We start from the raw sequence: 72089 nt of genomic DNA, 5'->3' as shown, positions 1-72089 counted from the left end.
AGGAGATGTAGTAACTATGTATTCATGCGATGTTACTCTAATCCTAACTGGACATGTATTAGGGGAGTAATCCCCGAATCAGTATTTTCTATGCGATGTAGGTGATGATCCTTAGGAACAAACATATAAGGAAATGTGATGTAAGGCGATGAGAGGTAAAGACGATGTAGGAGATGACCCTTAGGATAAATCTTTAGGAAAAAATAAATAAAGAAAATGAGGATGGGTAATCGGGTTAATTGTTTGACATGAAATATGTGAAGAAACAAACTAACTATATTATTGTGGGTTGAAAACCCTATGTACTGACCAGGTTTCCCAACCCCCCAACCCGACCCACTCAGATTATTGTATCACAGGTGGCTATATGAAAGATACATTCTACTGAGAGATTCAAGGAGTAATAGGGCACTAGTTTAATTATAGTAAGGCTTGTAATATTTCGTTATGCTTATGTTTTTGTATTTGACAATGACATCCCAATGTTTTAATATAAATAAAATACATTTATTCAGAAATGCTTTGATAATATATTCATCATGTTTTCTGGGAACAGATTCCGCAATACTATTTTTAAAAAAACGATACTCTGATTTTTAAATAAGCATAACAAATTGGCCTTTTTTGGCTGTGAAAATGGGGATGTCACAGTATTTGACTCAGAATTCTTCCCAAGGCTCCAAGTCACCAAGCTACCACACACTAAGTGCATCAATACACACACACACACACACACATATATATATATATATATATATATATATATTCTCCAAAGAGCCACATCTAACTCCTAGGTACTCATTTTAGGTTCTCCTCAACCACCTTCTCGCGCCGCTAGAAGTCTCCACTAATCTCACTAATTGCTATACTAGTCATACATAACCCATGATCCAATAGACGGTTAAATAAATTATCCCCCCCCCAACTCCACAACCAAACAAGGAACAAGAAATATGGATAAACCAGGAATTCTAGGGCTATAAATCCTAATTATGTACAACTATATAGCATGCATATAGAAATTAACAATATTAATTTCGACTCCTACCAAAGCATCACAAGAATTCCCTAGGCTACAAGGCATCACAAAATCAGGAAACTTTATCATGTAATTCCTGAAGGGATCCTCAACCTATCAACTAACATGCGTCTCTAACAGATCAAATAACAACTCAAATACAACACATAAGACAAGTATGTATATTTTGGGAAATCACTTTTCTCGAGCTCCGACTGACTATACCCATCACATATTCTCCTTACTTCTTTAAGAATCAATCTTTTTTCAAAAAGGGTTATGAAAACTCTCAGATCCTTAGTTTTAGTCTGAAATTACACGAGTGTTCGTCCAAATCCCTCAAATAAAGGTTTTGATACCAACTTGTAATGTCCTATTTTCACAACCAAAAATTTCATTTTTAAATTAGGTAAAAACATTGTTTCCATTAAACAAACTCAAGAAAACCGTAAGTATCAAAATACACTCATCCCAAAAATCAGAGTATCATAAACATGCAGAATCACAAAAGCCGCCACTAAGTATGTACAGTCAAACCTTCGCCTTTCCATGATCATCTGAAGTACCCAAAACACATTTAAATCCCCAATTGTATGCACGAAGCTTAGCGAGTTCCCTAAAATATCACATACATCACAACATAATAAACGACTACGGTTTATCAGCAACCCTGAACTATTAGCAGTCCTGAGGATAATCAACAGTCTTATAGGCTCAAATCAGCCCTATGGGTTATCAGCAACCCTACGGACAATCAACAGTCCTGGAGTTATCACCAACTCAATAATACACATAACAAAAATCAGCAAATAAGACTCAACTAGTCTAGCATGAAACCTACTATGACATAGGTAATACAGTAAGAAGACTTACCTCACAAATAGAAGCCTAATTCAACAGCTCTCCGACAATGACGACTGGTACTAATAATCACCTAATCATCAATATAGAAGTACCCTCTCAGTCTACACCCTAAAACCCTCATGTTGACCAAAAGTCAACTTGGTCAAAGTCAACCCCAACTGACCTCCACGTCATGGCCACCCTTAGGCCACGTTATGGAAGCTACTAGACAAAACAGTTGTGGTGACACCAACCACCATCTTGTGGCAAGCAGATTGCCACGTTGCGGAAACTGGTCTCCGACAACTTCATGGATTAAGCTCTTATCCCTTAACCCCACGAGCTAAGTCATTAAGGCCCCCTTTCTAACCACCACCATGGTTCAGAAGTCAAATAAGGCACATAAAGGTTCTACAGTTCACTGAAACTCCAAGAACAAGAAGATATGTACCAAAAAGCTCATTAAATGAAGTAGAACTATATTTAGAGATCTAATGATCAATGTGAAGACTTTATACCTCCAAAAGACCAGAAATGTGATAAAGATGCAAGATCTAAGCTGGAACCAAGAACATAAGCACCAAAAAGGACTCCTTCTTCCATCAATCTTCACAAAAGTGGCATTACTCACTCAAAACACACATATGAAGGCAAGGGTTTTGGATGGGTTATGATCTTAGAGGGCGGAGGCTGCCAAATGAGGAAGCCCTAGGAGTTTGCGCCCTTAATTAGGGTACAAACCTTAGAGATCTAGAGTTTTTCACCAAAATAGCTACCACGTTGTGGTGCTTCACAACTCTGTGTTCTTAGTTGGAAGATGCCACGTCGTGGGGCTTCAACCACCACCCAAAAACCCTCACAATTATATTTAATAAATTAAACTTGGAAAAAGCATTACCTAGAAAAACAATGTTAGAACTACTAGGTGTCCTGTCATACCTATGTACTTAATGAGCCCAACATTAAACTTCCCAGAGTCTTCTCCTAGGATCCACTTTATCCATGTTCTCGTACGCTGAGAAGTCTTTACTATCATTGATAATCTTATCGTGTATGCAAGTCATACGTAATCCATGATTCCTTAGATAGTCGAATAATGATTCTAATTTAAGCCCACAACCAAACAGGGAGCAAAAACTAAGGCTAAATGAAGCATTCTATAACTATAGAATCCTAGTTATGTACAACTCTAAAGCATACACTTAAAAACTATATAACTTTAGCACATGTTTCAAGTAACACATAACATGCAATTCGTAAGGCAATAAAGCATCCTAGATATCAGACAAATCTATCATGCAATTTGTGAAAGATCCTTAGCCTACATACCAGTATGCATTTATAAAAATTCACATATTAAAAAATATAGGAAGTATGGATATATTGGGAATCACTTTCCTTTTGAGCCATGGATGATTGTATGCATTTCATCTTTCCTCGATATATAAAATCTTCTTTCAAAAGGTTTGTAAAAGAAATTGTCACATCTTTAGTTTGAGTTTGGAATCACACAAGTGTTCATCGAAATCCCTCAAACTAAGGCTCTGATACCAGTTAGTAATGTCCTGATTTTCTACCTAAAGTTTTCATTTTTAAACATAATGGAACAACTCAAAAACCATTCTTCATTAAAAGATCATAGTCGCACATTCATTTACAATATCATGAAAGCATAATAAAGAGTTTAGTGGAAGTCTTAAAACATTATCAAATATATGTAAAATTTTCGATGAACTAAATAAATCAACTTTTTAAAATTGTGTTTATTTTTTTTAATTCAGAAAAAAAATCAATTATATTTCAAAAATAATAGTTAACAAAGGATTTTTTTTTTCAAAAAATGTATAGAGATAGGTCCTAAAGACTCATTGCTTTGGGTCAGAGCACATACATTGACAAAGTCCTGAAACACTTTTCAACAGATAACTCAAAATGAGGAAGTGTACTAATACTGTCTGGCACCATTATTTCTAAGGCTGACATCCCTAGCACTGAAGATGAGATCAAAAGAATGAGTCGCATACCGTATGTATTAGCAGTATGTTTAATTATGTATGGTATGACATGTACAAGGCCGGATGTAGCTTATGATATTAATCTAACTAGTTGGTATCAAGCTAATCCTGGTGAAAAACATTGAATGGCTGTTAAGAACATACTTAAGTACTTAAGAAGCACTAAAGATATGTTTCTATTTTATGGAGGAGTTGAAGAATAGCTTATTGTAAGATGTTGCACCAATGCTAGTTTCAACACTGATCGCGATAACTGACGATCATAATCGGGATACATGTTCACACTTAATGGAGGATCCATTTCCCAAAAAAGTTCAAAGCAAGAAGTGGTCGCACTTTCTACAACAAAATCAGAGCATATAGCTGCATGTGAGGTAGCTCAAGAAGTTGATTAGATGAAGAAATTCATCGGTGATCTGGATGTTGTTCCATGCATAAAAAATGCCATTAAAATGCTTTGTGACAACACCAGTGTTGTCGTTATCGCAAGAGATCCGATGGTTACCAACAAGACTAGACACATTCAACAGAAATTCAATTTCATTCATCAAGAATTGGAATAGGGAATCCATTGAAAAGGTTCGTACATATGATAATCTGGAAGATCCATTGTGACAACCCGATATTTCAACTCTATGTAATGACCTAAAAGTCAAGTATTGTAACCACTTTTGTGATAATGAAATTAGCTTCGAAAATAAAATATCCAAAAAGTTTCTATTTAATTACCTACTATGTTTGATGTCATTAAACCATGATCGTACGTAAAAAGAACGCCCGAATCCGACTTCGTATATTGAAGTTATGATTTTTGCAAGTTCGGCTTAGCGACAGACAGCTAAAAACTCGAATCGGAGATCGAGCGACTTTTGATCGGAATGACCTAAATGAGAATCGAAGGTCTCGACAATGGTATTTCAGCGGTAAAAAGTCTGGCTAAAACAAACGTCAGATAAAGAAGTTATGAATTTCTAACGAAATTTTCTTAAACGCGTCATTTTAAAAATAAATAATAAAAATAATTTCAAAATTTGCCGACGGAATCTAAACGAAAGTTGTAGAGCATAGTCTCACCTACGTGTGGATATAAAGAACATCGAAAATGGAGTTCGTATGAAGAAGATATGAATTTTAGAAGTATATTAAATAAATAAAATATAAATTTTATTATTTAACCTTGGTATTATCCGAAGGCGAGTCATCAGATAGGGTCGAGTTACGCCCAGCGTACTCAAGGCCTAGGCCTCGGATCGTCCACGTCTCGCCCTATGCGAAGCTACACCTGTCCCATCCGAACTCCGAGGCAGTCGAGGATCCGGTCATGCGTGACGCACGCGTACTCCCAGCGTACCGAGGCGGTTCCCACCACCTATAAAAGGGATGCGAGGGTTCCGAAGAAAAGGGTCATTCTCTCTCATTTCTCTTGCGTTGTTGCCTCGTTTTCCGTGCCCGTGCTAACCCGAAGCCCTGGTCACTTTGCTCAAGTCCCGAAGGTCGTTTGTACTCCCGAGATTCCCGAGAATCCCGAGAAAATCCGTTTTCCCGAGAAGAAATTCTGCCCGGTTTTCATCTCGCCTTTCTTCGATCTTTCAAGTGAGTTCATACCCCTTAATTAGCCTTTTAAAATATTCTATAAATGCTTTTATATGCTTTCAAGGGGGGGGGGGGGGGATACAAGTAAAACACCCGATTATTATCGTGTGTTATATAAAGATTTAGTATACACTTTTATTCATCAGAATCATATGTGATTTATAAACTTTATAGGGAACTTTCGTATGTTAAATATATCACGATAACATTACTAACTTTTACATACAAGAACAAACGAGCATTTTAACACGTAAATCTGTTTTTATACTAAGTTTTGTGAGACATTAACTTCACGTACGTTCGAGTACACATTTCAAGTCCTGTATTATATACCAGAATCCCTTAGAGGGGGAGCATGGTTTTTGTGTATAGATCTATACGGGCTTGACAACCCGCGCCCTGACTGTTAGCTACAGTCCACCATTTGGGGTGACAAACGTCAGAATATTCCAACGCCTGAAGAACGTTGTGTATAGGCAATCCGAGTCAATAGCATGGTTATAAAACTCACATGGGGTATTAAAAATACATTGATTTACGAGGTTTTTCAAACATATTGGATATTTTATACGTACATACATTTTCTAGAAACAAACATTAGTCTTGATAGAAGGCTACATTTATACTAGTAGAAAATATGAGATTTTCTAGGAACAAACAAACAAAAACAAAACATTTCATTTCATACAAACATTGTCATTTAATACTTATGAAACTCACCAGCTTAAATGCTGATCTACTCTTTCAAAACTACTTGTATGTCCCAGGGATTCAGTAATTACAGGTATCAAACAGCTTTTGAAGAAGGGACGTTGCGTCGTCAGTTTAACTTCATATTTTGGCATCATATTGTAATTGGTTTTGAACATGTACTTTTTAAACAATGTAAACTTTCAATTATATATATGATGGCTGTATTGCTTTCTTTACTATGTATTCATTTGTTATGCTACCACATGAAGTCATCCGCCCCCGAACGTTTCCGCCGTTCTGGTTTGGGGGTGTGACATCCATTCACAATGGCTCTTTATCAAAACAAGTTTGAGAGTCATGCAAAAGGAATTGGTCTTTGATTATCTAGTGGTTGGATTTAAATATGTACTTTACTAATATCTGGATATTTAGAACTATGTAGCAATGATATGTAATCTCCTTTGATATATGAGATATCTCTTTTGTGTTAAATATTATTGTGTTCTATGTTAGCATGTTATTTAATCCTTGAATACTGTAATTATTCAAAATTGTCCATAGTCAGTCACTGTTATGGGAGAAACTATGAATTAAGACTAATATGAATCAGCTTGGTTGATTTCAAGTGGTGAAATAGCAAAGTGTTGCATCCAAATTCATATGTACTTACTGGAGAACAACTATTGGATATGACTCACGTCAAGTGTCACTTCATGGATCGTTATCATAAGTGAATCTTGAACACATGTAAATATCTTTATGTCTCTCGACTTGAGATGCATATTGGAGAACTCGAGTATGGAGATTGTTATACTTTCACATGGTTAAAAGCTATTCATAACTGTTCAGTCATAAACACTTTTATTGGGTATAGCATGAGCTATATGAGAGTGTGTTTGAGAGTTAGACATCTAAGTGTTTTACTTAAAGTTGGATTTCAAATGAGAATCATCAAGTTCTTTGTCTCGTATCCAACATGATGTCTGTAACAAAGAGATATTGATATAGTTACCTTATGCTTCAGTTGCAGCTTGTGAGCTCCTGGAAATGGATGTTGATTGATGGCACACCTTCGTGTGTTCTTAGGGGCAATAGCCTGTTGCTAGACGTCAACTACTGTTTATGTCAGTCTTTAATGAATCTTGTGCAAGAGGGAGATTGTTGGATCTATATGCCCAAGAATAATTATTGAGTGATATTGTTAATGAAATTTGATCCTACTGGGTCACACCTTAATCAAGTTGGTACTTATTGAATATTTATTATGTAATTTATTATTAATAAATAAATTCAACTCTTATATTTAATTAGAGAATAATAATTATTTTATGAAAATGATAATAAAAGAAACAAGAAATTAGTCATTATATGATATGATATCATATAATAAGTGACGTACAAAGTTTTGGACACTTTGGTTAACCATGATTAAATCAATGACTTGCTCTACCATGGTTAAAAAGGTTGGAAGACAATTTTTATCTTATCCTCTCTCCATGGCCGAAATGGCTTGGGCATGGGAGATTACGTGTGTATCTTCCCCATGTTTTGTCTCCTTTACCTTTATGTTTTATAATACTTTAGAGTATTTTAATGATTTGACCTTACCTTGCATGGAAGTATATAAGGGTGCCTTATGCATGAGAAATGAGCTAGTTGTTTTAAGTCTTTTACTCTCTAATACACACCAAAAAGTCGTAGCTTTTTCTAGTCTTCTCCTCTCTTCTTTTGAGGTTAAAGTGTGAAGATTAGGTGCTTGCTTTGTATCTTCCTTTAGTGCTTAATTGCTTAAGCACTTAAGTCTTAAAGGACAAAGTAATACAAGAAGAAAACTAGCATTTTGGGTATCTTATCTTATTGGTGGATTACTTGTAGAGAAGATCAAGCTTCTTGTTCTTACCATCTACTTCAACACCCCAAATCCAAGAGGATTCAAAGACTTCAAATGTTGTCATTCTACAACACCATATGGTTTTTTTAATATCATTCTAACATCTTTAAAAAAGATTCTTGATAGTTTGGTTTTGTTATATATTTGAAATTTATTAGAAAATTTTTAAAGCTTCTGTTGTCGTTTTTTGTGAAACACTCTCTATTTTATTTATCAAAACATGTCATATATGACGTTCTAGTTCCTTAATGTGTGTCACTCAATTGTAGGATGAAAAATGAAAAATAATTACACCCAATAAAATTGTTGCAAATATTATTACATTGTCTTATCTACTTACCTCAATATGTACGAAAATCACAAACTCACTTGGCTTTATATTTGTCAAAATCCTCTCCTAATAAACAAAACCATAATATCCACATGTCCTTATTCTACCATTTCATATTGCCACATGGCACACTTTTAAATAACTCTTTTATTTCTTAAAAAATAAATCATAAATCCACAATTATATCAAAAAATACATTTAATTCTTTTAATTAGGTCCACTTTCTTTGGAAACAATACCAACAGCCGTTTATTTTTTTAAATACACATCTTATCCTTTTTTAGATTCCTTTAATTCCTTTATTTCAAAATCATAAATCAAAAATTATTAATAGTAACCCCGAAATTTTATCAAAAATACTCGAATTAATTCCACTTTTTTTTGTAACAATAGAAAATGCCGTTCAATTTTTGAAATACAACTCATATCTTATTTTGAATTTTGAAATTGATAAAATAATAACCTTTTAAATCTTTTAGGATTTCAATTAATACCAAAATACAAATTCTATTTTATTTTAAATTTTGAAATTGATAAAATATTTGGAATTAATTTCATTTACTGTCGACAATCCGATTCTTTTTTTTACGGTTATTGATTTTTTTGTCCATACAAAATATTTAATCATATCAACCGTGGTTTCCACGGGTTTTAACTTAGTAAAACTATTTAAATGCAACTCGGAAAATTATATAGAAAATGACATGAAAAAGACAAGAAAAAAGCTTAAACTTGAAGTCAAGAAAGGAGTTTCCCGAAGATGTGTCACTCCAAATTACTTTATTTAAGGATTTCATTTTACTTTTATTTCTTCCGTTGTAGTTAAGAAAATATTAATAAATTTAATTTTATATTGAGAAATATTGGTGTTGTTTTTTTGTTTTATTATTTTTTGTTATATAATCTTTTCGAAATTGGGACTTTACGATTGTAAATTTATATCTTTGTTCGATTTAGTCACCATTAGTCCATTACTTCCAATCATAATCCATTAAAAGGGGGAATATGATATTATTATGACCACTAAAGATTATAACAAGGAATTTTGGAAATATATTTGATCTTCAATTAGGTATATGTTAAATCCATTTGTGATTATGGAATAAGAGACTTTCCGTCTTTTACAAACTATGTTACTTAGCCTAGTAAAATACTATTTCTCTTTTTTGATTGGACATTTAAAAGTATATTCTTCGAACTTTATTTGACACTTGTACGTTGATATAGGATTTTTTGGACAAAACTAGTTGTTAGCAGATAACGGGTAGCGGAAAGCTGATAGTTGGTAGTGAATAGTTGTTACCTGGTAACGTTTTGTTAAAAGCCACATCAGATAGCTTTTAGATTTAACGTTTTGTTTCAACTAAACTCTAAAATCTTGTAGTGCAAAACTAGGCTTTTTGTTCAAAACGAAACGTTTTGTCAAACACTTAAAGCAAGAAGCTTCCAAACGTTTTGTATCAAACACGTCCATAACCACACTAATACAAACTAATATAGTAAAAATGAAGATACAATTACCAATTTAGCTGTTAGTGATTTATTTAAAAAAAAATTATATAAATCGTCATTGTGGTTTTTTGGATTTATATTTTTGGTTTTTAATTTTTTTTCATTTCAAAAAGTTGTGTGGTTGCTCCTTGATCCATATGAAATAACTTCTATACCCTTATTATATATATATATATATATATATATATATATATATATATATATATATATATATATATATAAATTTTTAATAAAATAATACTATTTCCGTCCCAAATTGATAGTCTACTTTTGACTTTTGAAATCTTTTTTCTTCAACATTGACCTTAAATATTTTTGTGTTTGATAGATAATACTTGATGCTAAATATATGAATGAATTGTATTTTAAATGTTTTTTCATTGTTATAAGTTTTATCAAGTAATATACAACACAAATAAAAATATTTAAGGTCAAAATTGAAGAAAAAAAAATTCAAAAGTCAAAAGTTGACTATCAATTTATTTTATTAAATTAGAATTTATATTAATCTTTTTATATTTTTATTAAATTAGAAATGTTTAATCTTACCCACAACACCACCACCACCACCGTTACTACTACCATATCCACACTACTTGAGAAATCACTAAAGAAATACATATTAAGGTTCCGTTTGATAGTTTATGTCTGGAAAAGTGTTGTTTGGTAAGTGTTGTCTTGGAAAGTTTTCTGACTGGAAAAAAAAACTATGTTGTTTGATTGTATATCAGATTGATTGTGCTGAATGATGAAAAATAACCCGGTTTATGTCCGATAATGGTGGGATGGATGCGATTTTTTAAAATAAATTAGGATGGTGGTGGTGTTGTCCAAAAAAAAAAGAATTAATCCAATAAAAATGAATTTAAAATTTTAATTAAAATAAATAATAATACAATAAAATAATATTTATTAGTATATAAATATTATATATTATAAATAATATTTATGAATATATAATAATTTAATAAAAAGAATTAATCCATAAAAAGGAAATTAAAAAAATTATTTAAAAGAAATTAATAATCAAATAAAATAATATTTATTAATACATAAATGTTTTTTATTAAAATAATATTTATTAATAAAAAAATAATACATTAAAAAAGTAATAATTCAATAAAAAATAAATTTAAAAAAAGTAATAATCCAAGAAAAAAAGAAAAAAATGGGCGGGGTTTGGGCCATAATTGTCTTTCTAGCCCATTCAGCCAGAAATATATGATTTTGGAGTTTTCTGGGAAAGACATATCTTACCGGGAAAGACCTCTTTTTGTGCAAATCAAACAGTCTTTTCGGTCCATTCAGCCAGAAAGATCTGTTTGGACCTGAAAAGATGCGTATTAAACGAGACCTAAATTTATAACTCCAAACCATTTCTATAAATTTTTGCATAAAATATGTGGTTTAAATTTGCAACGAATATAAAGACTCCAAAACAATTTAAAAAATTACCTACTTCAGTAACATAATTGAAACCATACTAATAAGGATAAGCTGCACAAAAGTAATTATAGTTTTTATAAAAATTTGAATTTGATACTGTGTGATTTTTTGTTTTAATTTAGTCATTAAGTTCTATAAGTTTTTGCAATGTTGACCGGTTCACCGGTCAACTTGTTAACGTGGCATGGTGATGTGTCAATCTTTAGTGATGTGACATGATATTATTTGGTTATGTGGTATTAAGTTTACATGCTGACAAGTCAAATTTAAAAAAATGGCACAAAAGACACAAACTTTTCATTTTTTCTTAATTTTGAAACTAATATTTTATTTCATTTTTTTTCAATTTTGACACTCTATTTTTTTATTCCAAATAAAATACCATTTTCTTCAGTTTCGTTCAGTGTTCTATTTTTCATTTGAAACCGTGTATATATATATATATATATATATATATATATATATATATATATATATATATATATATATATATATATATATATTGACATTTGAAATCATATAAATATATTGTTTTTCAGTTGAAAATCAGTTTTGCAGATTTGGCAGAGACTGCAAACCACTCAGTATGGGTGTCAAAAAAACCCGAACTCGATTAACCCGACCCGACCCGAACCCGAATAAGGTAATTAGGGTCGGGTTTAATAGGGTCAGAACTCTTAATCGGGTTATTCGGGTTCACCCGACTAACCCGGATTATTATTAGGGTCGGGTTTAGGGTTGATTTTTTCAAAGCAATTCGGGTTTCGGGTCAACCCGAATAACCCGATTAAGAATTTATTACCAAAACTTTTTTTTATTGCGTTGAATGACATGAATTCAAGATGTCATGAGATTTTAAAAGTAATACATATTTATTATTTAAACAAACCAGGTAGTAAAATTACTATGTATAGAGATGTATAAAATGACATAACTTTCCTCTCTTCTTAATGCAGTACGATTGTGTTGTAACAGTTTTACGAATTTTATTAACTGTTTACGTTACTAATATGGTAAAAGAAACTCCAAAAATTCATATCGTATACCAACTTTACATTTTAAGTTCCTATACATGTGAATTATGTATTAAAATGGCCCAACATAAATTCATCTTACATTTCAACCTCAACCCGATTAACCCGACCCTACTAACCCGAAACCCGGTTAACCCGAACCCGACTAACCCGTACCTTATTAGGGTCGGGTTTCGGGTGAATATTTTTTCTAGAAAAAACCCGACTAACCCGACCCGTATAACCCGAAACCCGATCGGGTTAACCCGATTAACAGCCCTACCACTCAGAGTCGACAGAAGAGCTATGCCGACCAGCGTCGATCCAAGTTGGAGTTTTAGGTCGGTGATATGGTATTACTGAAGGTCTCACCTTGGAAAGGTGTGATACGCTTCAGGAAGAGGGGGAAGTTAGGTCCCCAGTATATTAGGCCTTTTTGGGTGGTTGCGAGGGTTGGCAAGGTTGCTTAAAGGTTGGATCTACCTAAGGAGCTCAACCAGATTCACAACACTTTCCATCTTTCGTAACTACAAAAGTGCATATTGGATGAGGATGCAATGGTTTCCTTAGACGATATTTTGGTTGATGATCGTTTGAACTATGTGGAGAGACCAGTGGCTATTTTGGAAAGAAAGATGAAGGGCTTGCACAACAAGTAAATACCTTTGGTAAAGGTGCAGTGGCAGCATCGGATGGGATCCGAGTGGACCTAGGAGCCGGAGGCTGAGATGCAGGAGCATTATCCTGAATTGTGACGTCCCGATGTTAAAGTACTTCAAATTTCAAACCTTTAACTTTATCATATTGTGCTTTGGTCCCTAAGTCCAAGAAATGTGCATTGGAGCCCTAGTGGAATTTTTGTAATTTCGGCAGGGAGGAGTATGCCATGCGTACTAGTATGTACGCTGGGCGTACATCTATGTACGCGAGGGCGTACTTGCTAAATGGGGAAACTCTAATTTCTAGGGTTTGCCTGGTATTTAAGCATCCTTATGACCTCATTTTCCTTCACCTTGACAACCTCCACCCTTTCTTTCGTGATCATAACCCAAGAACCACCTTGTGAAGCCATTTCAAGCATTAAAGTATGTGTTTGTGTGCTTAGAAGAAGAAGGAAGGAACCAAGCTCATCTTGGAAGGAAAAAGCATCTTGGGTCTGGAAGTTTTGCACCTTTCTCCATCATTTCAAGGCATAAAGTTCATACCTTGATGGCTAGTTTTCTAGATCTTGTTTATGGGTGTTTTTGTGTCTCCTTTTGGTCCCAAAAGTCTCATCTTGAGCATAGCATATTCTGGATGTTTTGAGTTGTCCTTTTAGACCCTAGGTGGTCCTTAGCCATAAAAATGAAGTCCTATTTGTTAGAATTGCTCCATGCATCTTGTAGAAGGTCTTAATGGATTAAGACCTTGTGTTAAGCTCTTATTAGGCATGTAAAGTCATAAAGTTGGAAACTTTATGACTCTAGAGTGTGTTTTGGTCATGGATCTGAAGTTGGGACGTAAGAGCTTAAGCCATTCAACTCTTAATGAGGTTTTGGAGTTTGCGAGGGTACGCCCCGCGTACTCGATGTCAACCACCCCAATGGTGGTCAACTGCGAGGGTTGGAGTACACCCAGTGTACCTCTAGAGTACGCCCTGAGTACTCGCACTGGGTCAGCTCGGTTGGGTTGGCTTGGTAGGGTTGACTCAGCTGGGTTGACTCAGTTGACTTAGTGGGTTTCACCAATTGACTTTGACCAAGTTTGATCTTAAGGGTATTTTGGGTATTTTGAAAATTCTAATTGGTTTGGTCATTTAGGTGGAATAGAAGGTAGTTGAAGCTGAGATTCGAAGTCAGGACCTTATCAGCCTCCGTTTAGTTTGCGAGGTGAGTTTTCCTCACTGTACTTACGGGTCGAAGGCACAAAGGCCAGCCCATTGGTTTGATAACCTGATATCTATTGATATGTTGAGTATGGAATATATATATATATATATATATATATATATATATATATATATATATATATATGCATGCTAGTTTTGATATGCTAATCGGGTAGATCGGTAGGACTTCATGTGATATTGTCTGTATGATTATCTGTATTTGTTATATGTCGACATATTGTGTGGGTTGGGTTGAGGTTGTACTGCTCCGTGCGATAGCCAACAAACCATGGAGCAATTCAGATATGAGTTGAGGGTCGGGTAGGGCATGCCAGACTCGTACTTAGGGCTTGGTAGTATTCAGTCTAAGGACTGATCTGGTCGGGGAGCAAGCCACACATAAGCTGTGGTCCTCAAGGGCAAGCCAGACTTATGTTGTGGGTTCAGGAGTAATCAAGTCTATTAGTTGTGGACCCATTGCATGCTGTTATTATATATGTGTTATTTGGTTATGTGTTGGTACTTTGGGGGAACTGACCAAGCTTTGGGCTTACAGTTTTGGATTATGTTTCAGGTACTTCAGACTAGGGGTGAGCAAAAACTGCACTGCAACTAAAATTAACCGCAAAAACCACAACCGATAAAACGCAACCGCAATAAAAACCAATGGTGATGTTTTCTATTTTTCGAAACCCACAAATTTGCGGTGCAGTGCAGTTATTAGTTTTCAAAAACCGCACTGCATATATTATATACAATTTATTTTATTAATTATTAATATATTAAATATTAAAAATAAGATAAATTTCATGGATGAAAGATGGATAAAATACTAGAAGACAAAAGTGTTGCTCTTTGTTATGTTTAATTTTGAAAAATTGTGAAATTAGACAATTTAAAGATATTTATTGTTAATTACTATTGATTTGACGTTTTTAAGATATTAGTTGTTTGTGATTTAAGTTAATTGTCTTATATCTTATGGTTTTTTATTATTACAAGTAATATGTTTGAACTCTTAAAACCGTTTGAGCTCTAAACTATGGTTAAAACCCACACAAAATAACCGCACCAAATTCATGCGGTTAATAACCACAACACAAAAAAACAAAACAGCACCGCAAAAATAACCGCACCAAGCGGTTTTGAAAATGGATTAACCGCATTTGCGGTTAGGGGTGAGGTTTTGTCTAATAACCGCACCGCGCTCACCGCTACTTCAGACAATCGCGGGAAGCCGAAGACATGGCCGTACACATCCTTGTGTTTTGACTAATGATTTTGGAAAACTCTGATATTGAACATGTTTTGAAAACTATATAGTAAACCATTTATGATTTTAGGTTGGTTTAAAAAGTTTAAATTTTTCATGGTTTTTATGAATGTTACAAAAGGGGTGGAGAATAAGTTGAAAATCGCAAGTATTTATAGTCATAATCGGAGTGTGCGTCGTGCATTTGGTCGGTGCTCACCGTGCATATGGACGGATCGGGTCACATGACGATTCCTGAGTGGTGACCCGTGTCGTATCTCATGGCTTGTCAAATGCACGTCGTGCCTCTTATTTGTGCATGCAAAAATTCATATAGTTTTCATACAAGCTTCATTTTTTACGTTTTTTATATTCACGTGTAGCTATCGACGATATCTATAACTTTTGTTTAGACTCCGCTGACTAATTTTGAATTTATTTTTAAAGTTATATTTTTAACAGACTTAGAATGCTAAAGTTCGTTAAAAATTCATAACTCTCTTGTCCGATGTTTGTTATCGACTGTCTTTATATCGACGAACTCCTATTAATGAGATTTTTTTATTCTTGTTTATATTGTTTTCCTAACAATCGATCGATTTCCATTTCGGTTTATGTGTCATACACTGCTACGCTGCAACTTCTAAAAATCATAACTTCCTCTCACGAAGTCAGATTTGGATGTTCCTTATATGCACGCCATCGATTTTACGATCACTACGACTTTAGTTTAGATCACTTAGGCTAATAAGTAATCTATCAAAAAGTCACTTTCTACGATACGTAGAGTTGTGTTGATTTAATCACGAAATTTCGAAGAAACATTACTTCTTCATACGAAGTCAAATTTCAGTGTTTTTTATATGAACAAAATCATTGTCACATATACTACAACTTTGGTTAAGATTATTTATCCTAAATAATTTTCTATCAAAAAAATCGTTTCAATGTCTTATTATATATTAATCGCCTAGCCCAACTTCGTAGGCGTTACAAGCTTGTTTTGATTAATTATCTTTAAGAAAAAAGAGGTTTAGTTAGTTTGAATTTATCCTTAGTATAGTTATTAACCCTAAATGAATTATTAACAAAGCTAGGATTGTGATGTGTAAATGGTTAACGTAAACACACAACAAAGTTATTTAAGCAAGCAATGCAGCTTTCAAGTTTCAAACTTTTGAAACCCCTAGATCATTTTAGATTCATTGACATTCAATGAAATGTTAATCTCGATTGTGCTCATCTCAATTTAATGATGTGGATACCGCAGACCATAAAATAGAATGTGAATCAACCATAAAAAACCAAGAACTCTAATCCGACCAATATTTTTAGAAACCAACTCCACCAATCTGCTTAAAATCCATCGTCTAACACATCTTAACTTTTAAAAAAATTTGACAAACTTTTTTTTATTGAAATTTACATATATGTACATTTGAATATGCATAAAAAAAAATTAAAACTTTTAGAAACCAACTCCACCAATCTGTTCATATATACATTTTTTTTGAAGTTTTCAAATTTCAATTCTTTTAAACACTTACATTAGAGTCTCATTGTTTGGGTTGATTTTGAAATTTTTTTACATAAAATACAAAATGTACATATATGCAGATTTAGATATGAATATATGTACATAAAAAACCTCATTTTTTTAGCATATATATATAGGGCTAGGTTAAAGTGTTTTTTACATTTATTGTGTGCTACAATGCACCAATAGGAATTTAGTAAAATTATATTATTATTTAATTAAATAATGATAGATATTAAATGGTTTCCATAATTGTATGTATATTAAATGATATCCATAATTATAATTTTCTCTTTATGGAAATTAATTAAATTCGTCATTAATGTCAGCAATAACATTTTATCAGAATGAATTCGTATCTAGGTTTTATGTCAGCAATAACATTATTTCAGGACTCACTCACTTAAAATATAATAAAGTTGTATGGAATATGAAGAATGATGGTGTATTCTAGTAGAATATACTCTCGTTCTCTTAGAATACACTCTTATTATTTTATATATGAATTCATTCTGAAAGAATATTATTATTGACATTAATGACTAATTAAATTAGTCTCCATAAAAAGGAATTATAAATATGGATATCATTTAATATACATTTAATGTTTACTCAATTCTTATTGGTGCATTCTAGCACACAATAGATGTGAGAAACATTTGAACCTACCTATATATATATATATATATATATATATATATATATATATATATATATATATATATATATATATATATTATTTGAAAACTAGTGATGATATTCGTTTTGAAACATATTGAATGAATTATGAGTTTTTGGGTTCGTGCACCTCTTTAAGTTTTTAATTGCTTAGTGTACCGTTTCCGTATGAGTAGACAAATATATATATATATATATATATATATATATATATATATATATATATATATATGTATGTATATATATATGCATTTAATTTTTTATGAGTAGACAAATAGATATGTATATTGGTTTAAATGGTCCATCGTGACTATTTTTTGCTTTTAAAGGGCTTATACTTATCATTTTATGGTTTAAAAGGTCACATTTCTAGATTTGAAGGGTGCAACCGGTCACACCCATCTGACTAGGACGTTTTCTTATTCCACCTCAATGCCAAGTAGATTAAATATGTCAGGTCATTGCCACGTGTTATGTCACTAAATGAAACTTATATCCGTTTAAACCCTCTCAACTGTCCCTTTCATTTGTTCTGCTACCATTCGCATTCGTATACTTTTTTCAAACCGTGATTGACACGAATCCGTTTCTTAAACTCTTCCTCCCTGAAATCGGCCAACATAATCAATCCTATGGCTGTCTACATGAAGATAGATCTCCATTTTGCCAGAATTTTTTCGAGGTACCCCGCTATTTGTTACTCAGATGGTGCAGAACAAAGGTTCAATGATGTCGATTTTGCTGTATTGGACAAGAACGAGTTTGTGGGGTTCATTCAAAGATTCGCTAATGAGGTAAGCATCAATGTTTACTTTTGCATGCCCGATGTTGTGTTCCTTGATGGATTGAGGTTAATAGCTACTGATATAGACTATATGGACTTCATCGAAGTAGGATATGCTTCTCTTAGTGTTATTAATGTATACATGGACCATCTTGGTGTTAATGTACATCAATGGATCCTTGAGGAGCAAGGCAAAATATGCAGTTCATTAGATGAATTGTCTGATAGAATTGAAGTTGGTGAAGAAGTTCAAGGTGGTATGGATATGGATGATGGAATTGAAATTGAGGATATGTTGGGTCATAGCTGGCAAGGTGTTACGGAGGATTTGCAAGGCACTAGGGAAGAGTTGCAAGATCGGGAAGGTGATGACATTAACATTGAAGTTGAGAATGATCAAGGTGTGTTGCAAGATCGGAGGATTTGCAAGGCACTATGTTGTTGCAAATGGTTATCAGTTATGCTACAAGAAAAATGATAGTAGGAGACTTTTAGTGAAATGTTGTTCTGGTTCTTGCAAGTTTAGATTGTGGGCATCTTGGATGAGTGAGGAAAAATATTTCCAAATTAAGAGTCTCATAAATGAGCATAATTGTGCAAGAAACTTCAAATTAGGTTCAATTGTCAACTATGCTTGGATAGGTACCCATTACACCTCCCAATTCTTATAGAAACAAAAAGTTAGTGTTAGGCTCCTTAGGGATGAGGTTAAAGAGAAATTTGGGATAGATGTAAGTATGGGACAGTGTCGAAGAGCTAAGAAGTATGCAATTGAGTTGATTGAGGGAACATTAGTTGATCACTATGCAAAGCTATGGTCATATGGTGAGGAGATAAGAAGATCAAATCCTGGATCAACAATCAAAATGGATGTCAATGCTATGCGAGATGGTAAGACTTATTTTAGCAAGTTTTACATTTGTTTTGATGCCCTAAAGCAAGGGTGGAGAGGGAGCTGCAGAAGAATTATAAATTTGGATGGGTGTTTCTTAAAGGGTTTATGTTCAGGAGAACTAATTGTTGTTGTAGGAAGGCATGCTAATAATCACATATTCCCAATTGCATGGGCAGTTGTATGTGTTGAAAACAAAGCAAATTGAAAATGGTTCTTGGAAAATCTAAAAGATGAACTTCATCTAGAGGATGGTTTTGGTATATCATTGATGTCAGATCAACACAAGGTATGTCATATACTTACAACTTTTATATATTTCACAATTAAGTTACATGATGTTTAAAATATGATTATTATTATTATGTAGGGGTTGTTAGAGGCTGTTAAGGAAGTGCTTCCTATTGCTGAACATAGGCAATGTGCAAGGCATATTGTAGCCAACTTTAGGAAAAGATTTAGTGGTGTACACTATGAGAACATGTTTTGGAAGGCAAGCAAAGCATCCAATGAGCCTTTATTCAATGCTGCCATGAAGGAGATTCAAGTACTTAATCCTGCAGCGTATGATTACCTTATGGAAACAAACCCAAAATCTTAGAGTAGAGCATTCTTTCAAGAAGGAAAGATGTGTGATATAGTGGAAAATGGATTGTCTGAGAGCTTTAACAGTGTCATCAGGGATGCAAGGAAAAAGCCAATCATCACCATGTTAGAGGAGATTAGACTATATGTTATGGAAAGGTTGTACAATTTGAAGTTGAAAGGTTGTTCATGGCTTGATTACAAACCCTGCCCATCAATAACACTCCTACTAAATAAATTGAAAAGAGCTCAAAGGTACTTTCTAGTCTTTACACTTTTAATATAATTGACATACTAACTAATAAGGTGGGTTTAATAGGTACTGGCAGGTTTTACCAAGTGGTCTTAACCAATTTGAAACTAGAAACCTTGCAGAATCATATGCTATTGACCTTGACAAGAAGACTTGTACTTGTAGAGTATGGAAACTTAATGGGTATGGTTGTGTGCACTCAGTAGCAACTATATCATATTTGAATAGAGATGTAGCCACTTATGTTGATCCAATGTTGTATACTGCCTTCTACAAGAACACTTACAAATACCAAATACATGGGATGAATGGCAGCAACATGTGGCCAGTTACTGAGTTCATACCACCCTCCTTACCAGCATTGAAAAGAAGAATGTCAGGTAGACCAAAGGTAAACAGAAGAAGAGATGCATCAGAAAAGCTTCCAAGGCACACTGTGTCTAAGTCAGGGAAAATAATCTTGTGTAGTGTGTGTAGACAATCAGGGCATAACAAGGTTACTTGTCCCAAAGTTGAAAGGCCACATGTAGAAAGGTCAAGGGTGCAAAGGAGCATGAAACTAAAGGTCAAGAAAAGGAAAACAGTTGACAAGGGTAAAGATGGTGAAGGAAGTAGTGGACCAACTAGAGGTGGTGAAGGAAGGAGTGGACCAACTACAGGTTATGAAGGAAGGAGTGGACCAAAATTGGTGGTAAAAGGAAAAAATCTGAGAGGATCATAAAAAAGATACTTGCAAAGAAGGTTAAGACCAAGGATGGGAAAGGTGAAACTAGTGCAGACCCGGTAGACCTTAATGAGTAGGTATAATTTGATGGTTTCCTATGGGTATGTTTGACAATGGTTTTATGTTGTACTTGTTTGTTTGGTTTGACATTTACTTGTTTGTGTGAAGTTAGTATGTTTACATTAACAATGGTTTGTAATATTATCATGCTTTGGTTGTTTAAGACTTTCGGATTCCTATTACTTTTCACCTAGCATGCAGTCAATTCCCATTATTTTCATGTGTTATTTGTGTGCTTAGTGGACAAAAATGTGGTCCTTGTAAGTAAGGGTATTGGCACAAGACATTATACGTAATGACATTAAGCAACCCAAGAACATTAACATTTGCTTTTATTTGACTAGATTAAGGGTAATGACACAATAACACATCAACGAACCATCACATAACTACATAGTGTTCTTAATTCACCAATCCAAGTACATAACTTATAAATGATTAAAGTACATTTGATTACAACTTATAAATGATTAAACCCAAAAAAAACATCCAACCAAAAAGTAAAAGCAGCTTCAACTTCAACACCTCTGCTTGCAGGTTTTTCTTCGACCTCAGGAGTACACTTAAAATTATGTCTTCATTGTTGCACTTTATTTCATCCACCCAAGAAATGAAACCTGATCATGGTCCCTAAAACAGAAATTAAGGTAACATTTAAAACCGATCATCAAACTAGGGTTCTAAACATATGAATACAAGTACCTGGTTTGGACATGCATAAAATGGTCTTCCAGGGTTATTGACAGTCTTCGATGTGCGAGTTATTGTTGGACTTCCACACCCACACACAATCTTCATGTGCGAATTTTTGAATCTCACTCCACAGTTCCTTTGAAAAAGAGAAAACAAATTGAAGGATCACAGTTGCTTTGAAAAAGAGAAAACAAAATGGTCTTCCAAGGTTATTTACAGCCGTTAGAAGCATCAAATGACAAAAATACCCTCACCGTGCAACGCACGTGGGGTACAACAACCCAACATATGTTATCATTCTTGTTCTTGCATGATCTTACAACCAAACTAAAAATGGTCAAATGTACTATGATACAAAATGCCTGAGAGCTACTCAAGTCCTTTTCCATTAAAAAAACTTAACATACGAACAAAATGGCTGTCATTAACACAGGTCTTTTAACATGATCGTTATATATGAAACACAAAAAAAACAAAAAAAAAACTAAGAACAGAAAATCCATAACTATCCTAGCTTCATAATGTACCCAAAGCATCTTATCCAAGCTTCATAAGGACTTTGACCCCAACCATTATCATCCCAAGCATTGCCACCATGACGCCGCCCATCACCAGAGCAATCGCTTTTAACTTCCTCTCATGATCTTCTAACTTGTGATGCAGACTGATGTGATCAACACGGCACACAATGAAATCTTTACCCACTTGATCTTTGAACGTCTGCATCTTGATCTGGTTGGCAGCAATCTTGTCTCCACAGTCGCAAAAAACTGAATGCAGGTCGCTGAGGTTAACAAACTCTCCAGAATTTATCGAGTCAGGTGAGGGAGGTGGTGGAGCCGACATTGATAGATTTTAGGGTGTTGGTCGGAATCGTGTTTGGCTTATTAGGGTAAAAAGGTATCGATTTCTGCTACCTTAAGCACCAAAGATTTGTGAAGAAGACTTTATGCCCCCACCACCGACTCTTCCTTGTCCTCTACGGGTTGTTGGATGATTGGTAGACATCATGGCTAATTAATGAGGTTAGTTGGACGCTTAGGTGGAGGATGAGTACACGAGTCCAGTTCATTGCTGAGTAAGCTGCTTAGTTGGCAAGTCAAAAAGTTCTTTTACCTTCGATTGTGGGTTAAAGTCTCATATTAACCGGTCATTTACAAGTATAAGCCATTTAAAAGCAAAAAATAGTCACGAATGACCATTTAAACCAATATACGAAAGATAGTTGGGCCAGAATGACAATAACCCTTAATTTTTTATGCGAATAAAAAGGTATATATAATGAAATCCTACATATATTGCATAAGTTGACATCATATATGGCTTGTTGGGTTTTCACTTTAGGTTAAAGAGCCGACGAGCATCACACATTTAATGTTCAAAATACATATAACATGACAACATGCCTATTTTCATCACCATCATTCACATATTTCTTGTGTGTTTGCTTTCCCTTTCATGTTCATTTCAGTAATGAACTTTTTTCACGTATAAAATAATAGCAATTTTTTATTTAATTTTATTTTATGCATTAATTTATAAGATCAATAGTTTTTTTATTATTATTTTAGATAAAGTATTACTAGAATAGTTTAAAAGAAATAGGAACAAAATGTGTCAAAAAAATGAGACTCTAATGTAAGTGTCAAAATAAAACAAGAGATTATCCCAAAAAAAAAATTAATGGATTTCTCATGTTATTATAAATAGGAACAAAGAACAAAAAAAAAAATATCTCATTCATAATTTAACTAATGAATATGTCTAACAGTCTAAGATAAAGTATCTAATTCATAATTTAACTAATGAATGGAACACAAATAAAATTCTGCAATATGCATTTTTTATCCAACAAAACTTAATGTTCTTTTGTCTTTAGTTGGTTGAGAGAAAAATAATGTTTTTTTTTATATGTAGGACTTTTCCCTATAATTACATATATATGTCTATCAGTGATTATTAAATATAGACCAATGTTTTAAAAACCGTGACCGATTCCCAGTTTAACCGGTTCGACCGCCGGGTAAACCGGTTTCTATATTTTTCATTTTTTTTTCTATATTCCTACACATACATACATATATAAATTATGAATTTGATATTTAAAAGTTCAAACATTAAATATACACATAAAAATAAGTTGTAGATGAATTCAAATACATTAAAATAACACATAACCATAAGTTTTAGTGTTTTACATCAATCCATATACGTTAAAAAGGAAATAAAATATAATACCGAAATAAAATATAGTTTTAGATGAATACAAGCATATCAAAAAACTTTATAACATTTACCATATGTTTTTATTTAGAGAAATTTAAATAGATTTGATAAAAATCATCAAAGTTTATTATGTAAATGGTTCTTTTTCATGTGTTTTTATTTGGTTTAACCGGTTCAACCGGTTTATTTTGACCGGTTCAACCGGATTTTTCTAAAAACCGGCCGGTTCATTCCTGTTTAGAAATCAATGTAAAACCGGTGATAGTTGAACCGCTCCATCTCCCGATTCCCGGTCCAACCGGTTCGACCGGCCGGTTCAAACCGGTTTTTAAAACATTGATATAGACTAAAATACAAAAAAAGGTCTCCGTTATTTGCTACAATTCGTAATTTTAGTATAAGCTTTAAAATTTCTGCAAAACAATCGTTTCATTTTTTTAAAGTTTTTTTTATAATCCATATAAAATAATATATTATCCTTCTCTTGCCTACATTCACCATCTGCGATTGCCATATCCTTTCGAAAAAAATGGCTAGTGTCCACAAAACACAAAACCATGTTGAATGAATATTGTGGGGATCTGTATCCACAAAATGTAATGGTTGAGGCGTTGAAATTTCACAGAAAGTCTAAGGTTCAAAATATGACATATCTAAAATATTGCTAGTGTTTTATAATTGACTTGCCATCTTATAACAGGTTTTAATTATAGTACAACTTATCATTTTTTGTGGGGATTTGATGGTTTTGAACCCCCACCATATCTATAAACAGTGGCGAGTCTATGATAAAAAATCACATGGTTCATTAATTTTTCTTTAGAAAATTTTCTATAAAAATTCAAAGATTTTATAGGTAAGATAAGTCCTAAATTTTTTAAAGGTATTTCACTAAAAAAATTCAATATAAGTTTTAGCTAAATTAATAAAATTAGGTGGGTCATTGGACCATTTACTTACACATAGACTCGCCCCTCTCTATAACGTAAGCATGGTGTTAATTTTTTAAAACTTATATTAAAACTGTGAATTTCATTAAACCGGCGCTATTAGTAATTTAGTTTTAGATGTATTGTCACATAAATTTAGACTTACAAAGTTTTAAATTTGTTATTTTAGGTGGTTTGTTATCAACCAAATGTTTATATTAGATTGCGTGTGCAAGTAGTCTTTTGGGGAAAAAAGGAGTAAAAACTAAAATAAGTTTAGGATTGACATCCTTAAAAGAAGTAAGTGCATGCAAAGAAAAACCTTATTATACATGACTTCTTTATACGCAAATACTTTTTTTTTGAATGGCATACATGATGAAACATGAAAGTAAGATGCTTATGACACGTTAACTAACATTTTATCTTGTATTAGCTCCTAACAATTTACTATATATGGCAAACATCATTAATATTTGAAAGCGATAATAAGGCTAGAAGTTTAGCACCTACACGATTGTCTGTTAGCGTTAGGTGTTCTTTTTTTACTATCGGAACAGAATAAAAAACGATTTTTTGTCGTTCATATATGATTTGCATATGTACAAAAATGATGAAAAATATGCAATTAAAAAAAATTGTTTTTTAGCATATCTTATAAAAAAATTTGTATATATGCGAATCTATGTTGTATTGTATTTGAACTCTTACATTTTCAACTTATGTTAAATTATATATATATATATATATATATATATATATATATATATATATATATTGATGCGACCTGGCTTCCGACCACCTAGAGGTTGACGGCAGTGATCGTCTGAGAGAAACATGAGAGGTCACAAAGAGAGAAAGTCGTCAGTCGTTCTCCAGGAAAAGGTCCCGGGAAAACGCTCCAACGGTCAAATTAGTAGTGTATTGGAGTGCAAAAGTTAAGAATCGGGAGAGATAGCTTACCTCTCAAGGTGGAATGATGATCCTCCTCGGTCCGTACGAGGAACAGGGACTTTAATCCCGACAAGATCCACTGTCCTCATTGGTGAGTCGTGTTCCTCGTTGTGTCAGGTCCAACGATTGGTCCATGCGATAATGTTTTGGATGTGCTCCTTGTCGCCTGAAGTCGTTATCCTTGGACTTTAGTAGAGGATGGCTTTTGGCGGGAGAGGACCTTCTCCGCGCTCGCCCTGCTTGGGCGCTTGGCAGCTAGGGATTCCACTGGGGCGCCTGGCAACTGGGACGGCCAAGCTGGGCCTGGCCAGACCTTGCTGGGGATTCTCTTATTCCCGGCCAGAGGGGCGTGTCTCATATATATATATATATATATATATATATATATATATATATATATATATATATATATATATTCCGGTTTCTGTGACAACTCAAAAAATGGTGATGACCGCGACGACAATTCCCCACCACCCATTTTATGAAGGGCACAAACATCAAACTCAAATACTTAATCGTGATGTTCGAATGCGACCCACGTTCGTAGTAACTAATACGGACTCGAGAATTTAATCACGTGCGGTGAGAATCCATAGAATGTCATTTAAATGAGTTTTATTGTTTATTTTCATTTATTTTGTTTTTTTTTTTTCGTTAAAAAGAATCAAAACTTTTTTTAACACATATATGCTTGGTTTAAACGTCTTTATTTTATTTTTCTTTTTTTATAAATTATTTTTTTTTCTTTTTTTCGTTTTTTTTTCAAATATTTTTACTATATATTTAAAGATACTTGTGCTTATTTTTTGCTTTTTTATTTTTGTGATTTTTAAAAGTTAATATCGGTTTGAGTTTTTAATGTTTAACAATTATAAAAGTTTGAATAGAAGAATATTAATGATCATATATGTTTCGTTTATACTTTTTTTTAATCATAAAATTTTGAATCAAATCATTTTTGAAACATATGCCTATGCATCAATAATATATTCAATTAAATATACTTTTTGTTAAAAAAAAATTATGTACCATTATATATTTTGAATCGTAAAAAAAATAAGGATTTTAAAATTAATATTTCTTAAAATTAAAAATAAATACTTCAAAAACTTATTGTAGAAATTTTTTTTTACAAATCCACTAGTATATTGAGTAGAAGTATCCCTTAAATTTTCAAGATTTTTGGAGAATTTTTTTCAGGTTATTTTTATTAAAAAAATAAAAATATTTTTATTCAAATTTCAATGATTGTGCTCATTTTGTAGAGAATTAAGTTTTAAGATTTTTTCAAAGAAAAAAAAAGTTATGGCCCAAAAACGGAGTAGATGAAAAAAAGATTTGTATTCACGGTCCTCACTTATTTTTGAGTCCTCACTCGACCCAAATTATATAATCAAATCTCCACTATTTATTTTTTCAATCATGCAGGAAAGATTTGTCATCGTAGTCCTCATTTATTTTTGTGTCATCACTTGATCTAAATTATATATATATATATATATATATATATATATATATATATATATATATATATATATATATAGACGCAACTTCTTTTGAGAACCAAAAAAACGTGCGAAATTGAGAACTACCAATGCAAATATCATTTTTCAAAGTCAAACACACAAATATTAACGAAATGCAGCGTTTAAATCATATCTAAGCTCAAAAAAAGATTTGACGATTTTTTTTGCTATCGATTCTCTATTTTTTTAACTATTGATTCATATATATATATATATATATATATATATATATATATATATATATATATATATATATGGATCTGAACGCATATATGACTGTTGATGCATGCATGCATATCTGGATCTGCAGTCCATACGAACGCATATATTTGCCTTTAAAAATCCATTTCTTAAAGTTTGAATATATGAATTTTATTTATATAATAAATATAACAATGTCATAGATAATTTTGATTCGAAGAATATTTGAATCTACAGAGTTTGCTTATAGAATTTTATTTTGAAAAATATTGATATTTACTTTATAATGTATTAAGAGATCTAGTTCTCAAAATCATAATTAATCATTTTAGAATATGAATGTGATCTTTATGAAAAGTGATTAAGTAAATAACCAAATCATCTAATCAATTAACTGATACATGCATTTAGTCAAACTAAATTCAACATACATTGTTCAAAATAAACATTGTTTTACAATCAAGTCTTTTATGATCAAACATATATAATAAACTTCAAAAGTGAAGTTCCAACTTTTTGTTCTTAGTTGCTTACTCTTATTGAATATCTATAAACATTTATAAATATTAGATTAACATTAAGTATCAAGTACTTGAGTATTACATGATAGTTATAAGTTCTATCTTATAGATATAGGAGTTGGGTCTGACGAGTCTTTCTCAAATAAGAGGAGCAGTTCATCTTCCATTGTCATGTTTCTTGACAATAGAAACAAGATCCATATTTAATGGATTTTCTAAATTTCTTGGGCTTAAACCTTCTATAGGTTTCCTTTCCATAAACTATGGGCCTCTTAGAGCACACAGTATGACTCTTTTCAGCCTTGCATTCTTCCAATGTTTGAATAGGTTTGAATCATCATCATTGTATTGTTGGGTATATTTGTTTAACTTTACGGAACATCTAATATTCTTCTAAGTTTTCAAAGACTTTCTGGAGGTCAGGAATGATTGTTCGCAGTATGATATAAGATACATATTCAACATCACAGTGATGCTTCCACTAGGGATCATGCTTAGATTTACTTCTTAGAGCAGGTGGTTTAGAGATATGGTCTTTAATAATATATATATATATATATATATATATATATATATATATATATATATATATATATATATATTATTAAAGAATCTTTCTTGAGAATAGCCCTCAAGGTAAGAAACCGTTCATTGAAATTATCAACACGAGAAAGATAATGCATGGTAGTGATATTTGATTTTGTTTTCAGTTACAAAATTTAACAGAATTCATTTAGTATTTTCAATATTAAATCTTCAATAATTAATACTCTTTAAGTTTCTAAAATATTATTTATCAAAGTTTAGGATCCAAGTTGCAAAGCAAATAAATAGTTAGGTGACATTTATCCCACTTATTTAACTTAACTAGGTAGATAGCGATTATCAATTATATTCAAATATATAATTCCTAGCAATATGGGATCACGAACAACTTCTGTTAATTGACATGTTTGATCACATCTATGCCTCAGGTCTTTCTTTCTTAGGTGACCTTTTTCACAATATATATTCAATAAAACCATCTACTTTGACGAACATCTGCAATAGGCCTATAACTAGTTATATAAATCGCGAATACACATCGGCCTTCAAAAGATAACACTAGTGGTTACATGACAATTTCCTACAAGTTTTACAAGTAACGTGCCAATGCTTCAAAAGTGGACCACATATACTTAAATTTTGAAAAGGGGTCTTTATATATTCTATAATTGTAGTTTTAAAAATATATTATATCACGGCCACTGCACATCCAATAAACCATTGTATCTTTTTATTAAAATCACATTATATAACAATGTTCTTTTATAAAAATCCAATTTTATATAATTGACGCGTCCAATTTTAAATGTAATATCTAATATTAAGGTTTGAAGTTTGAGCGCTAAAGAACATTTATAAACCTTTTAAAAAAATTGTTTATTATATAAGGTTTGGAGTTTGATAAATCTCTAAAATCATTATTTTAAACTTATAAAATATTAATCGTCGAAATTTTCCGTTAGTTTTAAACAAGAAAAGTCATTTTATTTTAAAACCTTTGTACTATCTTATGTTAAAAAACAAATTTTATTAAAACAAAACTCCATGTGATAATTTTATATTTAAAAAATTATCTAACAGTTAAAATCTTATTTTACAAATGTGCATAATATTAACACAATATTAAGCATCACAAAGCATAAAAGATATATGTGCATAAACCAAATGTAAACTAATGATATTTTTTGAGTCATCATAAAAATGCCAAGTTCATGCTTAAGAGACATGAGGGACCAAAACTTCTATGATGTCTTTATGTTCCACTTGCTTTAACACCTTCTAGCAAGTTCATGAAATAATTTTCTAAAGTTTATAGAACTTTAACAAAATCAAGTGCATGAACATTTGATCTTCAAAAAGGCCACCATCTTTATTCTTGTTATATGTTTTTTAAAAATAAATTATTTTAAATCTAATCTATTACTTACAAAAATAAACAAAATGAAAACTATATATTTAATTATTACCTACCATTTGAATAAATAAACAATACAACTATTTTAACAAATCAACATAAAAATAATAATGAATAGTCCATGGCTATTTTATACACATCATACATACATCTATATCTAAAATATGTAACGCCCACAACTTCGGGCTAACCAGTTAAGACGTATTAAGCTTTAAAAATGATTTTTTTATAAAATATTATTTAGGATAAATAATCTTAACCAAAGCTATAGTGTATGTGACAATGATTCCGTACATATAAAGAAATTTGAAATCCAACTTCGTCTGAATAAGTTATGTTTATTCGAAGTTTCGTGATTAAACCGGCATGACTTTGCATATCGTAAAAGGTGAATGTTTGATAGATTACTTGTTAGCCTAAATAATCTAAACAAAAGTCGTAGTAGTCGTAAAATCGAGAGTGTGCATATAGAGAACATCCAATCTGACTTAGTGAGAGAAAGTTATGGTTTTTTGAAGTTTCAGCGTAGCAATGCGGACACAAAAATCGAAATATGGACTCATCTATATAAAAACAGTCGAGAACGGAGTTAGTATGAAGAAGTTATGAATTTCGTATGGACTTTAGCAGTCTAAACCGGTCTAAATGTGAATTTTTGATACAACAATAACTAGATGTTGAGACCTTAATGAAAGTTGTAGAGCTCTTCGATAAGAGAGGATATAAAGAACGTTAAAAATGGAGCTCGTATGCAAAATTTGTGGTCATCCAAAGATCTGTGAGAAACCACATTTGTTGATGATGTGGCAGCATCAGAGTGCGCCACATGGCAAGTCGGCCACCCGCTCCTCCAAGAGACGTGAAGATGTGGCTCCACAAAATTTTGACATGTGGCAAAGTTCAAAAAGAAGGGATGTGGACTAACTGGTGCTCGACGTTTGACAGAAAGAAAGAGGAACTGACAAGGCTGATGGGCGAGACACGTCTCATGGCCTTGGGCGGCACGCCTTCCCTGCACTAAAAATACTCCTCCATTTTTTCTTCATTTTAACACCAAATTTCAACTTTTTTCTCTTTAAGATATTACTCCCTCTTAATTCATAATTTTTGGGGTTTCCTTGGAGTATTTAGCAAGGTTTTAAGGGCTCTAGCCTCTAGGAGTCCGAAAAATAAAAAGTTTTTAGTTTCAAAGTTCTGTCTAAATAATTTTTTGGTTTTCACTAAAATCTCTTTAAGTTATACTCCACTCTTTTGCTTCTAGTGTAACTTATATTTATAGTCATAATTCATTATTATGAACATATAAATAAGATTTATCAGTAATTCCAAGTCATTATATTGATTGATCTACTTACGGGGATAACGTCAAGTCTAGATTAAGTGAGGTGTTTAAAGCAGGATTTCCAGACAATATACTCTGTATACCAAACAGACTCTACCTTCAATATGATCCTACATGGTTATTCCTTACTTGATAGATCTTGATCTAGACATTGGGAGATGAAAAAATGATTAGAAGAGGTCTTTAACAATGAAATTATAGGAGATGTCATGACATTTACTTGTGATCTTTGCGATGTAGTCATCTACCAGAGTATAGATGAAGACCACAGACTAATTTAAACAGTCCAGTGCGATATTGGAAGGTTCACAACATGTAGGTAATGAATTACAAGTTCAAGCAATGTACGAACCATGTATTCATGTGATGTACTCCACCCCCTTACAAACATATATATTGCAAAGCAGTATTGTCAATGCAATGATATGCGATGATAAATGATGTACATTAGGAGAAGCCCTTAGAGATGAAAAATATAAATTGCGATGATAGGCAATGAACATTAGGAGAAGTCCTTAGCAATGAAAATATAAAATGTGATGATTAGGCGATGATCCTTATGAGAAGACTATAGCGATGAAATGTGATGTAGGTGATAATCCTAGTGAGAGGTTCTTAGAAAGAATAAAGAAGAAAATGGGGATGGGTAATAAGGTTAATTGTTTGATAATTAAACATATTAACTAAATTATTATGGGTTGAAAACCCTATGTACTCACTAGGTTTCTCAACCAGACCCACTCAGCTTCTTTGTATCACATGTAGCAGTACAAAGGTACATGAATGATGAAAGATTCAAGGAGATGTAAGTTGATAGTCTAAGATACTCTAAGGCTTGTTTATGCTTATGTTTTGTATCAGTTATGATATCCCAAGTTTTTATAAATCAAAATACTTTTACGGGACCAATTTCCTTATTTATAAATAAACTTTGTTTTATATTAATGTAAATAAAAAGTTTTAAAATGTTCGTGAAATGGGGATGTCACAGTTGCTATCAGAGCATTAGTTTAAGTGAACTAAGAATTTAGATGATTTCTAGACTTCAACTTAGAATGCTAAGCAATGATCGTGAGATGTGTGTCTAGTATATTTTAGGTACTACACCTAAATTGACACAAGCACTAGCTTAGATTAGGATAAGATGTCTAATTGCTTTTATGTGTTAAATGGTTTGTATTATAACATGCCTTAGGTTGCCTTAACGTCCCAAAATTAAGACAAAAAAATTTCGTTTTTAAATTAATAAACTATTATCCAAAACATCATAATAAAACCATGGTGGAACAAAGTGTATCAACTACATCATAAAACATCAGAGTAATCATAAAATACGGAATGAGGTGGTGTGTGCACTGTAATCATCTCGGGCTCTTCCCCTTTTAACCAAAAGTACCTGAAAACATAAACTAAAAACCGTAAGCACATAGCTTAGTGAGTTCCCCAAAATACCACATACCATACATAATAAACATATAATGGGCCCCGCTCGATATACATATATGTCAGTCATCGGGCCCTTCCAGGTATACATATAAACATATAATAGATAAACACATAGCACATGCAATAATCACAAAGATAAATGGCATAAAGAATGGTCATCGGGCCCTGCCCAGTAAGCATACAAGCACATAACACAAGCAAGATTCATGCAGACATCTAGCATCCTAACATAACAAACCATGGTCCGGAATTGGTGCCTTTGACCTGCAAAAACACAATGAGGAAACTCACCTCTAACTGCTGAAATACGCAAAAGAATCTCCACCTGCTAGTCCGGAAAATCCTCGTGCTATCATCAACAAAATAATATCCAATTATTAATTGGATCTCGACCCAACCAAAAATCTAAGCGACTTAGCCCATAACCAGGGTAAAAGACCATTTTACCCTTTTTCTTACTTGGCCTAAAACCAAGGCCCAACCCAACTACTCAAAAGGCCCAAATCCTAAATGGTAACCCAAGGCCCAGTTATGGCCCAATCTTCCAAATTAGGCCCAAAACCCATCATGTGCCTAAATCCAAGGAAACCCAAAATACTAGTCAACAGCCCGATTCAAAAATCTAATGGCCCAATAAGACCCAAACTTAGAAAGCCCAAACTATGCCCCAAACTGAGAAGGCCAAGCCCAAACGCCCAACTGTTGAGTACGTGGGGCGTACCTAGCTCATACGCCCAACGTACTCCCCTTATACTAGATATCTTCATTAGGCACTTAATCAGTTAAGATCTTTTGCTATACTCTCATATCCAGTCCCTAAGAGTGACTTATCAAGTAAAGTTGAAAACTTTACACTCTTGCATGACTTAATGGGACCCAATACTAAAAAAGAAGCTTAATAAAGATCTTAAGACATGCATGGACCAATATCCTCCATAAAGTTTACATTTTTATGAACATGGGGTCTTAATGAAGCTAATATCTAGCATCCGTTGCTTCTAGAGTAGATCAAAAGGTCAACTTTAACTCAAAAGACTCAAAAATGCAAAAATAACTCCATAAAGTAGATCTATAACAAATGACCATCAAGGTGAGAGCTTTTTATCTCAAAAGGCTTGCAAATGAGAAGGTAATTCTGGATCTAATAGCTCAAGCTATACCTCTAATCAATCACCAAGAGTTCTTCTTCTTCTTCCATTAAACACCACCAAAATCACACTTACAAGCACAAAACTCACAATAAGCACTTGGGGTTTTCTTTTCAGGGTAAAGGGAGGCGGAGGCTGGTCAAACATGTACAAGAGGTGCTATAATGAGTTTTAAATAGAGTGCAAACACTAATAATTAGGGTTTTCCCAAACCGTGCGTACGCCCAGCATACGTGAGTGATGTCCGCGACCAGCAAATAGCTAGTACGCTAAGCGTAGTCATAGAGTACGCCCTGCGTACTTGCCAAGAACCAAAATGAAAAGAATTTTGATTAAAGGGCTAAAAGGAAACTTACCAAAATCTTGAATGTTATAATTCTCCCCCACTTGAATCAGACTTCGTCCTCGAAGTCCGCTGCCTCAAATAACTCTGGGTAGAGCTCCCTTACCCCGTCCTCCGACTCCCACGTCCATTATGAACCCTGACAGTGCTGCCAATGGACCTTCACTAATTCAACAACCTTTTTCCTCAAGGTTTTCATCTTCCAGTCAAGAATCGCCACCAGTCGCTCGATATAATTTAAGCGATCATCCACCTAAATATCCTTCAATGGAACCACCACGGAATCATCCACTAAACATTTCCGCAACTAAGAGATGTGGAATGTGCTATGGATCTGACTAAGCTCCTCGGGAAGATCCAAGCGATAAGCAACCCTGCCCACCCAGGCCAAAACCTTGAAAGTATCGATGTACCTTGGGCCTAATTTACCTCTCTTTCTTAATCGGATGACACCTTTCCAAGGTGACACCTTCAGGAGAACCATGTCCCCAACCTAGAACTTTAGATCTGATCGACGCTTGTCGATATAGCTCTTCTGCCAACTTCAAGCTATCTGGAGTCTACTTCGAACCTATGATATCAACTCAGTAGTCTTGAGTACCACCTCACTACCCCCCATAACTCATTGACCGACCTCACCCCAACAAATCGGGGTCCTGCATTTCCTTCCATAGAGCATCTCAAAAGGAGGTCAATCGATGATGGCATGATAGTTGTTGTTATACAAAAATTCTGCTAACAGAATATACGTATTCCAACTCCCACCGAAATCTAAAACACACGCCCGAAGCATATCCTCCAAGGTCTGAATGGTCCGCTCACTCTGACGGTCAGTCTGCAGATAGAAAGTCGTACTGAAATGGAGACTAGTACCCAACTCGTCGTGGAACCTCTTCCAACATCTGGAAGTAAACCAGACGTCCCTATTTGAAACCACCGAAACCGGCACCCCATGTCGTTCTATGACCTCCCTGATGTATACTTCAGCCAACTTCTCCATAGAGATACTCTCCTGGATCGGGATAAAATGCATGCTCTTGGTCAATCGATCCATGATGATCCAAATTGAATCCACTTCGCGTGCAGTCCGAGGCAACTTTGTAATGAAATCCATGGTAATCTCCTCTCATTTCCAAATGGGAATATCCAATGGTTGCATCTTGTCGTGAGGTTGCTGATGCTCAGTCTTAACTTTCCTGCAAGTTAAGCACATCTCCATATACCAAGCTACACCCTACTTCATGTAGGGCCACCAATAATCAGGATGAAGATCTCTATTCATCTTCGTCGCCCCGGGATGGATGGAGAACTTCGATTTATGTGCCTCCTTCATCATAACCTGACACACATTAGCCAATATTGAACCCATACTCTCCGATGAAGAGTTAATAACCATCGGCTATCATAATAAAAGGAGGTCACCTGACACACTATGGACTCACTCTTTCGGTGCACTTCCTTCAATCTGAGCCTCACTGATCCGCTCTAAAAATGGAGTAATCACAGTCATCCTCAAACAAATATTCTTGATCGAAGCTATGACCACCTTGCGGCTAAGATCATCGGCCACCACATTAACTTTCCCCGGATGGTAAAGGATCTCACAATTATAATCCTTCACCACATCCAACCACCGAAGTTGTCTCATATTCATATTCGGTTGATCCATCACATGTCTTAGGCTCTTATGATTCGTGTAAATGGTATAACAAACCCGATAAAAGTAATCTCACCAAATCTTGAGGGCGAAAACCACAACCCCCAACTCCAAATCATGCGTTGTAGAATTCGCCTCATGAGGCTTCAACTGCCTCGAAGCGTAAGCGATCACGCAACTCCTCTGCATCAGTACTACACCCAAAACCATGATCTACGCATCATAATAAACCACGAATTCCTCAAGACCCTCCGGGAGGGTCAAAATCGGCGCATCACACAACCTCTGCCTCATGGTCTCAAAAGTGGCATGCTGCTCAGGCCCCCAATAAAAAGTGACGGTCTTCTTTGTCAACCGAGTCAAAGGAACCACTATCTGGGAGAAATCCTAAATGAATCTCCGATATTAACCTGCCAACCCAAGGAAACTCTGAATCTCATATGGAGACCTGGGAACCTCCCATCTCATCACGATATCGACCTTGGTCGGATCGACCGGAATTAGACTACCCAATATCCAACTTATTTGAGTCAGTCATTTCTTATAAGTCTTTGTATATAACTAGACCAGACTATAAGTAACCAACCTTTAATACATATTTCATTATGTAATATCATTTACGATACAGGATATAGCTAAGCACTTATTCAAGTTACTTCGAACTAAACATCATTTATAAGTCTTATTTTGACACTAGGCAAGACTATAATGCCTATAATTAACTTCAATAGTCGTTTTCCTGATTATACAATACTACCGCATTACATGGTATAGCTAAGCACTTATTCAATATATTTTGAACTAAGTATCTCATATGAGTCTTAGTTTGTAACCAGACATGACCACTAAACCTATAATCAATTTCCAATACGATTCTTGATTTAGGAAAATACTTATCATAATACAAGTATACATTTAGTAAAAAGTTAAAACAGTAAGTATTTGGTATACATTTAATATTCTTAAGTAAATATACTTATTTTAAGATAGTCAGTAGTATTACCAAATACTTATTTTAACATAAATATAATCTTATATGGTTCGTATAGTGTAAATATTACCAAATATATATATAATACATATTCAAGATAATAAACATATAATTCACATATAAACTTTCAACAAATATTTAATATTGTTAATAAATACTTGTATTAAAATCATGTCCATAAAAGTAACTATGCACTCACCTGATTGAGGTGGAAGGTTCGCGGGAAAGTTAGCTCCTTGTCTAACGCTTTAGTTTTTCCCTTTTAAAACAACATAAATATAGATATTACTAAGTTTCAGTTATCCCTTATATCATTCGCGACTAAAATAATATAATTTTAGATTTATCAATAATCCCAAACGGATACTGATTTTATAAATGATAAGGATGATGAGGTAAGATCAATCGGAGGTAGGATCTGTTTGGTATAAGTGTACATTGTTTGGAAATTCCATTTTAAACACCTCAAATTAAATAGTTTAAATGGTTAAATATTAAATGTAGAAAGACAACTCAAATTAAATAAAAATATCAAAAACTATTTTTTATTGTATGTTTTTTCAAATAAGTTGTTTTTAATTAATTAACGTAAAAAAAGTACTTTGCGTTAACTTACAAACAATATTTCATGTATCAATTAACCGTCATGATTGAAGTTTAAAAAGAAAATGATAGATAAGTAATTTCTAAACCAATCAATCATAACATTAAATTGTAATACTAAATTACAACCATGTTTAATTTTATTTAAATGTAAACCGAGAGTAGATAATTTTGAATAATATGATTCTGATAGATGTATATTTTATAATATAATTTAAAATATTACAAATTTGTATATCAACTTAATGTAAGAGATTTATTTTATAGTTAATATCTTATTATTTTCAATATTTATACGCAAAAAAACTTAACTATATAGTTTTATTTTATGCAACACGCAAATGTTTGTCTACTTTACATAATCATCGTGATATGAAGTATAAAAATGATTAAATAAGTAATTTTTAAATTAAACAATCATAACAATAGTTAAACGTAACACCAAAACAAATGTTACAAATAATTGTATTCATGTGCAAGTCGCAAGTAGAAAATATTGCGTTATATGATTCTAATGAAGGTTTGTCTTATAATCTCATAAATCAATTAAATGTAAAAATTATTATTTCATAGTTAATGACAGTGACATAATTATTTGTAACAATATATATATATATATATATATATATATATATATATATATATTTGTCAAAATTTTAAATAAATCTTTTAACGTACGTCCATTCGCCTAATATAAAAGGTCAGTCGACTTAAACTACGCTCATCTAAAACTCCTAACACTTTTTAATTTTATTTTTAGTTAATACAGTAAACTTATTTATTATTCTAATTTCAGTGTTAACTTTGTTTCAACGAATATGTTTAATTAATTAATTTAAAATAGATATAAAAATTAAATTTTTAATACTTCCATTTTATAATTATTAATATGATATACTTAACTTTTAAAACCTACATTAGAAGGTTAAAGTTATAAAAAAAATTACCAAAAAGTATTGTTTATATAATAGTTATAATTTTTCTAAAAACCTTTTTTTATTAATTAAATTTAATATTACTAACAAATAAAATCAAATTGAAAAATAAATTTACCTTGAAAACTAATATTTTAAAAAACAAATCATTAAAAAAAAAACTTAATAAATAGTTAAATAAATATTCGTTAGATTTAAAATTAAATATATATTCAAATCTTTTTAATCATAGTAATATTGAATGTAAAACATAAGTCAACATTCGAAACTAATAATAAAGACAAAAAAAATGATAAATTTTCGAAAACAAATGGTATTTTATTTAATTAATCGTTGAGATTATATAATCATAAATTTATCTATTAAAATCGATTAATCATAATTAATAGTTATAAATAACAACAAACCCAAATTTAATTATTTTATTATCATTCGCATCCGTTGATAAAGACTATGATTATCAAAATCGTGATCATGATCATAGGATCGTAAGACGATCTTAGATATGAAAAACGGGTCGGATCGTAAATTGATCGTATTTGGAGTAGGATCGTAGGATCGGGATCCAATCCGACTCTACCTTCTTTTGATTTTTTTTAATTTCTTTATGTCTTTTTACCTTTTACCAATTTACCGTTTATCATTTTATGTTGTGATTTATGATCAATATTTTGAAGTTTTTATAACTTTTGAACGAAAAGTAGAATGCTTGAAATAGTTTTCATGTTTTAAAATTATAAATTAAAATTATATTTTATTTTGTGGGATCTTAGGATCCCGATCCCGATCTTGTAAACCTAAAAACGATACTACGTAGGACTCCGATATTGTAAACTTTGATAAAAACTATTGAACTGATGTGATTTGAATATATATTTATCTGATGTGATTTGAATATATATTTATCTTATCGTATATTTAAAATATTACAAAGGTTTATAACCAATTAACATAAAAATTGTAATTTCAAAATTAATGAAAACAAAATAGTTATATCTTATAACACTAGTTATGAAACCCGTATATTATACGGGTTGATTAAAATAAAATGTTAAATAGAAACGATGAGAAGTTTATTTGAATTTGAAATTTGAAATAAATAAAAATTATGAGAAAAAAACATACAAAAAATAAATAAATAAAAATTATTGTTTAGTTATCAGACCCGTATACTAAACAGGTTAATTATAACAAAATGTTAAACACAAAGGTTAAACTGTAAATTTATTTGAAATTGAAATTGAAATTTGAAATTTAAAATTTAAAATTTGAAATTAATATCATTATGGTAGGTTTAATTTATGGAAATTAATTAGTAATATATTAGAAATGAAAAATGAAATAAATGACAAGTGGAAAATAAATATATCTCTAAATTATGACAAAATGACATGTGGCAAATTGAATGAGGGAAGGACATGTGGCAAAATCATTCTCATTTATTAGAGAGGATATATATATTTGTTAATTTATATTATTTTATATTGCGTAACTATATTCGCCTAATACTTAATAGTAACAAACGTGGATCTATCTCCAAAATATATCACCAACAAAATTAGAACATATAGACAAAAGTTTCAAGAGCATGATGTAACTAAACTAAAATAATTGAAATCCATAAATAGACCCATACCGTCGAATTGATGTATGTTGTCATTTATTTGTAAATCTTTATTTATAGTAGTAACAACATGTATAGTTGTTATATATTGTTCTGGTTTTATAATTTCAAAATAAACAAAGTAATAATTAGAAAGACTCCAAACAAATTAAGATAAGTCTTGCTTACTCTACACATATTACTAAAAAGAAACATATGGTTACAAAGGAGTCCCCCATGTCATGTTTGTTTAGTTAAAAAGAAAATAACATCAACAACATTCTCAAATAAGCTATTGTGACATCATAATCAAATTCCAAAAGTCGTGATGAACTCGAGTGATAAAAGGGAAGAAAAGAAGGGGTGGGTGGGGTGAGGGTGGGTGAGAGTGGAATGACTAATTTCAAGAAAACCACAAAACAAATAAGGAGATGAGGAGTGAAGTAGGCCCATTCCTCTATTTTGTGTATGTGTGTGAGAGAGATAAAGAGTGTTTTAAATGACACCACCATATCATCCCCATGATTTTCTGCCATTAAAGACCCTTCTTTTCTTTACCTTCCCCTTCATCTTCAAGATTTTCGCTTTCAAATTCGGGGTTTTCAATAAAGATCAAAACCCATCACAACTTGCTTCATGAAACCATGAACTCTCAAGAGAATAATAACAAAAGTATCATGTTTGTATCAGAAGGGCATGATTCAAGTTCATCTCAAAGTAAAGAAGTTGCCATACCTATTCAAAAGGCTGGTTTTCATTTTCTTCCCTTGTTTTCTTTTTTCTTCATTGATTTGTTCTTGATAATGCTCTCTTTTAATATATTTAAATGCATTATGGGTCTACCTTAATTCAAATATTTATTGATCAAGTTATGATCTTTTCAAGTGTTTAGCATGTGGGTATCTTTCTTTGTCATATCAACTTCATTGAACTTCATGTTGATTATAATCTAGCAGAAACAAAATTTGTGCTCATATATGTTTAATTGTGTATACACATTGTTAAATTATAATTATTTCTTTGTTTTTTCATAAAGAAATTTGATGTTGGTCAGTTTGAAAGTTTGCCTACTTTTTAGATTAAAGAATTAAAAATGAAATTGGGTTCATTATGTAATTTCAATGCTATGTGATTTGAATTTGTTACCTTTGTTAAAGTCATATCACTTTTTCAGATTCATTTTAGAGAATGTTGAGGAACAAAAAATTCATGCTTTTATTAAAAGTAGTTTTGGACCAAAAACACTTTCTCATGAAAAAAAAAAATTTACTTTATTTTTCAAAAAAAAAAATTAAAACCTTTCTATCACTCAATTTTTCATGATCGCAACTTAGCTTACAAGAGTTGTATCCCTCATGATGGTTGCTTTAATTCAACATGATTTCGCAACTAATGATTTATCCTTAAAAGACAATGAAATCATTACGTTTCTTGCTACAATAAAATGACCCAAATTCTAATCATTATTCTTACGCTAAACGACATTTGTTTTTTTATTAACAATATTTGGTGAAAAGTCCCTTATATGAAGGAATAAAAGAAGTACAAAAGGTTAATCTTTGTTTATATGCAAAAAGTAATATTGCTTTTGATTATAACTTTAATTCCCACTTATCAATCCTTATCATTACAATGTGTTTTCTATGCAACATCTCAAACCTAATAGTAAACCTGTAATCAACTTAAAACCATGTAAATATTATTAATAACCAAAAACTTGCAAATTAACTAAAGAACACAAATTTTATTTGTTCGTTTCTTGATTGTTTTCAGGGAGAAGAAGATATTTCTACTAAAAATATGGAAACACCAAATGGGAAAAATTGGAAAAAGCAAAATTTGTTCTTGGAAATTCCATCAAGAACACCACAAGCTTCTTCATCACAAGAATCTGTTCAAATCAAGATTGGCCAAACAATGATTCCGACTCCTAAGAAAGTATATTTCAATCTCACACAAAGTCCTTCGGATATTAAAACAAATGGAGCTCCCACTACTTTCTCATCAAGATCGAAATCTTCAAAGAAAAGTTTACTACCAAAATTTATGAACCGGAATACAATTCCGGATACAGAAAAGACCGATGGAAATGTAATTCCATCAGTCTTGTCTTCTGTACCACAAGAGAAGCCTTCAATCCCAAGATCATGGTCTCTTTCCAAAATCTTTGGCCCTCAAAGGACATCTTCTCTACCAGTCACCCCAGTTGCCCAATCTATACTGGGCAACTCAGGTGGTTCCCTTAATTTGGAGGTATGTTTGCTTGTAAAAAGTTACATTTAGTTTCAGAATGATTTGGAGAAAAAGTCAAGGGTTCAAGTCCAAACTCCCAAAAACTAACACACATAGGAGTTTAAATTTCAATGTAGTTTGGGCTCCATGTAGACAATAGCCCTTCTAATGGGCCACTCTATACGTGATTTGATGGATGGAAAAATAACGTTTTTTATAGATAAAATTATAATCTTTTAACATGTGATTATTTGTAGACTAAAGTTCAAGTGCATATAGCGCGGTCACGATCAGTCCCAGTCCTCAATGAAGATATAACAATCAAAAGAATGGATTCTTTTTTCCGCGTGATACCTTCAACCCCACGGGTGAAAGATTTCAACACCATTTCACCAATCCCTTCTCCAGCTCGTGACAAGGGTATTTCCGTCATTTCACAAACTTATGCAATCATCTTGAATCTTTGAGTCTTATTTGTTTGATTTGTTTTAGATAATGAAGAAGGAGATGGTGAAGATATACCTGAAGACGAAGCTGTTTGTAGGATATGTTTGGTTGAATTATGCGAAGGTGGAGAAACCCTAAAAATGGAATGTAGTTGCAAAGGCGAACTCGCATTGGCTCATAAAGATTGTGCTGTAAAATGGTTTAGCATCAAAGGGAACAAAACGTGCGACGTATGCCATCAAGATGTCCAAAACTTACCTGTTACCCTTTTAAGGATTCAAAGCAGTGTCAGAAACCGAAACAATGTTTCAAGTAGACCAAACCCCATGGAAGTAGACGGATACGGGCAAGTTCATGAAAATTTTACCATTTCATTTTTATAAAGTGCTCCATCTTTTATACTTAATGGGTTAAGCACTTAATCTCAACAACTATACATGGTTTTCTTATCTTTTTAACTTCAACGGATAGAATAACTTAATGTGTTAAGCCGAAAAAAAATTGGCTTAATGCATTGAGACACTAACATTTTTACTAATTGTCCTTTTTAATTCATTTTAGAAAAGAAACAAACTTGATGTATACAAGACTTAACTAAATCTAACGTGTATCTTGAATTTGGCAGTGATGTGTATCGCGTATGGCAAGAAGTGCCGATTCTTGTTATTGTCAGCATGTTGGCATATTTCTGTTTCATCGAGCAACTGCTGGTAAGTAAGACTCATTATCATTACATAATTCGGTATCTAAACCAAGAAATATTCATAAATTTAGTTTGTTTATTAAGGTTGGTGACATGGGTACGAGTGCAATTGCACTTTCTCTTCCCTTTTCATGTGTTTTGGGTCTTCTTTCATCCATGACATCATCAACAATGGGTAATAATTTATCTATCGATTCATTGTGTTCTTCGTGTTTGCAATTTCTGACTCAAAGATCTTGATCTGTTTACAGTGAAAAAAAGATTTGTTTGGCTATATGCTTCAGTTCAGTTTGCTTTCGTTGTAATCTTCGCCCATATTTTCTACTCTGTGGTAAGAACTAAGAAGCTCAATTGCATAATTTGCAATTTTGCATTCACTGTGTTTAATGGTGTTCATGTTTTTCATGTTAATGTTCATGTTCAGGTTCATGTTCAGCCAGTTTTGTCGATTCTTCTTGCAACATTTGCAGGATGTGGGGTTGCAATGAGTGGAAGTTCGATTCTTGTTGAGATTTTAAGGTTTAGAAACAGATGGTGGCATAGTAGATCGGATCAACAAATGAATTCCCAGATTGTTTTGCGTCCGGAATCAAGGCGCACCCAATTCCAAACTGCATCTTCTTCTTCTTCATCTTCATCTTCTTCGTCTTCTCATGCTCATGATATTGAAATTGGGAATACAAATCGCAGAGGAAGCTAGGTTTAGTATCAAGTTGCAGAATTGAAGAGAATGTTGGAAATTTGGGTTGTCGTGATCCTGCAATGTTAGTAGAGATAGGAAAAAAAGAGGAAAGAATGTTCTGTAATACAGAACCACAAACGATTATGACAATTTGATTTATTGACAATGATTCAAGAAGTATGTTAGACGAATACTGATAAGAAATTCAATCATCTAGATTGATAATAAGTGTAGATAACAGCTCGATCAGATCAAGTTAACTTACAATGAATAGCACGCTAAAAATCAGAACTCAAAAGGTAGAATTCGGAAGTAACTAGTATGTAAAGAATCAAACGAATGGATCCACAAGATCTGAATGAAATTTACAGCATAATGTATGATGATATAATGTGATAATGTCCACCTTTGTATAGATCTAGATCTAGATGATGATGATGATGTGGCCAGATTCGAACTTTAGAGGAACTCTCTTCTTGCGGCGGAGCTGAATTCTGCTCGCCGGATGTTCTGTTGGCGTTTCTTGTACAGCAATCCTCCAAATCCGACAACACAAGCGGCAGCGATTACTCCGATCGCAATCCCGGCCTTCTTCCCGCCGCTCATCCCTCCTGACGAAGATTTATTCGATTCCTCGCTTTTCACATTGGCAGAGGACAGATCATTATCATCCGCCGTTTCCGGTGCCGGAGACATAGCTGGAGGTGCAGACGTAGCGGGTGGCTGAGTGGAAGTAGGAATGGGAGCCAGATCTGAAGACGGCGGAGGTGCTGGTGGAGAACCGGTTGAAGGAGATGGAGATGGAGATGGAATTATAGGTTGATCATCGGAACCGCTTTGTGGAGCAGGAGACGGCGAAACTCCGGCTGGATCTGAAGAAACAGAGAGAGTAAACAGAAGTGTGAAAGCCAATAAAGAAATGAACCTTTTGGCCACCATTGTTGCTGATGCTGCTTGTGTAGTGTATGAATTTGTTGAAGAACAGATGATTGAATGCAGATCTAGGAGTGAAGAAGATCGATGGAAAAAATTGAAGCGTGAATTGAAAGCAAATATATGGAGGGTGGATGAGAGAAATGAGGTAACCGCGTAGATATAGGAAATAGGAAATCGAATCCCAACAGATATATTAGCGAATGGCGAGTGAGATTAGCATTTAAACCGTGAAAGAAGTTTGACTTGGTACTTTAAAATACACAAGAATGTATTCTTGGTCCCTACAAAATTTCAACTTTAGTCTATTATTTTTCAGGAGCAATTCTTAGGGTTTATTTTTACTGCATGTTGGTCTTTTTATCCATATTAAATCCATTAGCATAGTTTGACTTTGACCTTCTGCAATTTGTTTTAATGAGCCTATTATGACAACAAAAAGGGCTAAGATTTTCTACCTTCATCATCGCATATATATCGGCAAAGACGATAAAGAAAACAACAGAGTTTAGCTTGAACCGGTCGACTAAAGAGTCTGTTGAACCTCTAATGTGGAGTTGTTGATCGGTGCAAAGAAAGCCCCTTCGGTTAACCAAGTATCTAGAGAATACATTTAGTGAGGTGTTGTCAATATGAGAAAGATTTGTATCACTGCTCGTTGTTGGACATACCATGATTCATATGTCATCGTCAAAATCTTTAATCTGTTGGACATACCATGATTCATATGTCATCGTCAAAATCTTTAATCTGTTGGACATAACATGATTCATATGTCATCGTCAAAATCTTTAATCGTTGGACTAATCCAAACTAGTTTTTTTAACCATCAGTTACCAATGAAGGCAAACCATTTATAGAGGGAAAAAAAACTTTTGTTAGCAAATCTGGTGATTAAACCGATGAAGAACCAAACATGGTGAGGTGGTCCGAGTTTGAAGAGGATAAATCATGTATATGATTTCTTCATCGCCCTTCCTCACCGTTAACTTCATATTCGTTGTGGAAAACGATCCCCAAATCCATGTCCATGGTGACCGGATCTAGGGCTAAGTAATTGGATTTAAGGCTTTGTATCTTCCTTAATTTTGATGGTAACTAGATCTAAGTTTGTGTAACCATGTTTTTAAAGTGGTGGGATTTGGTGATGGGAAGAAAAGGAAGAAGGTTGTTCATGCACAACCATGGTTTTCAAGTAACTCAATTTGTATGGCTATGAAATTTACTTTGTAACTATCTATTGTTTAAATATAAAGTAGGTATGACATTTACTAAGTTGTCAAATATCTTGCAAATTATAAAGATAGGTGTCTAATTTTACTCTATAAATTTTCTAATGTTAGAGATGTGTTTTTAGTACTACATTAATGTTATAAGTTTTTTTAAACGGATGGATATATTAACTAACAAGATTCTAGGTAAAATGATATTACAAAGTGATAGTCATAAGTGGGTTTGAAGCCAAAGATCCTAATTAACTTTTGGTTTATGTTTCTTACGAACGAATCAATTAAAAGAATTCATCAGAATACTATTAAAAATATAGTCTTTCATGATTTTTCAAAGCAAACAACAAAGTATTTCGAATCTAATGTTACAATTGGTGTACATTTTGGTTTGTTCCAAATCTTTTTTATTCAATGAAAAATTCTATAATTTAAATTTTATTTGTTTCAGAGCTAAATAACCCATAACTAATTAAATTATTAAAATTCATTTAATTTGGTAACAATAAATTTAGAGATGTTAAAAAATGAATAAAATGAAACTAATTAAACCAAATTGTATAACATCCATAGTGGTTGCAAAATGGGGTGGTGATTGGTGACAACCTCATTGATTTGGAAGTCATGTTGTAATTACATTGTGGGGAGGGGGTCGATGGGATGAATGTATCCCTCCATCCATGTCACCTCAACCGACCCCTAACTATTTGATTTACATGGTGACCGAATCTAGGCCTAAATATCTAAACTAATGTAGAAGAGTAAATTACTGAAATAGTCCCTGTGGTTTGGTCAAAATTGCACGTTTGGTTCTTAATTTTTTTTTTGCACTCGGATCGTCCCTGTGGTTTGATTTTGTTGCGTTTTTCGTCCCTGTGGTTTGATTTTGTTCCATTTTTCGTCTCTTACATACATAAAGTTAGGGACCAAACATGCATTTTTTACCAAACCATAGGGACGAAAAACGCAACAAAATCAAACCACGGGGACGATCCGAGTGCAAAAAAAAGTTAGGGACCAAACGTGCAATTTTGACCAAACCACAAGGACGATTTCAGTAACTTAGTCAATGTAGAATAAAGCCAATTGGAAAATGGTGAAACAAAAACACCTCAGCCATTACTATTCCAAAGTGGTAAAATTCGAAGTATTGCTTATGCGTTAACTTAAACTTTAATGGAACAAACTTGAAATCAAAACATACATAGTTGATAATCTAATGGTATAAACACAGACATAAGTGGAAATAAAAATAAAAATAAAAATAAAAATTGTAGAGGTCACTTGGACAATCATGAGGCAACAAAATTGTTAGTGGAACTTATTTCACAAGAAAACATACCAAATCAAATCTCATTCACATTCACTATTAAAAGCATAAAAGCCAGACACCCCATAACCGATCCAACAGTCCATACGAGTATCCAAAACTACTACGTTTTCAGATAAATGTGTGTTTTTAAGCTGCATCAACATCCTTACTAATGATCATATTAATTACGAGTTTAAGACCTTGAGAAAGCATAAACGAGAAAGAGGAAAAAGCTTAAGAATATGACTTCTAACACCAAAAGCTTTTTGGAGTCACATATAGATCGATAATGAGTCAAATTTCATATTTAGATTTTTTCATGTCGAAGAAGTATATTACTAAATCTGATATCGTTTGGTTGTTAATGATATGTGATGGTGATGGTCCTTGAAAGAATTGGTAGTACTTGAAAGAATTTTAAGCAATCATAAAATACGGTTGAAATAAATAAAAAAATATTAGAAAAATGAATTCTCAAAAACCATGGATCTAATTTATTCTAACTAGATCAACCAAATAATACCTTTGATGATGTAGAAGCTCTATTTAGAAATTATGTTCAAAAGACAACATCTCTAAGAAAGACTCTTATCAAAATATCAAATGGATAAATCCAATTAGCTATTATCAAATGGTTAAATCAAATTAGCTATTAGTTATGACCAATTTAACAACCGATCCAACTGGATATTGGATTTGATCGGTTTTATTCATTGGATATTTACCGTTGAAAGTTTATAATAATAGCGACAAAATTATTTCTGAAAATTTATATTCAAAAGTCTCATTTGACTTAAATATACAAATCATTTTTAATCTTTGACTTATTAGACAAACTCCTTGTAAATATTTATTCACTAGAAATATAGAGTAGTAGCATGCAATAAATAGTGGCCCATTCATTTCAAGGAATATCCAACACCCCTCAAAAGAGAAAGGCGAATCCGGCGTGCGATTTATGTCGGCCTATGAAGGATAATGGAGTTTTATTCTTCACACAAACACATCTTTTTTATTCTTTCCATCAATAATCAAGTCTTTCACTTGACAGGAAAATGCAAGAAAGTTCACATAGTATATATTTTGCTTCATTATGAACCATTTCATTAGAATGATACATGTGAGAAGAGGCGCCATCATTGTTTTGAACAAAAACAAAAAATCTTCATAACTATTGATTAAAAAGTTGACCATTTATGAGCAATTGAGCATTGCTCTATGAACTTTTGGAAAATATTTTCACTAGTGCTTGCCTTCCATTATAAATCTGCATTCACAACAAATCATTTTCAAAGAGATTTAACCAAATGTGAGGTGGGTTTAGAAATAGTGAAGCACATGACATAAAATGATTTGTGGACATAAATTTTCAAGATTTTAAAATAAATCGATGCCATAATTTTATGTAAGAATAATACCAAGAGCAACCCGCTTTGATATTTGGCCACCATGAGAAGGGGTGATGCTTATGGTGTAAATTATACAAGTTATTTCACTATTATTTCACTATTGTGTACTTGAGATACATACAACTAAACATACCATTTCATCTTATTTTTTTAATTAAATTTAATTCAAAAAAACTATTAAAACATTTTTTTTAACTAGTTTTTTATTCAATAAAAAACATTACATTAATTAAAAAAAACAGCTTAAAATAAAATAAAATAAAAACATAAAATTGCAAGCACAAACAATTTAAACTAGTTTTTAAAAACCCATTTTTTTAAACATTCCATTTTGAAGAATCCCTAAGTTTTAGCCAAACTTTGAGGTGTGTAAACGGTCTGTGGTTTGTATCTTTGTATTGATGCATGACAACAGCAACCAGAGCAATATCGTCTTCGTTTACGTTGTTTATAATAAAGGTATAAATTCCGTCGAACTCACGACATTTTACTCTCATATCGCGAAACCTGAAACATATTTCATCAACATTACAACTTGGACGCCACATTAAATCGTGGAAAACGTTTCGAACTCCTCCCCAAAAATTTCTAGACACAAAACTACTAACGTCTTTCGAAACCGACACTTATCCTAGTGTTAACTTCTCTTCTTCCTCTTCCGACCAATTCTGCGTTGTCGGAGCCATGGTTTTTGAAAGATCAAGCAACACAAATATATGAAAGTGAATAAATATAAAGAGAAATTTTATGAAATATAAAGAAGGTGTGTTGTGGTATTTATATAAGGTTTGTAATGATGTTTTATTTAGGTAAAAAAATAAACTAGCTGGGTCAAAGGGAACAAAGGGAAGAAGTGTTTCGATTGGGCGTTGCAATTCGTGGTGGGCAACACTCTCGACCACAAGCATGACGAACCATGAAGATTTGGACCAGTGTGCACGAGCCACGGTCATGGCCACAGAGACAACCGGACCCTTCGTGGCCGGTATTCCAAACAATCTAAAACTGTAGTTTTTGTGGTTTTGTCCAACTACTTGCTTTGTGGGTCTTTATTAATGATTATTTACCGGTTCAAAAAAAATTACATTGATACTCGTGGCATCAACAATATTGTTAATTAATTCCATAATGATAGACATAAAATGATCATTATTTTCGAGCTTTTTGAAGAATTTGGAAGCTTCATTTGTATAAATGTAGCATGAATATCATCACCACTATTGAAACTCATAAAGGCAATGTAATTTGTTTCTAATAACTTATCAATTGTTTGTCCAGTTAAATTATTATTTTTTTAGCTGCTTACGTCCATCTTTTCCCAATTGCCAAATCTTTAGCAAATAACTCTAGCATTTGCTAATTAAAGCATGTTGTTGGTTGTTTTGGGCATTGTTTTGCTTATCAAAACATGCTGATTTTTCCATACATTAACCAATGATAGGCAAAAATATAAAAATATCATTTTAATTTCCTATCCTTCCAACTTAAGAATATAACTTTCATTCCCTCAAAATCGAGAACACAAATAACTGTTTTTTCCTCTTCCTTTCCCTTCCTTTTTTCCTGTTCAATATTTCCTCATGCAGACATCAAATGTCCACATAAAACTTAGTGAAAATGTCTCCAACAAAAATAATGTATCACTTAGAAATGAAACATTAATCATGTGTCTAAATGATCTAAAACAAACACAAATACCAAGTAGTAAAATCTCTAAAACTAAAATGTGGTTCATCAATTCAAACTATATACCAAAATCAAAATTCAGGTTTGCTACAGAAATCTAGCTTGTTTCTCAACAAACTTAGGTGTTTATGTTTAAGATTGACTATCTTGGTTGAAGAACAAATGTGGACTATGAACAAAATTCTGAATCCAAGTATAAGGACAAGAATAATAAGATTATGCTTCAGCAGTAGAAAGATGATATTTTTTCAATCAGAATAGGGATCGAAGCTTCATAGATAAATTCGACAAACTAAAAACGAATATTTTCATCCAAATGTCTAAACAAAATGATGATTTGATGAAAGTAAACCTCAAGAAATGGATAAAAACTGAAAATTCAAAAGAAAACTATATGAGAAGACAAAGAAAGTTCCTCACTTGAATCCGAATACACTTTGCAATCTGCATCAATCCAGAGGAATCTCAACATCTCCATCAGCAATTTCCTGCTGTAAATCCTTCGGATCTTTTCCATCAACCGTACAACCAACAGAAACGCACGTTCCAAGGATCTCTTTTACAGTTCCTTGCAACTCCTTAGCCATGGACCTCGGCCTCATGACCTTAGCGATCTCAATCACGTCATCAAGAGAAATGTTGCCGCTGTGCTTAATGTTTTTCACCTTCTTACGATCACGCTCAGGCTCCTTCAGCGCTTTGATGACAAGAGCAGCGGCGGAAGGGACGACGGAGACTTTAGCCTGACGATTCTGAACAGTGAGCTTGACAGTAACTCTTAAACCCTTCCAGTCCTTTGCGGTTTCCTTGGCGATGTCTTCTCCGATCTTCTTTGGAGAAAGACCGAGTGGTCCGATCTTAGGAGCGAGTGAACTCGCTGCACCGACTTCACCTCCGGTGACACGGACGTAAACGTCGACGACCTGCGATGGATCGAACTTCGGCGGCATCTTGAAAGAGCAGAGGTAGAAGGAGGCTAGGGCTTTCGGATGGAGTTGAACTTGAACGGATGAGGGATACGTTAGGGTTTAGCAGAATGTGATGGAATTGTCATTTATGCCCTTGAGCTCTAACGACCCAAACAGTAATCAATGAAGCCCATAATGGTTTTCTCACGATTTACGACTATTTTAGTATAGCCCATGGGCTAGGATCCAAATTCCATAAAAGTCATGAAATTTTTGATAATTTTTCTTACTTACAATAGATTTTTGATACTGACAAAACTTTTAATTGCATAGAAACCCTTTCTAGTTTCATATTTTTTTATTTAACCACCGGAACATTTTTTTCTTATTTAACCATGAAAACATAAATATTTTTCAAATTTACTATAAAAACTTCTAGTTTTTTCATATTTAACCTTATAAACTTATTCATATCTAACCACACAACCCATACTCACAAGTGTAGTTTTGTAGTTTGAAAAACCATTCGGTTTAGGTTTTTCCGGTTTAAAACCGCCTTTTTCGGTTTATAGTCTTTGGCTTTTACATTTTTACATTTTTTGTTTTTACACAATTTTGATGGCGATAGTAAAGTGCGTTGCTAGAAACCAAATATATACACACATGTTACACAAGTTAGATTGCAATCTTGTTCACAGTTACTTTTAATGTGCAAATAAATGATCTAATATTCAGTATTGGATAATTTCATTATCCAATTTTGGATATTTCTAGTTTTGTCAATTAGTAACTTTATGATAAGAGGATGATTACTAGGCCTTTTAATATGGCTAAAGTATTGTCCTAAAAAAATTATCATTAGTGTAATATTACATATTCTTAAATATTATCCTAAACATATTACAGTTAGTGAAATAAATTGATGGAATATTTGTATTCATTGAGCAACATCCGACACTCCATTCCCATCAATAAGATTTTTCAAATATGCACAACCCTTCAATTTTTATCTAATCGCTTTACACATGCTTATCGTAGTCAAGAGATCTTCTATAAGACCATCAGTAATACTCTCCACGACAATGGTTGTGGAGAGCTTCCAAATCACCACAACGAGCCACCACAAAACCCATGGAGTACTCTCCAGGAGAGAGAGAGAGAGAGAGAGAGAGAGAGAGAGAGAGAGAGAGAGAGAGAGAGAGAGAGAGAGAGAGAGAGAGAAGAAGAAGAAGAAGAAGAAGAAGAAGGTTGAGGCCTGAGAAAAGGTTTGGTCGTGGTTGTGTTCCTCCATCATCCCCACCACAAATCACCGCGACCACGCCCGACCACGAAGGTCCAGGCTGGTGTGCACGAGCAATGCTCGTGGTCATGTAGACCACGAACCCTTCGTTATCGGTACTCTGGACGGCCTAATAAATATATCATTGCAGATAAATCTAGAACTTGAAGAAACAAAAGAACCTACATTAGATTTTTTAAGAATCTTCACAAAACTCATTGATGCACCTATTGTTGGATTCCCCATGACTACAATAGTGCTCTTAAAACAAAGAAGTATGGCTTAGATTTTTTTTTTTTTTTGAACCGGCAATAAATAATATACTAATGAAATTCACCCTACTAGCAAGTCGCTAGTAGGGATGAGAGTTTACAATGATTCAAGAGAGCAGACGGGATGAGTTCCATGAACTCCAATCTATAATATCATTATCTCCTCTATGCTTAACCCAAACATACGTTAAGGATTTCACAACAGCCACTATCCTCTCCAAATTTGATTCAATTTTTTTAGAGATTCAATCATTTTAGGCTTTCCATAAACTTTATATGGCCCTGAATAATATTGTTGTTAAGATTATTCTCTTCTTGGGACAGTTGTCCCATCTAGATACGTAATCAATGATGCTCAAAACTAATTGGAATTCAGTACCCGGTAATCCAGAACACTGAAGAATCGTCTGTATTACTTCCCTCGCCAATGTGCATGAGGCAAGGATATGGTCGCTTGATTGATTCTTCTGCTGCATTACATACACCACATACAATGAAGATATTTTAAGAATCTTTACAAAACTCATTGTTGCACCTATTATTGGATTCCCCATGACTATAATAGTGCTCTTAAAACAACGAAGTATGGCTCGGTGGGAATTCATGGAGAGAAATTAAATATCCTTTTTATTTTTCTTCATAATTGTCTTTCTAGCAATATAAAATAATGATTTACGCTAAGCCTTCAATAGATACCCCTCTATCAATCCGAACGAGTCTTCCATAGCAACTAAATCCTAATACCATAATTGTGTATCTAGGTAGAAGAGGAAGGGGTGCTCCAAATAATAGTTGGAATTTTTGGGGTTAAAATTAGTTTCAATTCTTTTTCTTATTAAAATAGGCCATCAACCAAATTTGCATTTAGGCTATAAGTTTACACTTTGGATAGGATGAATGTAAATTGCGTATAATATATAAGTTAATATATTGACTATGCTTTCTAAAAAAACTTATAAATACTTTTGTAATATTAAAATGTTTCCATAGAGTTAATTAAATGTTATATTATTTTTGTGTTTTAACATAGGATAATTTGGGAATCTTATATAGCATTTGATATGCTATGCCGTGATTCATATAGTATTTTATAAAAAACATGTTATTGTGAAACTAAATTGTTATAATCGGTCCAAGTTATTTTGACCATTTTAACCGATCCGATCATGTAGTCGTTTGTTAGTGCCCCTAACAGAGAAATTTTTTGGATCCACCACTGATGAACCACAAAAAGTACCCTCATGAAATTCGAAAATTATATCGCTCACATGTTCATTCAATAATTCAAGTATAACCCATAATCCTACATGCTACTATAGTTCCACGTCAAGAAAACCTTCAAATAGCTCATAGGTAACACCCTGTTTTAGGTCATTTCTTAATTTAAGATTGTGGATCAAAATTCGATCAAGAAAAGCTTTTGGGCTTGGAGAAAGAAAAAGTTTAGACCTTATTTAAGGATGATAGTATTGGTTAGGAGATCTAAGCTCCTAATTGGTGTGCTGGAACCAAAGGGTAAAATGGAAAAAGTTATATGTCGGGCTTCTTGCATGGATTATGATTTTAGTTTGACATGTGTTTAGCCAAAAATAATTAGATGGAATTGTAGGGCTCTTCAATACATTTGTGTGCATATAAAGAACGCCGAAAACGGAAGTGAGGGGTTTATCTTTTCTTCAGGATTGGGGTGAGTCTCTTCACTGTACGCGTGGGTCGAAGATATCAATGTCGGCCCTTTGCATTATGCTTATAGGATGCTAGCTGTATTTGTGACTCTTGCATGTGTATGTATGTTTTTATGGGTCAAGCCTGATTATATGGTAGGTCCCGATTATGTATGTTTCATATGGGTTGGGCTTATATTGGCTGAGCCCGATTATGTATGTTTTATATGGGTTGGGTCCGAGTGATATGGGCTGGGCCCAAATGATATGGGCTAGGTTGGGCCCGTTACTTGTATGATATGTGATATTTTGGGAAACTCACTAAGCTTTGTGCTTGCGGTTTGTGGTTTAAATGTTTTCAGGTTTTCTTATATTAAAGGAGGTGAACGGTTCGATTGCATCGCATATTCGCATCCATTGGAGATTTCCGCACATAATAACTTTTGACGTTACTCTGATAAATGTTTTTGAATCAAATGATTTTATCTAGATCTTGAAGTTCGAATTTGAATCAATACTTATATTTTAAATGAAAATTATAGTTTGAAATTTGGAAGATTACATCATATCAAGGGTGTTTCATGATCCATTTCAACTGAGATCGGGAATAAAACAATCATTAATGGAGAAACTGATACATTTTCAGTAGATCGTGCAATCTCTACTCATACAATAACAATTATCTATGGATAAAAAAAAAACTCTTAAATTAAAACATAAACAACTTCAACATGCCCACAAAAGATGGAAAATTTCATTGAGGCATTTTTACAAACACCTGGAGTACATATATTTTGCTGACATTATTGTTAAATTTTCACGTTCTTTATAATCAATCAAACAACTAAAACATCTCCACCCAGGTACATAGCTTCATCCAATCCATGGATCCACGAATTGTTGCCTCACAAAAGTGTCTGATTTGTATATTCACCATGAGCGCTTTAGGGCGTCCTCAAGATATGTTTTCAGATACCGCTATCCAATTCCATTATTCATGACAATGTAAAGCTCAATATAATGAAAATGAGATAGCTAATTTTGGTAAGAATATTTTCTTTTGTATGGTAGAAAAAGGTTTTAAAGAACTTATAATATTTATATTTGTTGATAATCCATCATAATTCATATAAATTTTTTTTAGAAGAAATCAACAACTCAGAAGCAAAAATTAAAAACGATATTTAAAATAAAAAAAAAAAATCAATAACACAAAAATAACATGTAGGGTCGAGCAAGAAGGAAGGGTCAATTAGGTCCCAAAAGAAACTTATTGGTGTTCGCTTTCACATAACCACATAATTCAAAAGGAAGAAGCTTTAACTTGTATGTTACAACCCTTTTCCAAAAAAGAAAAAAGAATACCAATATTGGGGTTTAAGTATTAAAATAAAGACATTCAAATTCAAGAAATTCTATCACTTAAACCAATATTTCTCTTAAATATTAAAATCTGGTAAACAATCACAAATCTTTTAATTTTCATATCACTTTTTTTTTTTGTGTGTGTTGGGGGGGGGGGGGGGGGGGGGATTTTAGATTCTTTTAATTCAAAGTCAAATATAACAATTCGAAATATCATAATTAAAAAGAGGGATCAAATTTGACAAAAAAAGATATAACTTTATATTCAGTCTGTGCAATCAAGCCTTCTAAAATATATTGTTAATTCTATACATATGTTTTGCTCGATATTATTAAATATGTTAAAAAAAAATTTAATAGTTAATGTACAACCCAAATCTCTATACTAATAAAAGAGTAGTTCTTTTGTCATGTGTCATCATATTAGACATCTTAATTAATGTGTTGCCACTTGTCAATTTATTAGTTCTTCATTTTAAATTTATTAGACCACCTTATTAATATGATGTTATTTGTCAATGTATATATTCTTTATTTTAAATTTTAAATTTGTTATTATTGTTTTCATTAATTCACAAATAAAAAATATTTAATATATATTAAAAAAATTAATTTTACATATTTATTTGAATCAACGATTATAAATTCACATAACTAATAAAAAAATCTCTTAAATTAATAATTTATTTAAAATAATTGATTAATAATTTTGAGTTTTTACTATAAAAATTTAATTAATTTTATAACCGTGGTTCCCACGGGTTATAAACTAGTCCCTAATAAATCAAAATCTTTTTTGCCACATGTCCTCTTCTCCTTCATTTGGACACATGACATTTTCTAGAATTTTTTAATTTTCTATTTTCCACTTGACATTTTATTGTATTTTTCATTTTATTAAATTCAAATTCTACATTTAATATATAAGGTATTTATTAGAAAGGGTTTATATATGTAATGTATTAAATGTATTAAAGTCTCATTAATTTTAATAATTTAATTTTTTTTCTTATTTTTTTTATAAATTCAAAGTTCTCAAATTGTTAGAATTTTATATTTAATCTTTTTTTAAATAAACTCATGTAATACATGAGTCTCACATTTAATTATTAATAAATAATAATCGTAAGTTATCATGATCTAAGTTTATTTGCAATGGGTCAATGTAACATGCCAAATTATTGATAGCTATAAAATATAGTTGAATGGTTAGTATAACATCCACCTAACTTACATTCTTATAAAGTATAAACCACTAATTACAACCCACAATAATAACATTAAAAAACCAATACTTTTTTAATAAATTAAAAATCTTTTGTTTCATACTTCAGTGAGTTCAGTGTCAATGATTTGATCTACACTAACTTGTAATGTCTTTTTATAGAGCAAAAGTAAAAGAAGAAAACGAAGTTAGAAACAAACCCCACATCTTTTTTTCTTTTCTTTTGAAATGGCATATCATATACAACTAGTCGATACATAATCACATAATCTACTATTTATGATGTTCTCTAATTAAGTAAATATCATATAGGCTCAATTATCTTATTGCAAATTTCATATATCATAAATTAATGTATTTCCTATATAATTTATATCAGCTTTGTGGAAAATAGCATGATATCAATCAATTTCCATCAACAATTACTTACATTCCACCTAAAAGTATTCTTTTACTTTTACTTTATTTGAAATTCATAATGTGGTATTTAGTTTTTATATTAATACAAAGGGCCCTTAATATAAATTAAAAGTCTCGTTCTTTTCAAACGACCCATCGGAAGTATCTGACGGCAATGCATTATGAGCGGAAAACAACTTTTCGATATGTATTTAATGACATTTTTTATTATTTATTATGCTCAAGTAATAATAGATATTTATTTGTTTTGTTTTATTTTATTTTATTTTACTTTGTTTTATTTTATTTTAAAAGGCATTAAAACTCAAGTAACAATAGATATTTCCATGTTAATTTTAGATAATTTTATGTTTTCTCTATATATATTAAAAACTTTTAATTTGGCAAAAATATACATATTTACGTTTTGCGTATTTTTGGTTCTTTAAATCCGAAGGTTTGTGACTTTTTTTTTTTTTAATTTAACAGTTTTGAAGGTTTATCCGGTAAAAAGAAATATTTTTTTGTCAAACATAAGGGCTTTAATGATCCAGAAAAAAATAATAAAACTAAATATTTTTGCTAAATATAAAAACTTTAATGAATAAAAAATACATAAATAGGTAAAAATTATTATTTTTTAAATCTCAAAACTTTAATGAACCTAAAATACACAAAATAATACTAACTCATATGTGTATGTACAATTAAAGGTTTTTATGTTATTTCCCCTCCTATATATGATCTATATCGATATTAGTTATAGATTCATGAAAATAACGTGCTGCTATTCAGTTTCCAACATTTCTTTGTTTTCCACATAAAAGTAATTTTCTATTATATTTTATGTAGAATTTCATAATAAACTGTTTTGTTTTATAATTTATATAATATGGTAGTCAAAGTTAGCGTTATTACTCAAAACATAATGCGATCCAATGCATCGAAGAAAAGAAAGAAAAACTTTATTGGAAAAATAATATTATTATTAACTTGAAAATCAACTTTATGTAGGCACTTAAGAAGCATCATAATATGGAATAAAAGCTACACCTCCACATTACTGAAACCTTATTAGTCTAGTAAACTTTTGGGCTATTCACTATGTATATAAGAGCAACATATCACTTCGCATCTCATGAATACCTTTTAAATATTTATCTTATTTTTTTTTTAAAGACAAATACAAATATGTAATAAATTATTCTTAAATTATTTCACTTATGTCCATAATGAGACTTGAACCATCGACCTTTAGGAGAGAGACAACACCGGATACCACTAGGCTAATCAAAATCCGTTCCATAATGAATCCCAAGGAGACGAAAGGTCACGAAGGTGATGATGATGGCGGATGGACAAAAATTTGTTGGAGGAAACAACAGCCGTAGAAGATCACATCCTTCTACGTATCTAACTTACAACAAGACACCTCCACTGCCATGCTCAGAGATGTTGTGTGCACACTTGGAAAACTAGTTGATACCTACATTGTGGGGAGAAAAGATAAGAGTGGTTCTTACTTTGCTTTTGTCAAATTTGAAGGTGTTAAAGATATACAAGTGATGTTGAACTCTCTAAACAAAGTTAGATGTGGTCACTGCATCTTGAAGGTGAACATGGCAAAGTACGAGAAGAATCCCACTTCCAAAGAGTCGGTGAAACCAAATTGTAGAGTTCTCTACCCTCGACATAAGAAGAGCTATGACGGCTGGAATAAGACTAGTGGTAGAAGATCATATGCAGATACAGTCAGAGGTAGAAGTGGTGTTCCTACAACCTCCTCTCCACCGTCGATCCCGCCAGTCAATCTTAAGAGCATCAAAGCAATGAAGAATTCAGTTTCTCTTTTGGGTGAAGTCACCGGCTTCCAACTTCTTAGCAATCTTCCCAAGATGATAAACGCAGACGGGGAGATTCCATGTTATGCATATTATGCTGGTGGTTTAAAGGTAATATTAAAATTCTCTTCATTGGGGGCAGCAGAGAGATACTTAAAAAACGAACTCCTTTGGAATAGATGGTTCAAATGGCTCAAACCTGGAATCTCGGATGATACACAGTTCGAACGAATTGCTTGGGTCAAACTCATTGGTCTCCCTATTCATTTACGATCTGATGATAACGCAAGCCTGGTGGCCAGCAAATTCGGAAAAGTCATAGAAGTGGTTGGATGTCAAAATTGGCATGGCATTGATTTGTCTTTTGCGAACGCCAGAATCTTAACTCCATGCAGAAAATTAATCAACAACGAAATCTTATGCTCTTTCAATGGAAAATCATTCACAGTTAGGTTAGTTGAATGCGAAGATTCATGGGTGCCTTTCTCCAAATTCTATGAATCTGATTCTGAATCCTTCCCTCAAGATAACGAAAACATTGTGGATGATGAAGACGACGAATTGGAGAGGCCCGACTCAGATGACAAAGGTATTTCTGAGACATGGGAGAATAACAGAAACGTGGATCATGACTTAGAAGAAGGTGAGTTTGTCGCCGACTTTGGCGAAAACAATATTCCCGGAGCTGGAGTTGATCATACCACCTCGCCGGAGAAGTCAAAGAACTTCGAGAATCCAATCAATGCATTTAATTCAGAAGGTGTAAAGTCGCATGAAGAATATCAAGCAATTAATGGCGTCAATTCCAATTCCACAATTAGTCCTACAGACGCCATTATATCGGAGGCAACTCAAACAATACCATGTACGGTGGGCAATTTAATTTGACCTAATAGGCCTATTCTCATTCCATCGGCCCAATTCCACACTAATCCAACGGATCGTGGTGATGGTCCTCCTGACTTCGTGTTTGGTGGATCTCATTCTAAAAAAAGGAAACGAGATCATAGCGATCGATTCTGCATTCCATGTTCCCTTACACCTCGCAGATTATCTCTAGAGTTCTCCGCCCCCCCCCCCCCTTAAATGCACAACCTCGGAACCTTAATTTTGACTTAAATGAGTCAGTTCATATCTCCAGCTCTTCCAATTCTAGCATCGACTCCTCATCAGAAGGAATTAGTAATATAATCAAAGTTGGCGATGAAGTGGGTTTCCAAATCAATGAAGATAGCATCAATATTTTAGAGGGAATCGAGTCCAATGTCGTTGCCGGTGATGGGGTTCCAATCGATCATCCATGATTGCCTTAAGTCTAAAAATCAGGGGGGTGGGAGAATCTCACAAAGTAGACTGGATCAGAAAAATTGAAATAGGTACATAAAGTTGATTTCATCGGTTTGTAGGAGACGAGAGTATCAAACTTCAATCGTATAGACATTGCAGGATGCTGGGGGTCAAATGAGTTTGATTATATGGCGGTTAACCCTACTGGAAGGTCTGGTGGAATATTGTGTATATGGGATCCCATCATATTCTCGAAAAATCGTTTCAATTCCTCGAGAAATTACATTGCAATAACGGGACATTGGAAAGTTTTTCCTAGGTTGACTACAATGGTGAACGTATACGGTCCCTAATCAGCCACAGACAAGAGAGCACTGTGGTGTGAGCTTATCGAATTAAAAAATAAAACTGATGGGAATTGGATCTTTTTTGGGGACTTCAATGTAGTAAGATTTGCTCATGAGAGATTCAGTTCCTCCTTCTACAAATCAATTGTTGCAGACTTCAATCGGTATATTACTGACGCTGGTTTGCAAGAATTCAACACGGGGGGAATGAAATTGACCTACCTTAGAGATGATGGACATAAATTGAGCAAAACTGACAGATTTCTCGTATGTTCAAATTTCATCAACACTCAACCACTTTCCTTAGTCACCGCTCTCTCTAGGGAGTTCTCCGATCACTCTCCTTTAATCTTAAAACCATCCGTCTCCGACTTTGGCCCATCACCATTCCGTCTCTTCAACTCTTGGCTATTGAGAGATGATTTCAACATGATCTTCAGCAATGCTTGGGAATCCTTTCGAGGCTTTGGTGCACCTGACAGATTTCTTGCTGCGAAATTAAAATTCGTCAAAAACTCCATTCGTGATTGGAGACAATTGGAATCATCCAAGGAGCAGGCTACACTGATACAACTTAAAAAAAAGGTGGAGAGTTTGGAGTTGATTGCAGAATCTCGAATTCTATCTGAGCATGAACGGATCACAAGACGCAGTGACAAACAAAAAATTATTGAGCTTGAGCGATTCGCTAAACTAGATTTACAATAGAAGGATAAAATCAAATGGATTGTGGATGGAGATGAAAATTCTCGGTTCTTTCATGGCTCTCTCAATCTAAATGAAAGTTGCAGAATACGTTAAATTGCGAGCGTGCATAAAAAGAACGTCTAAATCTGACTTCGTATGAGGAAGTTATGATTTTTTGAAGTTTCGGCTTAGCAGTGTACATCCCGAAGTTCGAATATGAGATCGAGCGATATTTAGCCGAAACAATCTAAATGAGAATTGAATATCTCATCGATAGTAGTTCAACGACGGAAAGAAAGACAAAAACGGACGTCAGACGAAGAAGTTATGAGTTTATAACAGAGTTTTGCTGTCCCGGCCGACTAAAAATAATATAAAAACAATAAAGTCAAAACTAGCCGACGGAATCTAAATGAAAGTTATAGATCTTGTTCTTACCTACGCGTCGATCTAAAGAATGTCGAAAACGGAGTTCGTATGCGAAAGTTATGATCTTCCGAAGTTTGGGGCGCGAAACCCCAAAACTGTCAGAGACCACGACGTGGAAACACTGCCCAAGACGTGGCATGGCTTCTGGCGCCTTCTAAAGCCTGACAGAGTAAGTGGACGATGATGCATGCAATGACGACCAAGCCCACGACGTGGAAGAAGTGCCCACGACATGGAAAATGAGAAATTTGCCCTATAAATAGAAATCAAGGGCCAGCCGAGTTTGGTTGCTCATTCTCTCATCTCTTACCCGTATTGCATCGATTTAAGTGGAAAGAAATACCCCCGAAGTCCCGATATCATCCCGAGACCCGAAGCAAGTCCCGAAGATCTCGAGAAGAAAAGAGTTTCTGAGCCAAAGCTCTGCCTGCGAGAAGCCCGATGTGTGAAGATCTTCTCGTTTCACCGAAGAAATACTACTTCTACAAGCCACAGTGCTGTCCGATCATCTTCTGATCAAGTGAGTGTGTAGTTACCTTCTTCTAACACATAAATATTAAGTATTTGCTATGAAATACGTGCTATATGTATAAAATAAAGTTGTTTATATGTGTGAGTGTATAGTCCCTTTCATAAACACGAGTATAATACAAGTATTGTTTGAATGTATTAAGTATATGTTTGGGTGAGTGTGTGGTCAATTTCTTCTAACACATAAATATTAAGTATTTGCTATGAAATACGTGCTTTGTGTATAATATAAAGTTGTTTATATGTGTGGGTGTATAGTACCTTTCATAAACACGAGTATAATACAAGTATTGTTTAAATGTATTAAGTATATGTTTGGGTGAGTGTGTAGTTACCTTCTTCTAACACATAAATATGAAGTATTTGCTATGAAATATGTGCTATGTGTTTATATATTGTTGTTTATTTGAGATGAGTGTGGTATGGATGTTTTATATAGTTTTTAAATGAGTTAAACTATATATGTATTTATATCTACAAATATGTTGGGTAGAACATGGGTAGATGATATAGTTGGTGTGTGATGAAAGATGGTATGAGTGAACCTTGGCAGCTATTGTCTTAGTGCCTAATAAAGAACCTTGGCAACTATTATCTTAGTGCCTAACAAAGAACCCTAGCAGCTATTGTCTTAGTGCCTAACAAAGAACCTTGGTAGCTATGGATTTAGTACCGTATAGAAGAACCTTGGTAGCTATGGATTTAGTACTGTATAGAAGAACCTTGGTAGCTATGGATTTAGTACCGTATAGAAGAACCTTGGTATCTATGGATTTAGTACCGTATAGAAGAACCTTGGTAGCTATGGATTTAGTACCTTATACAAGAACCTTGGTAGCTATGGATTTAGTACCATATAGATGAACCTTGGTAGCTATGGATTTAGTACCGTATAGGTAAAACTTGGTGACTATGGAGTTAGCTTCTGATAGCTATGGATTTAGTATCTGATAGATTAACTTTGGCAGCAATAGACTTCATGCCAATTCCTTAGGTAAATCCTTAGGAATGAATGAATGAAGGATAATTGGTTCTTTGGGTAAACCCTTAAGAAATAAAGAAGATAATGGGGATGGGTAATTGGGTTGACTGTTGGAAGATTAAATATAATAATTATATTATTGTGGGTTGAAAACCCTATACGCTCACCAGGCTCCCAAACACGACCCACTCAGTTTTCTTTGCATTACAGGTAATGGCACAAGAGTATAAGTTGGTGGACTTGATGAGAGATTTTGGATTATAGATCAGTAGTTATAAATAATTGTTGTAAGGTCTATTTTATACTGTTTATGCTTTTGGTCTGTATCGGAACATGACATCCCGAGATTTTGTTATTTAATAAAAGTACTTTCTCTTTGAGAAATGTTTTGATAAAGTTTTATCATATTTTGTTTTGGGAACAAATTCCGCAATTGCTTTCTGTAAAAGATTACTCTGATTTTAAAAACAAAGCATAAACAAATCGGTTTTTTCTGGCCGTGAAATTGGGGATGTCACTGATATAAAGACGACTATTTGGAGCTATGGTGGAGAAAAAGTGTCTGGACCTGTTGGATTTACATTCAAACTCTTAAAAGATAAATGGGACATTATAAAAGATGATGTCATTAAATTTGTCAGACACTTTGAAGCATCTAGAACTCTTGCTCCAGGTTGCAATTCATCGTTCATTACTCTCATCCCGAAAACACCTGACCCGTTGTCACTCAGCGACTATCGTCCCATTTGTCTCATTAGCTGCATGTACAAAGTGGTGGCCAAACTACTTACAACCAGATTAAATCATGTGATTGGATCAGTCGTTGGTGAGGTCCAATCTGCCTATATACATGACATAAACATTCTTGATGGGCCATTGGTAATGAATGAAATCTTCTTGTGGGCTAAGCAATGCAAGAAAAAGATCTTTTTATTTAAAGTTGACTTTGAAAAGGCCTTTGACTCGGTTAATTGGGGTTACTTGGAATCTATTATGGAACAAATGCAATTCGGGGGTAAGTGGAGACGCTGGATCATGGGTTGTCTTTCCTCTTCGAGATCATCGGTACTTGTAAATGGCTCATCGATGGTGGAATTCCGTATTTCAAAAAGGGTGAAACAAAGAGATCCGATATCACAGTTTTTATTCATACTTGCCATGGAGGGTTTAAACATTGCAATCAAGAGTGCTTGTGATAGGTCCTTGATCCGAGGAGTCAAATTACCAAGAGAAGGCCCCTCTATATCTCATTTATTATATGTCGACGATGCAATCTTCACTGGGGAATGGGATTATCCAAGCATTAGAAACCTGTCTCGCATCCTTAAATGCTTTCACACGTCGTCAGGATTAAAAGTGAACTTCCTCAAATCTCGTATCTTTGGTGTTGGAGTCTCAAATGCAGAACTACATGAAACTGTAACGCCCGTAGATATGGGCTAGTCAATTTAGAGATAATACAAAAGATTATTTAGAATAAATAATCTTAAGCAAGTTGTAGAATATGTCTCAAGGGTTCCATACATATAAAGAACGCCAAAATCTGAGTTATAACGAAGAAGTTATGGTCCGTCGAAGTTTTACGGCAAAACCGGCACGATACCGGGAGACGTAAATTGTGAATTTTTGATAAAGGATTTTTTAGCCTTAGTGATCTAAATAAAAGTTGTAGTATACATTAAACCGAGAACATACAAAAAAAGAACGCCCAAATATGACTTTGTATGAGGAAGTTATGAATTTTCTAAGATTTGGTATAGCAGTGCACGACTCGAAACTCGAATTTTAGTTCGAGCGGTTTTTGGCCTACGCGACCCAAATGAGAATTGAAGATCTCATTAATAGAAACTCAATGGTAAAAATACAGACGAAAACAAAGTCTGTATGTAGAAGTTATGAATTTTACACGGACATTTATTAGTATAATCTCCTTGTACTGTTAAATTTAAGATCGGTCGAGAATTAGCTGATGATGTCAAAATGAAAGTTGTAGATCTTATCTTTACCTACACGTGGATATAAAGAACGCCAAAAACGGAGCTCGTATGTGAAAGTTATGGATTTTAGAAGTCGGAAGTGTGCTGTGTGAAAATGGATGATGTGGCACAATCTTGGTCGTTGCTTTCTCCCCAGTTCTTGCCACTAGATGGTGACATGTGGCACCAAGTTCAACCATTTTCACCCTGTAAATAGAACCCCTCCCACCCTCATTTTCTTTACACATTTTCCGTTCTTTCTTCTCTTTACTCTCTCTAGAACCCCTCTCTAGCCCCGAAACCCCCCGAAAAGCCTAGGGAACCTCCTTAGCACGAGGCAAAAGCCCCGTAGTGCTCGACGACTTCGAGAAGAAGAGATTTTCGGCTCGGGAACGCTGCCACAATCAAAGTCCGGTTTTCTATAAAACTCATTGTAAGTGAGCTACGCCTACGCTATTTTTAATATAGCTTTTATTTAATTATAGTAACGTTATTAGGAACTTATAATAAGTACTTGGGCTATTATTATGGGTTATATAAGTATTGTTTAATGTTTATATAATAGTAATAATAGCTAGACTATTAATTAGTCTCGACGAATAATAGACTAAACTCTAGTGGTAATAATACTAGGTTTCGTCGAAGGAAATTATTTTTAAGAAGCGAAGCGCTGTCTGAGTTCGAAATCACCACCTTTTCAAGTGAGTGCATGGTCCCTTTCATCTTACACATAGATATGAAGTATTTTATATAAATTACGTGTTATTTGTGCACATTATCTGAATACTTGCTATCTATGATGGATGAATGATTTTATACATGTTTTAAATGATTTAATTATATATTTATTTTATATCTACAAATATGTATGGATAAAACATGGGTAGATGAAATAGTTGGTGTGTGATGAAATAAAATGATGAGAGATAGGTGATGGATAGGTGATGATGAATCGGTGATGTAGGATGAAGGATAGTATAACCTTGTCCGGCAATTTGGAGATGTAGTCATCTACTAGAGTATTGATGGCGACCACGGACTATTCTAGACAACACGTGGAAACACCAACAAAATTATAACCTGTAGGCGATGAATTACGAGTCCAGGTGATGTTGTGACTGTATATTCATGTGATGATACTCTAACCCTTACTATGAATTACGAGTTCAGGCAACGTTGTAACTACGTATTCATGCCTTAGGAACGAGCATATAAGGAAATGTGAGGTAAAAAGATGAGAGGTAAATATGTTATAGGAGATGATCCTTAAGATAATTCTTTAAGGAATATCAAATAAGATAATGGGGATGGGTTATCGGGTTGATTGTTTGAAGTTTAAATATAATAATTATATTATTGTAGGTTGAAAACCCTATGTACTCACCAGGTTTCCCAACCTGACCCACTCCAGCTTATTTGTATCACAGGTGTCGATACGAAGCTACTTTGCACTGAGAGATTTAAAAGAGATGTAGATTACTAGTGTAAATGAATGTAAGTTCTGTTTATGCTTATGTTTCTATATTGACGATGACATCCCAAATGTTTTAAATGAATAAAAATACGTTTCTTCGAAAATGATTTGATAACATATTTATCATGTTTTTCTGGGAACAAATTCCGCAACAATTTTATTAAAAGAAGTACTCTGATTTTTATAAAGCATAAAAAAATCGGTCTTTTCTGGCCGTGAAAATTGGGATGTCACAGTTGGTACCAGAGCACTAGTTTAAGCGAACTACGAATATGGATTTATTTCTAGACTTAAACTTAGAATGCTAAGCAATGATTGTGAGGAGTGTGTCTTAGGTAATACACCTGAATAAAAACAAGCACTAGCTTATTTAGTGAAAATGCCTAACATGCTTTTATATGCTAAATGATTTATGATGCTAAATGTCTGAATGGATCTATGATTTGTTGCCGACCGGATCTGGAAATTTTATGTGTTCAGATTTCTAAATGTTTAGATACGGTATTAGAACTGACATATAACTTTTCGAAATAATAGGAAGATTTACACGTCGATCGTAAATAAAATCTTTCCTATCTTAATTCTCGTCATTATACACCAAACGTCTATAAATCGAATGGCTAGAACCTACAGTGGAGTCAGGAACGCAAACGAAAATAGGAATCAACAGCCCCCGGTGATTGAGCAAATGCTTGTTGTAATGGGAGCTGCACCTGAGCCAGTCACCATGGCTGGAGTACAAGCCATGATTCGGGCTATGTTAGCTGAACAAAGGGAGGAAATGAGACAGATGTTGCATGAAAATAGGGACGAACCTGCCATGCCCATCGAGCAAACGGAGCCGATTCCTGAGCAGTCGGAGGAAAGGAACTACATCCGCCTAGTAAGTCAAGTAGGGACTCAAGGTGAACGAAGGGATGACCCGAAGAGGGTAAACAAAAAGGATGGGCGAAGGTATAAGAACTTCTTGAGTGCAAAACCACCAAGTCTTTCTGAAAGCCCGAAGCCAGTTGAGATTAGGGACTGGATCTCCGAGATGGAGATGGTGTTTGAGAGTTGCGACTGTAGCAACAAGCAGAAAACCGTATTTGCGTTGATGCAACTAAAGAGTGGAGTCTTGAGCTGGTGGAAGGTATTGGCAGATACGATGCCCAAGGGAGAAGCAAGTAAGATGTCTAGGGAAGATTTCCTGGTGCAACTGAAAATGCAGTACCGCTCTGAGCAGGATCTACTAGAGATAAACAACGAGTTTCAGAACCTAAAGAAAGGAAAAATGAGCGTCACCGAGTATGCTGCAAGTTTTACGGAGAAGATGAAGCTTGTTCCTTATCTAGTTCCAACGGAACTTTCCAAGGTCAACATGTTTGCCAATGGATTACCAGCGGACTTTGGTCCAATGGTCAAACAAGCAACTACTTTGAAAGTCGCCATCTGGGCAGCCAAGAATGTTGAGACCCAAATAAGAGAAAAAGGTCTGTAGAAAGTTGAAGTTGGCGAGAAGAGGAAGCTTGAAGGATCCTCAAGACCTGATAAAAAGGGAAAGTACCCAAAGTCTAACCTGGACGACTGAAGGAATGGAGCCAAGTGGTGTGAGAAGTGACGTGCTATAAGTGTGGTAGGACCGGTCAGTATTCCAGAGATTGTACATTCGACAAGAAGAAGTGCTACGAATGTGGAAATGATAGGCATATTTCAAAGAACTGTCCAAAGAAAAACGAAGCTGCAAGACCAAATGCATCGCCGAAACCAAGGGCATTCCACATGATCCTCGATGAAGCAGACAACAACGTGAGGAATCAAGAATGAGGACTTCTTACCCGAAGATCAGATTATGCAGTAGTCATAGCTTAGTATGATGTAGCCTAGTAGAGGCATAGTTTAGGGTGAACTTGAAAACCTATGTAATTGTTTCAAAAAATAATATAAAACCTTCGTTTTGTTATCTGATGTGTTAAGTTGTTGTGTGGTTTTCTTGTATGTTGACTTGGAAAAAAAACTATGAGACAATACTTGGGACAAGTATGAGTAGGTGTGAATGGATGTAGAGGCCTATACTACCGGAAGCACAAGAGTCACGCTTGGATCAAGGAAAGTCACAAGGTTACCAAGAAGCTAGTAATTGATACCGTTTTATTCAAATATGTCGTTACCATCGTTTCGGTAATGACTAAAAGGATGATTGTTATTCCGACCCTAGTGGTCACATCGAATCGAGTCCGACTACGATGAGTATGTTACGTGGTTTAGAGAACTAAGTTTGATGTAGCATCTGACTTAAGTCGGAAGATTGAAATAAAAGATAATCAAAGTGATCGGTAGAGGTATCGCGATAGTTGCTTGTAACTAGAAATGCTACCTTTTAAGATGTGATTAGAACATGAAGACATGTATAGTCTATTCTGGAAGACTCTAAGAGACCTGAGTCTAAGCGTGGGAACATACGATGATAAGTCATTAGAATATGACACATCGGTCCATTGTAGTAATAAAATAACTTATCTTAAGTTTGTTAAGAAGAAGAAGCAGTGCGACAACCCGAAATTTCCATTATGTACAAACCATATCAAGTCATTAGAAGATTAGAACAGTTACAGAGAATTTCCAGACTTTTGAGGATTTCAGGATTTACACTTAAGGAGATATCAGGAGAGTGGGTGCACTAGGGTTTTATGCAACACTGCTATTCTAAAACTCTATGTTATTAGAGCTCATTTCGGGAATAAAATATTTTCTGCCAAAAATCCCAGGACTCTATATAGAATTCTAAACCATATTTATTCATTAGTTACATTTCTAGCTAGAGAAAAGCCGAATTCTCTCTCAAGTATCTTCGGACTTTCGTTCCGGAAAGTGAGTACTTCTATCTAGTGTTGTTTTAAAGCTTCTTATATGCTTAATACACTAGAAATCATAGGAAAACACTAAGATCCGAGAGTTTACCTCCCAAGAACACCTTGGGGAGTAAGCTCTTTTATAAGGGCCAAAGTGTGCCCAATGTCCCTCCAAGCCTTGGAACTCAACCTAGAAGCTACCATTACATGTTTAGACCACAAAATCATTAAGAATCAAAGGCTAGAAGTGAGTTCACAGCCAAGGATGTTCTTGGGCCGTGAACTCCATTTTTAGGTGCCAAAACACCCTAAAAGCCTTCCTTAAGCCAAGAGACTAGTTTAGACATGTACCCTAATGAGTTTAGGACTAGCAAACACCCTCAGAACACCAAGAGTAAGGTTTTCACGGCCCAAGAAGTTCCAGGGCCGTGAACTCCAAACAATAGTGCCAAATGGTGCTATAAACTCTTCTAAAGCCTTGTACACTAGCATAGTTTAGTTCCTAGTTGATTTAGGGACTTGAAAACACCAAGAACACCCATCCAAGGGATATTACGACCGTAATCTCCATGGGATTTGGTCCCAGGGCCGTAAACTCCTAAAAGGAGTTATATAATGCCCTAAACTCTTCCATAAACCAAGCCATTAAGTAGAAATGCTTCTTAGGGTCTTGTAGAGCATCAAACACAAAATGGTCACCTAAGTATGAGCTTACATCCTTAAACTCATGAGTTTACGACCATAAACTCATTTGGTAGTGTCATTAGGGTCGTGAACCTCATGGTGGAGTTTTCCTTGAGCCCTACACACAATAGCCCCCCCTACAAACATTTAGATGCAATCCTAGAGGCTAATAACACCTGATAAAGGTGTTTAGCATGTCCTAGGGTGTCTTGACTTGTTTATTAGTTATTTATAGACTAATTTGTTACATATATGTGATATTAAATGCTAAATAGGATCATAGAGTGTGTTCAAGACTTCACTTGACACCTAGCAGTCCTACCTCTTCAGTTCACCCGTATCACCCATAACAGGTGAGTTCATACCACTTAATCAATGTTTTAACTGTTTTTTAATGTTTTATTGGGCGATACAAGTAGAATCATGCTAGTTATTATATCAATCACATGTGATTGATAAGCAGCATTCAAATGATTGGCTACTCATTAGCCGTTTTATCAAACAGTTTCCTTCAAATGATTTTTTATAAACACTTTGTATGTTTAAAACTCCTTATTAAACTGTACATTTTACTCTGTATGTTCCATTTCAAACTCATTTACAGTTTTGTTTCCAATAAATGTTTATTTATACTTAAACTGTTTTATCAAACTCATGCTTTCAAACCATTTTATAGATTGACATCAAGTCGATATTTTCTTAGATAATAATTACGATCAAAGGTTTTACAAAACTTATTTTATGCTCTTATATTATAAATTTCATGCCTCTATATGTATAGTTATATAAGAAATTTTTAAAAGACTTAGGAAGGCTATCCACCCTATTTCCATTTCGCGCTTGAGATGTGGTCTGGTGTGACATCGGGTATCCGTCCGAAGGTTATTTAAATATTAGTTATATATATCATATGTACATATATAGTCATAAAGGTCCTTCCAGTTCATCCAATGCCCTTGGGTAGCAAGGGTATACATCCATGTTCATACGTACCAGTTAAATTACTAGTGAGCTACCATATGGGTAGTTTAGGAAGATACTAGAACTATTACTAGAACGCGATATCATACAATGAGTCAGTTCATTCATGAGTTAATACTTGCTAGATAGAGAGAACATACATTACAGCTAGAACATTACAATACATTACTATTCATGCTAGATAGAGAGAGAACACACATTACAACTAGCACACGTAGAACATTTCAGTACA

General features: G+C 33.5%; 3 protein-coding genes and 1 pseudogene across 4 annotated transcripts; 2 read left to right on the top strand and 2 right to left on the bottom strand.

Moving 5' to 3' along the window:
- Nucleotides 1-19993: 19993 nt before the first annotated feature.
- On the top strand, nucleotides 19994-20924 carry LOC145059850 (uncharacterized). The gene is made up of 2 exons (XM_079007624.1): nucleotides 19994-20205; nucleotides 20270-20924. Exons 1-2 carry the CDS (start codon nucleotides 19994-19996, stop codon nucleotides 20922-20924), a joined length of 867 nt encoding a protein of 288 aa, XP_078863750.1.
- A 19508-nt stretch (nucleotides 20925-40432) lies between these two features.
- Nucleotides 40433-45411, top strand: LOC145058794 (uncharacterized). Of its 2 annotated transcripts, none has more exons than XM_079006688.1 (8): nucleotides 40433-40811; nucleotides 41839-42318; nucleotides 42555-42717; nucleotides 42790-43090; nucleotides 43370-43454; nucleotides 43532-43622; nucleotides 43699-43778; nucleotides 43872-45411. In XM_079006688.1, the coding sequence occupies exons 1-8, from the start codon at nucleotides 40710-40712 to the stop codon at nucleotides 44145-44147; spliced, it is 1578 nt and encodes a 525-aa protein (XP_078862814.1). In that variant the 5' UTR covers nucleotides 40433-40709; the 3' UTR covers nucleotides 44148-45411. The 2 variants fall into 2 exon arrangements, with proteins under 2 accessions (XP_078862814.1, XP_078862815.1); XM_079006689.1 differs by having other exon boundaries at nucleotides 40433-40815; nucleotides 41843-42318.
- On the bottom strand, nucleotides 44324-45068 carry LOC145058795 (uncharacterized). Its single transcript, XM_079006690.1, has one exon. The coding sequence runs from the start codon at nucleotides 45066-45068 to the stop codon at nucleotides 44589-44591; it is 480 nt and encodes a 159-aa protein (XP_078862816.1). The 3' UTR covers nucleotides 44324-44588.
- Nucleotides 45412-50978: 5567 nt separating the features above from the next.
- On the bottom strand, nucleotides 50979-51727 carry LOC145058792 (large ribosomal subunit protein uL11 pseudogene; annotated as a pseudogene).
- Between the last annotated feature and the right edge of the window lie 20362 nt (nucleotides 51728-72089).

Source organism: Lactuca serriola, chromosome 6 (assembly GCF_051521515.1).
Source record: "Lactuca serriola cultivar US96UC23 chromosome 6, Lser_US96UC23_V15, whole genome shotgun sequence".
NCBI classification, from domain to species: domain Eukaryota; kingdom Viridiplantae; phylum Streptophyta; class Magnoliopsida; order Asterales; family Asteraceae; genus Lactuca; species Lactuca serriola.
Note: the sequence above shows the minus strand (reverse complement) of the source record. Positions and strands in the feature narration are given on the sequence as shown.

Bases quoted from the DNA above. Each gene is read 5' to 3' on its own strand.
- LOC145059850 (XM_079007624.1), top strand. From the start codon at position 19,994: ATGTGTGATATAGTGGAAAATGGATTGTCTGAGAGCTTTAACAGTGTC. The intron at 20,206-20,269 runs GTACTTTCTAGT...TGGGTTTAATAG, and splicing joins AAATTGAAAAGAGCTCAAAG to GTACTGGCAGGTTTTACCAA.
- LOC145058794 (XM_079006688.1), top strand. From the start codon at position 40,710: ATGAACTCTCAAGAGAATAATAACAAAAGTATCATGTTTGTATCAGAA. The intron at 43,455-43,531 runs GTAAGTAAGACT...TTGTTTATTAAG, and splicing joins GTTTCATCGAGCAACTGCTG to GTTGGTGACATGGGTACGAG. The intron at 43,779-43,871 runs GTAAGAACTAAG...GTTCATGTTCAG, and splicing joins CCCATATTTTCTACTCTGTG to GTTCATGTTCAGCCAGTTTT.
- LOC145058795 (XM_079006690.1), bottom strand. From the start codon at position 45,068: ATGGTGGCCAAAAGGTTCATTTCTTTATTGGCTTTCACACTTCTGTTT.